Below are 72089 nucleotides of genomic sequence, written 5' to 3' on the forward strand. Positions count from 1 at the left end.
CTCTCTCTCTGTCTGTCTGTCTGTCTGTCTGTCTGTCTGTCTCTCTGTCTGTCTGTCTGTCTGTCTGTCTGTCTGTCTGTCTGTCTGTCTGTCTGTCTGTCTGTCTGTCTGTCTGTCTGTCTGTCTGTCTGTCTGTCTGTCTGTCTGTGTCTCTCTGGCACACACACACACACACACACACACCCCAGCCAAGCAAGGCAAAGTGTATTTCACGCTCAAGGAGTGGCCGGTCAGTCCCTGCACAGAGCAGAGCCAGGAGTCAGGAGACATTAATCTCTATTAGACAGCCTCGTGGCCAGGAGTGGAGTGGAGCTGGCACAGGTGGGTTACACAGTACACTGAACATGGTTCTGCTGTCAACAGTACAGAACAAGGCCTAGAGTTCATCTGTACAGACCTGGGTATAGGACATATTACTACTGTCATCACTGAACAAGGTCTGGACTGGACATGGGACTACTGTCATCACCTTACAAGGTCTGGACTGGACATGGGACTACTGTCATCACTGAACAAGGTCTGGACTGGACATAGGACTACTGTCATCACTGTACAGGGTCTGGACTGGACATAGGACTACTGTCATCACTATACAGGGTCTGGACTGGACATAGGACTACTGTCATCACTGTACAGGGTCTGGACTGGACATGGACTCTACAAGGTATGCAAAGCATTCGACAGGGATGCTGGTCCATGTTGACTCCAGTGCTTCCCACAGTTGTGTGAAGTTGTGCTTTGTGTGGTGATCCATTCTTGATACAGATGGGAAAATGATGAGCTTGTAAAACCCAGCAGCGTTGCAGTTCTTGACACAAACCGGTGCGCCTGGCACCTACTACCATACCTTGCTTTTAGAGGTGGTCTGCAGCAAAATCCTCAGACACAACTCTCTCTCTCTCTCTCTCTCTCTCTCTCTCTCTCTCTCTCTCTCTCTCTCTCTCTCTCTCTCTCTCTCTCTCTCTCTCTCTCTCTCTGTCTATTTTCACCTTTTCTCTCTCTTTACATGTTTCCTTCCCTTCTCTTCCCCCTCCTTTCCTCTTCTTCTCTCTCTCCCCCTCCCCTACTCCCTCATTAATATCTACCTCCCTAATATCACCTTCTCTTGCTCTTTGTTTTATTCTATCTCTCCCCTCTCTCTCTCCCTATCTCTCTCCCCGCTCTCTCTGTCTCTCTCTCTCTGTCTCTCTCTTTCCCTCTCTCTCTTTGTCTCTCTCTCTCTCCCTATCTCTCTCCCCTATCTCTCTCCCCTCCTCTCTCCCCCCCTCTCTCTGTCTCTCTCTCCTCTTCTCCCCCTCTCTCTGTCTCTCTCTTTCCCTCTCTCTTTCCCTCTCTCTTTCCCTCTCTCTCCCCCTCTCCCTCTCTCTCTCTCTCTCTGTCTCTCTCTCTGTCTCTCTCTCTCTCTATGTCTCTCTCCCTCTCTCTCTCTCTCCCTCTCTGTCTCTCTCTCTATGTCTCTCTCTCTCTCTGTCTATGTCTCTCTATCTCTGTATATCTCTCTCTCTCTGTATCTCTCTATGTCTCTCTCTCTCTCCCCATCGCTCTCTCCCCCCTCGCTCCCTCTCCCCCCACACCCCCCACCCACTCTCTCTGGATGAACAGATGGAGGAGTCGCAGTATTTCAGAGGGAACACAAGTCATTTACATAATGGTGACAGAGGAGCTGTCTGTTCGGATAACAGTGGTTCCACGGCTGATGTGAGTGGCTGGACCTTTCTGTGGCGACAGGGTCAGGGAGAGGTGAAAGACAAGTGGCTTGGAAACTTTGTCAAAATACTTGTCAAAAGAAAGGCAAGATTTAGTGTGCATCCAAAATGGCACCCTATTCACTAATATAGTGTTCTTCTTTTGACCTATTGGAAATACAGTGATATTTCGGATTCACTTTAAGTGTTATCTGAACTCAAACCCTACTGCTGAACACTTCTTGTTGGTCTGGATGACTTGGATGGATCGATTTCAGATCAGGGATGTTTGTTTAAAAACTGAAAATCAAAAACTTTAGTTAAAACCAATAGTTATTATTCCTCTCGTAACCTTCCCTCCTCGAAGGTATCTCATTTGAAACAACTAAGGGTGTTTCCTCAAAAATGCATACTACCGTGGTCCGACCACGCAAACTGGAGAACGGGAGAGTCGGAGTCCAAATCATAGTATGCAAAAAAACGGTGAACGGAGGGCACTTCTCGTACGTGTACTCCGTTTGTACATATTTTGAAGCATGAATCGATGCAAACTTCAACAGAAAGTAAGCACACATATTTGACGCAACCACTTAAAAAAAACCACTATATTTCTTGAAATCAATAGTGCCATTATTTGAGCTGAAGCGAAAGAAAATAAACTTTGACTTTGGATTCAAATGTTGCCCATTGACATCTCATAAGATGCCTGACTACAATATTTTACCTTGATATGTTAATAAATGCATGCTGTGTAAACTTTGGCATGTTTACCTGCCTATAATACCGACTGAAGCATGTGTAGATCGCAAGTCCACAGTAAGTCATTAGAGCTAACTGGCTATCTAATATTGTTAGCTAGCCAGATAGCCACAAATACTTGCTAGATAGCTAGCTAGCTACTCACAAATAATTGACGTATACCTTGCGAAACATTAGTTTTAGGTCAGTTTTTGCCTGTTTAATTCATTCACTATCTGGCTAGCTAGACTATATGATTCACATATAGCTGATAATTATGAAGTAAATCGTTTGTTTTGTATTCGTCTTATTTCATCTGTATTGTTGTCATTGTCCTGGCTGGAAAGAAGGGTCAGTGAATGGGGAGGTGCAGCGTGAGGTAATACAGTAGGGGGAGGGCTTCTCTAATGTCATGTTTTTTTGGCGTTCTCCACACTCTCGTCCTCACAATAAAGTAGTCAAGAAAACATGCCTGGAGAATGCACTCTGAGTATGAGAGTGTAGAGCACGGTAGTACGCATATTGAGAAACTGTCACGGCTGTCACGGCTGTCGTAAGTAGAAGCGGACCAAAGTGTGTCGTTCCACATTTTATTAACACTGTGAAACTATGCAATACATAAACATGAACTAAAAAACTAAACAACAAACCGTGACGCAGAGGTGAAACATACACTACTCAAAAACAATCTCCCACAAATCCAGGTGGAAAAAAAAAACCTACTTAAGTATGATCTCCAATTAGAGACAATGAGGACCAGCTGCCTCTAATTGGAGATCATCCCAAACAAAACCCCAAAATAGAAATACAAAACTAGAACCTGACAACATAGAAATAGAAAACATAGAAAAAACACCTGTCACGCCCTGACCTACTCTACCATAGAAAATAACATCTTTCTATGGTCAGGACGTGACAGAAACAGAGTGAATATATGAAAGCAATAAACTCAAAATACTTCAGGAGGATCTCTCTCTCGGCAGGCAGGCAGGCAGGTAGCCTAGGGTGTTGGGCTGGATCAACTGGCTTGTTCTTAACTGTTCTTGCCTGGTTAAATAAATTAAAATCTTTGTCTCTGTCAAACCTTCGTCGCCAATCACCTTTATCATTCTCTTCAGAAATTGCTGGTACTTTCTGTTTGTTGCAAGTGAGTATCATGAAACACAGAGACAGGACACTGTGACTTGACAAATAAATGTCCTCAGAAATAGCTAGCTAGCTGTCAGCTTGGCTAAACACAGAACGTTAGCATGAGGTCTGAAGAAGGCTCAGCAGTCCCCTCAACAGACAGCCGGACATTGGCCTGTTGATATTTACATTTTTTACATTTTTAGTCATTTAGCAGACACTCTTATCCAGAGTGACTTACAGTAGTGAATGCATACATTTCATTAAAAAAAATTCTCCGTACTGGTCCCCCGTGGGAATCGGACCCACAACCCTGGTGTTGCAAACACCATGCTCTACCAACTGAGCTACACGGGACACTCTAGTGGTGGGGGGGCAGTGATTTTGCAAACTGGGTGGGGTTATATCCTGCCTGGTACCGCTGGGTGGGGTTATATCCTGCCTGGTACCCCTGAGTGGGGTTATATCCTGCCTGGTACCTCTGGGTGGGGTTATATCCTGCCTGATACCCCTGGGTGGGGTTATATCCTGCCTGGTACCCCTGGGTGGGGTTATATCCTGCCTGGTACCCCTGGGTGGGGTTATATCCTGCCTGATACCCCTGGGTGGGGTTATATCCTGCCTGGTACCCCTGGGTGGGGTTATATCCTGCCTGGTACCCCTGGGTGGGGTTATATCCTGCCTGGTACCTCTGGGTTGGGTTATATCCTGCCTGGTACCCCTGGGTGGGGTTATATCCTGCCTGATACCTCTGGGTGGGGTTATATCCTGCCTGATACCCCTGGGTGGGGTTATATCCTGCCTGGTACCCCTGGGTGGGGTTATATCCTGCCTGATACCCCTGGGTGGGGTTATATCCTGCCTGATACCCCTGGGTGGGGTTATATCCTGCCTGATACCTCTGGGTTGGGTTATATCCTGCCTGATACCCCTGGGTGGGGTTATATCCTGCCTGATACCTCTGGGTTGGGTTATATCCTGCCTGGTACCCCTGGGTGGGGTTATATCCTGCCTGATACCTCTGGGTGGGGTTATATCCTGCCTGGTACCTCTGAACAGGACCACAGTGTCCTCCGACTCACCCCCATTATCAGCCTCCATTATCTACGCTGCAATAGTCTATGTGCCGGAGGGCTAGGATCAGTCTGTTATATCTGGTCTAATTATCCTGTCTGTCTTATCTGTTGTCCTGTGTGAACCAACTGGCAAATGTCTTCACTGACATGTTCAACCTCTCCCTGTCTGAGTATGTAATAACAACATGTTTCAGGCAGACCACCGTAGTCCCCTGTGCCCAAGAACTCTAAGGTGCCTAAATGACTACCGGCCCGTAGCACTCACGTACACCACCGTTTAAAAGTTTGGGGTCACTTAGAAATGTCCTTGTTTTTTAAATAAAAACACCAGTTTTAGTCCATTAAAATAACATACAATTGATCAGAAATACAGTGTAGACATTGTTCATGTAAATGACTATTGTAGCTGGAAACGGCTGATTTTTTTATGGAATATCTACATAGGCGTACAGAGGCTCATTATCAGCAACCATCACTCCTGTGTTCCAAAGGTGCGTTGTGTTAGCTAATCCAAGTTTATCATTTTAAAAAGCTAATTGATCATTAGAAAACCCTTTTGCAATTATGTTAGCACAGCTGAAAACTGTTGTTCTGATTTAAAGAAGCAATAAAACTGGCCTTCTTTAGACTAGTTGAGTATCTGGAGCATCAGCATTTGTGGGTTCGATTACAGGCTCAATATGGCCAGAAACAAAGAACTTTTGTCTGAAAATTGTCAGTCTATTCATGTTCTGAGAAATGAAGGTTATTCCATGTGAGAAATTGCCAGGAAACTGAAGATTTCGTACAACGCTGTGTACTACTCCCTTCACAGAAGAGTGTAAACTGGCTCTAGCCAGAATAGAAAGGGGAGTGGGATGCCCCGGTGCACAATTGAGCAAAAGGACAAGTACATTAGAGTGTCTAGTTTGAGAAACAGACGCCTCACAAGTCCTCAACTGGCAGCATCATTAAATAGTACCCGCAAAACACCAGTCTCAACAGTGAATAGGCGACTCCGGGACGCTGGCCTTCTAGCCCACTGACATTTACTCCTGAGGTACTGACCTGTTACACCTTCTACATCCCTGATGTTCATCTATGAACATTTAAACATCTTGAAGAACAATCTGGCCATAATGGCAATGTTCTCTTATAATCTCCACCCGTCACCCGCCAGAAGAGGACTGGCCACCCCTCAGAGCCTGGTTCCTCTCTAGGTTTCTTCCTAGCTTCCTGCCTTTCTAGGGAGTTTTTCCTAGTCACCGTGGTTCTACATCTGCATTGCTTGCTGTTTGGGATTTTAGGCTGGGTTTCTGTATAAGCACTTTGTGACATCTGCTTGATGTAAAAAGGGCTTTATAAATACATTTGTTTGATTGATATAATATGGTAATTATGGCCTTTCCAATGTCCATATACTTCCTCTTGCATTCATTTAGAAGGAAAATCAGAATCATTGATTGATTTGTTGAGTACCTTAAGTGTTTCTAAAGGGAGAATATAATAAAACACATAAAACGTTGACCTACACAAACTATGGCTTCACCTTTATCAAACTCATACTGTATGTCTGTGAAGTTAGATTTTTGAAAAAGGTTTATTTTAAATGAAAAAAACTAGAATATTCTATCTGCATTTGAACTTGTCACTATAAGGTTTTATCTTCAATCCAACGACAAGCCTGAACAAATACATATGGACCAATCAGCACACGTCTTTGCCATCTGTCTCTATGTACGGCCTAGGCTACTCTAGCCAGCCGTAACGGCACACAAGCAACAACAACAACAACAACAACAACAACGCAGTCAGGAATTTTAAAGTAAATGACGTATTCACATCGTTGTTCAGTATTGACAGTAATGTGTCTGAAGATCATAAAACATTTCTTCAACTGTATCTGGTGATGTGTTCTATCTTGGAAAAATGTGTGTTATTCTATAGCTACAGTCTTCTTAAAAAAAAAACTGAACATGTCAAGTTCAGAAGTATCAGACGGAACCTAATGGTTGAACCCAGATTGACATTTTAGAGCCATAAGGTTCATTCTGTGATTGCACCCTACAATTTTTTTTTTTTTTTTAAGATTTAGAAATGTCTTAGGATTTTGATACTCTGCACTTTAGTTACCTAAGTTCAGGACCCCGTAAAGGGTTAGAACAAATTATTCACTACAAAACAGTTCTGAGATCTGGGATGTGGAAATGTTGACGTTCAATATCTCAGAACTATGCAATTGCACAGATAGAAACGTATAGTCCCAAGGTCACAATAGATCTTCCTCTGTGCCAAATGTGTTGCTTTTATCACAGAGTGCACTATAGAGTCAACATTTTCAGCTTAATATACAAAAATAGATACTTTTTCATTCCTTCATATTAACACAGAAATGATCGGAAATTGTCCTAATATTTCAGAAGGATCAACAAAAGGGTTTTGAAATTATGACTTTTAGACCCATTGGGGTCAAAGTTGACGCTTTTAGGGTTAACACATAACAGAGTGACCTCAGCATCTACACGGCAATGGAAAGTAACCAGACAGTATTGAGAGAATCTATTGATTCATGTTCATACTTGTTGGCCTGAAAGGTCTTGTTTTCACATAAGTGGTTGGTTCTTGCTGTTCCAGACTCTGGGTGTATCCCAAATGGCTATTTTCCTTTTAAAGTGATGTGTTTAAGGTCCATAGGGCTCTGGTCTAAAGTAGGGCACTATATAGAGAAAAGGGTGCTATTTGGGACATACTGCCTGTCTGACAATGGGCGGCTAGACAGAGCACAGACCACTTTGTAGACAAGCTCTTTTATGAGACTTGAAGAAGAGAAGAGATGAGAAGAGAAGAGAGAGAGAGAAAAAATAATCAATACTGTATATTTCAGATGGTTATGAAACAAAACTTTTTGTCCATGGACACAATTGTGAGGTTGGATGTCCTTGCCCCTGAAATGGGAAAAACTAAATCAATCAGTCTTGTTCCCTTCCATTGTACTTGTTGAGGCAGAAACTAATAGGCAATCAAAAGACAGACAGGGAGAGAGAGAGGGGGAGAGAGAGAGACAGGAGAGAGGAGAGTTTTCAAAGACAGACAGGGAGAGAGAGAGGAGAGAGAGGAGAGTGTTGAGAGAGAGTGTTGAGAGAAAGAGACCGCCCACGGTACTATCAATCAGCAATGTAAGCATTGGCGGCCATTTTAGCCCCTCACTCTCTGCACAAAGGTGTCTGGATTAGGGAGGAATGGGGAAAATACAAAACAGACAGAGTGACTGCAGTTGGAATAAGCAAGAGGAGATAATTGTCTCTGGCCATGTAACATGCTGTGCAGCTCACTGGGCCCTTCCTTGTCAATGGTAGTGCAATGTATAGGAAATAGGATTCCATTTGGGTTGAACCTAGGTCCAGGCAGATGTACCTACCTGTGTACCTACCTGTGTGTCTATCTATCTATCTATCTATCTATCTATCTATCTATCTATCTATCTATCTATCTATCTATCTATCTATCTATCTATCTATCTATCTATCTATCTATCTATCTATCTATCTATCTATCTATCTATCTATCTATCTATCTATCTATCTATCTATCTATCTATCTATCTATCTATCTATCTATCTATCTATCTATCTATCTATCTATCTATCTATCTATCTATCTATCTATCTATCTATCTATCTATCTATCTATCTATCTATCTATCTATCTATCTATCTATCTATCTATCTATCTATCTATCTATCTATCTATCTATCTATCTATCTATCTATCTATCTATCTATCTATCTATCTATCTATCTATCTATCTCCACACGCACTTCTCAAACACAGAACGATGGAAAACCAGTCATTGATAAGAAGAAACTTGCTGTTATATTAACCTACAGTAGCCTCCCTCCTCCCTCCCACAGACCGTGTGACCGGTCAAAAATGCATAGAGAAGAAGAACAGAGGAGACTGAAAAGCAGCCTGTCACAAAACGATCAATATGACTTTTCCTGGCTAAATGTCAGCTAACAGTCTTACAATGGAGGCTTGGGTGTTTGGTGTCTATCCAGCCAACTGACTGATATGTTAGTCTCAGTCAGAGTCACTCCACTCTGGGTCCCAAGGGTTAGTGAACACAGCTGTAGGGTTAGTAGACAGCTGTAGGGTTAGTACACATCTGTAGTAGAGGTCGACCGATTATGATTTTTCAACGCTGATACCGATTATTGGAGGACCCAAAAAACCGATACCGATTAATCAGCCGATATTTATTTATTTATTTATTTATTTGTAATAATGACAATTACAACAAAACTGAATGAACACTTTTATTTTTACTTAATATAATACATCAATAAAATCAATTTAGCCTCAAATAAATAATGAAGCATGTTCCATTTGGTTTAAATAATGCAAAAACAAAGTGTTGGAGAAGAAAGTAAAAGTGTAATATGTGCCAGGTAAAAAAGCTAATGTTTAAGTTCCTTGCTCAGAACATGAGAACATATGAAAGCTGGTGGTTCCTTTTAACATGAGTCTTCAATATTCCCAGTTAAGAAGTTTTAGGTTGTAGTTATTATAGGAATTATAGGACTATTTCTCTCTATACAATTTGTATTTCATATACCTTTGACTATTGGATGTTCTTATAGGCACTTTAGTATTGCCAGTGTAACAGTATAGCTTCCGTCCCTCTCCTCGCTCCTACCTGGGCTCAAACCAGGAACACATCGAAAACAGCCACCCTCGAAGCAGCGTTACCCATGCAGAGCAAGGGGAACAACTACTTCAAGGTCTCAGAGTGAGTGCCGTCACCGATTGAAACGCTATTAGCGCACACCCCGCTAACTAGCAAGTCATTTCACATCGGTTACACCAGCCTGATCTCGGGAGTTGATAGGCTTGAGGTCATAAACAGCTCAATGCTTGAAGCACAGCGAAGAGCTGCTGGCAAACGCATGAAAGTGCTGTTTGAATTAATGCTTACGAGCCTGCTGCTGCCTACCACCGCTCAGTCAGCCTGCTCTATCAAATATCAAATCATAAACTTAATTATAACATAATAACACACAGAAATACGAGCCTTAGGTCATTAATATGGTCAAATCCGGAAACTATCATTTTGAAAACAAAACGTTTATTCTTTCAGTGAAATACAGAACCGTTCCGTATTTTATCTAACGGGTGGCATCTCTAAGTCTAAATATTGCTGTTACATTGTACAACCTTCAATGTTATGTCATAATTATGTACAATTCTGGCAAATTAATTACGGTCTTTGTTAGGAATAAATGGTCTTCACACAGTTGGCAACGAGCCAGGCGGCCCAAACTGCTGAATATACCCTGACTGCTTGCACTGAACGCAAGAGAAGTGACACAATTTCCCTAGTTAAAAGAAAGTCATGTTAGCAGGCAATATAAATATGCAGGTTTAAAAATATATACTTGTGTATTGATTTTAAAGAAAGGCATTGATGTTTATGGTTAGGTACATTGGTGCAACGACAGTGCTTTTTTCGCGAATGCGCTTGTTAAATCATCAGTCGTTTGTCGAAGTAGGCTGTGATTCAATGATAAATTAACAGGCATGGCATTGATTATATGCAACGCAAGACAAGCTAGATAAACTAGTAATATCATCAACCATGTGTAGTTAACTAGTGATTATGTTAAGATTGTTTTTTATAAGATAAGTTTAATGCTAGCTTGCAACTTACTTTGGCTTCTTGCTGCCCTCGCGCAACAGGTAGTCAGCCTGCCACGCAGGCTCCTCGTGGAGTGCAATGTAAGGCAGGTGGTTAGAGTGCTGGACTAGTAACCGGAAGGTTGCAAGATCGAATCCCCGAGCTGACAAGCTACAAATCTGTCATTCTGCCCCTGAACAAGGCAGTTAACCCACTGTTCCTAGGCCTTCATTGAAAATAAGAATTTGTTCTTAACTGACTTGCCTAGTTAAATAAAGGTAAAAAAATGTATTAACATACATTAACAAATCGGCCACAATCGGTGTCCAAAAATGCAGATTACCGATTGTTATGAAAACCTGAAATTGGCCATTCCGATTAATCGGTCGACCTCTAATCTGTAGTGTTTTAGTAGACAGCTGTAGGGTAAGTACACATCTGTAGGATTTAGTACACATCTGTAGGGTTAGCACACATCTGTAGGGTTTAGTACACAGCTGTAGGGTTTAGTACACAGCTGTAGGGTTTAGTACACATCTGTAGGGTTTAGTACACAGCTTTAGGGTTTAGTACACAGCTGTAGGGTTTAGTACACATCTGTAGGGTTTAGTACACAGCTGTAGGGTTTAGTACATAGCTGTAGGGTTTAGTACACAGCTGTAGTGTTTACTACACAGCTGTAGGGTTAACACACAGCTGTAGGGTTTAGTACACAGCTGTAGGGTTTAGTACACAGCTGTAGTGTTTAGTACACAGCTGTAGGGTTTAGTACACAGCTGTAGTGTTTAGTACACAGCTGTAGGGTTTAGTACATAGCTGTAGGGTTAGTACACATCTGTAGGGTTTAGTACACATCTGTAGGGTTTAGTACACATCTGTAGGATTTAGTACACAGCTGTAGGGTTTAGTACACAGCTGTAGGGTTAGCACACAGCTGTAGGGTTTAGTACACATCTGTAGGGTTAGCACACAGCTGTAGGGTTTAGTACACAGCTGTAGGGTTAGCACACAGCTGTAGGGTTTAGTACACAGCTGTAGGGGAAGTACACAACTGAAGGGTTAGTGGACAGCTGTAGGGTTTAGTACACAGCTGTAGGGGAAGTACACAACTGAAGGGTTAGTGGACAGCTGTAGGGTTTAGTACACAGCTGTAGGGTTAGCACACAGCTGTAGGGGAAGTACACAACTGAAGGGTTAGTGGACAGCTGTAGGGTTTAGTACACAGCTGTATTGTTAGTGAACACATACACAAGTACCTGCCGAGGGTCGAGACAGCCCCCTCAGACACAGGCAGCAGTGAGGGGAATGTTAGTACCTGCCAGGGTCGAAACAGCCCCCTCAGACACAGGCAGCAGTGAGGGGAATGTTAGTACCTGCCAGGGTCGAGACAGCCCCCTCAGACACAGGCAGCAGTGAGGGTAATGTTAGTACCTGCCAGGGTCGAGACAGCCCCCTCAGACACAGGCAGCAGTGAGGGTAATGTTAGTACCTGCCAGGGTCGAGACAGCCCCCTCAGACACAGGCAGCAGTGAGGGGAATGTTAGTACCTGCCAGGGTCGAGACAGACCCCTCAGACACAGGCAGCAGTGAGGGCAATGTTAGCATCTGCCAGGGTCGAGACAGCCCCCTCAGACACAGGCAGCAGTGAGGGGAATGTTAGCACCTGCCAGGGTCGAGACAGCCCCCTCAGACACAGGCAGCAGTGAGGGGAATGTTAGCACCTGACGCAGGTGCCTTTTTAACTTCAGGGTAAACAACTGCTACAGGATACAAGAAGCGAGAGGTAGGAGGGAAGAGGGAAGAGGTAGGAAAACAGATTGGATTCAACAGATTGGATTATCTGTCAATTGGCAGTAACTGAAATTCCAACAGATGGTTTAATGGAAAACCAAATGCGACTGTGACAAACAGTAGGAATAGTTGACTATCAAGCATATTGATTAAAAAAGGTCAGGTGAACGCTGATCGATGCTTCACAAGCGTATCATGCACAATGACATCCCACGTACATACACCTACACACACAGACGTAGGTAATAGATAACTCTGAGGTGTGTTCTGTCTAACCCTCAGATCCGTAGCCCTTTCTTGTTGTCCTCTTCTTCTCATGGGTGGAATGTTATTAATATGTTTCAGAATTTCATCATTAATAAAGATTATAGTAAAGATTATTTCGAGAGAATTTTTTTTTTGGGGGGGGATAATCCGGTGTTTCTATGTCAACATTTTTTGTTGTTATATTTCAGTGTTCTGTGATGTGTGTGTGTGTGTATATAAAGTGTAATATTTTGATGCAAACTCAAAATGCAATACATTTCCACTCCATGACATGGTACAGGTGACTTCTTTCATTTGAGCCCATAACCATGTGTGTGAGGTGTATACTTTTGTTTCACAGTAGATTTGTGTGACCCTGATTTAGCCCACTGCAGTACAAGGATAAAGGTGAGAGAAAATGAATCAACAGAGAAAGGAGAGAGAGACAGAGACTACTACTTACACATTGTTACACAACTATAGATAGACAATAATATAACATTTGAAATGTCTCTATTCTTTTAAAAACTTTTGTGAGTGTACTGTTTACTAATGTTTCCCTTGTTTACTTCCCTTTTGTTTATTGTCTATTCCACTTGTTTTGGCAATGTAAACATATGTTTCCCATGCCAATAAAGCCCTTTGTATTGAATTGCATTTAGAGACAGAGAGAGACAGAAAGAGAGTGAGAGAGAGAGAGAAAGAGTTTGAGTTTTAAATAATCTTTATTGGGTCTGGGAACCCACAACACAATAAAAACTCATACAAAACCATTGTTACACATCAATTAAAAACACAGCACCAAATCCTCCTCCACACTAACTAACTAAACACAACAGACTCTGAATACCCCATATACTCATAAACAGATCAATATTGTTAAACAGTTTGTAATAGTCTGTCCCCGAATAACCTGTACTTTAGCCCAAATATAAACAGTTGGGAAGAGAAAACCTCTCCCAAAACTGAGAACCAAGAAGTGATCAGGTCAATCATCCCGACCAACCTGGGACACTGTAAAACGAGATGTTCCAGAGTGTCAGACTCAGCACAGAATGGACACCCTTCCCCAACAGTAGGATCCAGGTGTACCAGATGTGTATTGGTGGCTATGGCTCCATGTATTATCCTCCATTGGAGGTCAGCTGTCCTCTTTTCAATAGACAGTTTGTGAAAATGATGCTCTCGGCCTTAGGGGACTTGACAAGAACTCTCCAAGCCTGCATAACAGACTCATAAAATGGAGTCAGGCCAGACAAATCACCCTCCTCCAGCTTTAAGAGGAAAAGGTGCTTGCCTAAGCCCAAACAGCCTGCTCTCCTCATCACTGTGTCGGCTGTGTCGACCCAGCTAGAACCGTCACTGTACAACAGTCTCTGGGCTGCTTGAAGCCGGAAAGCCATGATCCTGGAAGAAATGTCCACCAGGCTTTGCCCACCCTTGTGTAGTGGCAGGTACAGGGTTGCAACTTTAATCCAGTGTTGTCCAGACCAGAAGAAATTAACAAGGGTCCTCTGAAGCTCTTGTATCAGACCCCCCGGTGGCTGTAAAATCATTAGTCTGAGCCACAGGGTAGAGGCAGCAAGGTTATTAGCTACCAGTACCCTTCCCCTATAAGACAGACGGGGTAGCACCCATTTACACCTTGCCAGTCTGGCACACCCCTTCTCCACTACACCCTCCCAAAACATGACATCATGTAACAACTTGACATTAAAATACCAGTAAGGCGATAACCTTCGTGGACAAGTGAATATCAACAGTAACAATATGGTGATCAGAGAAACACACAGGAGTAATATCACACCTTCAACCCTACTACACTTGACAAGCTCTGTTGTAGATACCACAGTCACCCCTAAGCCCGAGGAAAACAAAATGGCCACCCCAGCACTGAAATTAGTACCATGACTGAGTATATATATTGTCCCTCCCACCACATATCCCAGTCAACCTCATTTGCCTCATCACTATGTGTCTCCTGTAGAAAAACTACATTAAGCCTTTTCTGTTTTATTATTTCTAATACCCAAGCCCTCTTATTCCTGTCCCTTCCCCCATTAATATTGAGAGAACTGACCCTTAGTACCTCCATATAGAAAAGAGAAAGGAAAAGCAGAAGAAACCACAGAAAAACCAAAGAGAAAAAAACACACCCTATGAGGCGTGATCGTCATCATTGTTTTAATTTTCTCTTAACCTGAACACGTTTCCCACTTCCTGTTGCTGCTGTGACAGCAGTAACACATTTCCTCAAGCGAAAACGCTTCTTCTCACTCAACTGGTCTAACCCCACCGTCTTCTGTAACATCACAGCTGACCTCACAAACTTATCAACATAAAAAAAAATAGCCAATTTCACAGATTTCCCAAAAGTCTGATCCAGGAATCCATTTACCTCCTCTAGACTGTATATTGAGTCGTCACCAGCTGCTATCTTATCAATAGAGATATCCATATCCTTCTCCTGATCCTCCTCAACTGAGGCCACAGACCCCTGACTCCCGTCTACCACATCCCTCTCAACACTCCCCATTTGCACCCCATCACTCGTACCAGGCATCTCCTCCACTACCTGGGAGACTAGCCCCACCTGAACCCCATTACTAGTAGTGGACATCTCCTCCACTACCTTGGAGACTAGCCCCACCTGAACCCCCTCCTGTACCCCATTACTCATAGTGGGCATCTCCTCCATTACCTGGGAGACTAGCCCCACCTGAACCCCCTCCTGTACCCCATTACTCATAGTGGGCATCTCCTCCATTACCTGGGAGACTAGCCCCACCTGAACCCCCTCCTGTACCCCAGCACTCATACTGGGCAACTCCTCACAAGTCTGAGGAAATGACTCTTCAGATACATCCTTACATTTACAACAATATTTTTCTGCTGCTTAACATTTCCCTCTGGTACAAATTGCAACTCCGTGCCCTCAACACGGACAACTTGTTCCTCAGCAACAGGACAAACTGAAATGGTCCACCCACACAGACAGTGCAGCAGCGCCTCTTCAACCTCAGGAGGCTGAAGAGATTCGGCTTGTCACCAAAAACACTCACAAACTTTTACATATACACAATCGAGAGCATCCTGTCGGGCTGTATCACCGCCTGGTACGGCAGCTGCTCCGCCCACAACCGTAAGGCTCTCCAGAGGGTAGTGAGGTCTGCACAACGCATCACCGAGTGCAAACTACCTGCCCTCCAGGACACCTACACCACCCGATGTCACAGGAAGGCCAAAAAGATCATCAAGGACAACAACCACCCGAGCCACTGCCTGTTCACCCCGCTATCATCCAGAAGGCGAGGTCAGTACAGGTGCATCAAAGCGGGGACCAAGAGACTGAAAAACAGCTTCTATCTCAAGGCCATCAGACTGTTAAACAGCCATCACTAACATTGAGTGGCTGCTGCCTACATACTGACTCAACTCCACCCACTTTAATAATGGAAAAATTTATGTAATCAATTTATCACTAGCCACTTTATCCTCTATGGGCTAGGTGGGACGCTTGCGTCCCACCTACGTAACAGCCACTGGCAGCCTGTGGCGCGATTTTCAAAACCTTAAAAATCCTATTACTTCAATTTCTCAAACATATGACTATTTTACAGCTATTTAAAGACAAGACTCTCGTTAATCTAACCACACTGTCCGATTTCAAAAAGGCTTTACAACGAAAGCAAAACATTAGATTATGTCAGCAGAGTACCAAGCCAGAAATAATCAGACACCCATTTTTCAAGCCAGCATATAATGTCACCAAAACCCAGAAGACAGCTAAATGCAGCACTCACCTTTGATGATCTTCATCAGATGACAACCCTAGGACATTATGTTATACAATACATGCATGTTTTGTTCAATCAAGTTCATATTTATATCAAAAACCAGCTTTTTACATTAGCATGTGACGTTCAGAACTAGCATACCCCCCGCAAACTTCCGGGGAATTCGCTAACATTTTACTAAATTACTCACGATAAACGTTCACAAAAAGCATAACAATTATTTTAAGAATTATAGATACAGACCTCCTCTATGCACTCGATATGTCCGATTTTAAAATAGCTTTTTGGTGAAAGCACATTTTGCAATATTCTAAGTACATAGCCCAGGCATCACGGGCTCGCTATTTAGACACCCGGCAAGTTTAGCACTCACCATAATCATATTTACTATTATAAAAGTTTGATTACCTTTTGTTGTCTTCGTCAGAATGCACACCCAGGACTGCTACTTCAATAACAAATGTTGGTTTGGTCCAAAATAATCCATCGTTATATCCGAATAGCGGCGTTTTGTTCGTGCGTTCCAGACACTATCCGAAATAGTAAAGAAGTGTCGCGCGCATGGCGCAATTCGTGACAATAAAATTCTAAATATTCCATTACCGTACTTCGAAGCATGTCAACCGCTGTTTAAAATCAATTTTTACGACATTTTTCTCGTAGAAAAGCGATAATATTCCGACAGGGAATCTCCTTTTCGGCAAACAGAGGAAAAAATCCCAAAGGCGGGGGCGGTCGGGTCACGCGCATAAGCCCAGTGTCCCTTGATCGGCCACTTGAGGAAGGCGATAATGTGTTTCAGCCTGGGGCTGGAATGACGACATTCTGTTTTTTCCCGGGCTCTGAGCGCCTATGGACGACGTGGGAAGTATCACGTTAGAGCAGAGATCCTTAGTAAATGATAGAGATGGAAAAGAAGTTCAAGAAATGGTCAGACAGGCCACTTCCTGTAAAGGAATCTCTCAGGTTTTGACCTGCCATTTGAGTTCTGTTATACTCACATACACCATTCAAACAGTTTTAGAAAATTTAGGGTGTTTTCTATCCATATGTAATAAGTATATGCATATTCTAGTTACTGGGTAGGAGTGGTAACCAGATTAAATCGGGTATGTTTTTTATCCAGCCGTGTCAATACTGCCCCCTAGCCCTAACAGGTTAAATTATATAATGTTTACTTACCCTACATTACTCATCTCATATGTATATACTGTACGCTATACCATCTACTGCATCTTGCAATCTTGATGTAATGTATCACTAGCCACTTTAAACAATGCCACTTCATATAATGTTTTCATACCCTACATTACTCATCTCATATGTATATACTGTACGCTATACCATCTACTGCATCTTGCCTATGCCGTTCGGCCATCACTCATTTATATATTTTTATGTACATATTCGTATTCATTCCTTTACACTTGTGTGTATTAGGTAGTTGTTGTGAAATTGTTAGGTTATATTACTTGTTAGATATTACTGCATGGTTGGAACTAGAAGCACAAGCATTTTGCTACACTTGCATTAACATCTGCTAACCATGTGTATGTGACAAATCAATTTGATTTGATTTTTTGGCTGCTCTACCACTGTCGGCCCAAGTGTTACGAGGACTACCTGTGCCCCTCCTTCTGCCTTTTCTCTTTTCGGTCAAGCATGTCGCTTATGACCAACATCCCCACACTCAAAACACCGTTGACTACTCGTACTAGCATAAGCCATATACAGTCTGTCGTCATACTTGACTTTAAACGATAACTCCAAAGTCTGTTCCGGTGAATCCAAAGACATGAACACCTGTCGCTGAAACGACATAACCTGTTTCAAAGCCGGGTGTTTGCAACGCAACGGGCTTAATTAATTTCTTAATTGAACTTGCGAACTTCCAAAATCGCAATAACTCGCACTCTAATAGCTCACTGGGAATAAACGGCGGTACATTCGAAATTGTTACCCTTGTTGACGGAGAAAAAAGCGGCGTAACTTGAATAAACATTCCTTTAAAACCTCTTACATCTAGACATTCCGCTAGCGGAACACCTCACCAATATCCAATGGTATAGCGTGGCGCGAATTACAAATACCTAAAAAATGCAAAAACTTCAATTTTTCAAACATATGACTATTTTACACCATTTTAAAGACAAGACTCTCCTTTATCTAACCACATTGTCCAATTTCAAAAAGGCTTTACAACGAAAGCAAAACATTAGATTATGTCAGGAGAGTACCCAGCCAGAAATAATCACACACCCATTTTTCAAGCTAGCATGCAGCACTAACCTTTGATGATCTTCATCAGATGACACTCCTAGGACATTATGTTATACAATGTTATACAATACATGCATGTTTTGTTCAATCAAGTTCATATTTATATCAAAAACCAGCTTTTTACATTAGCATGTTTTGTTCAGAACTAGCATACCCACCGAAAACTTCCGGTGAATTTACTAAATTACTCACGATAAATGTTCACAAAAAACATAACAATTATTTTAAGAATTATAGATACAGAACTCCTTTATGCAATCGCGGTGTCCGATTTTAAAATAGCTTTTCGGTGAAAGCACATTTTGCAATATTCTGAGTAGATAGCCCGGCCATCACGGCTAGCTATTTTGACACCCACCAAGTTTGGCACTCAACAAACTCAGATTTACTATAAGAAAAATTGGATTACCTTTTCTGTTCTTCGTCAGAATGCACTCCCAGGACTTCTACTTCAACACCCAATGTTGTTTTGGTTCCAAATAATCCATAGTTATATCCAAATAGCTCCGTTTTGTTCGTGCGTTCAAATCACTATCCGAAGGGTGCCGTGCCGGCGCGTTTTGTGACCAAAAAATTCTAAATATTCCATTACCGTACTTCGAAGCATGTCAAACGCTGTTTAAAATCAATTTTTATGCGATTTTCCTCGTAAAATAGCGATAATATTCAAACCGGGAGACGTTGTATCCGTTCAAACACTGAAATAAGAAAATGGAGTCTTCACATGCACACGCGCACCAGTGTCATTGTTCTCAGATGGACCACTCTCCAAAACCCCTACTGTTTTTCGCCCAGGGACTGTAGAGTTATCATTCCACGTTCTGGCGCATTCTGAGAGCCAATGGGAGCCTTAGAAAATGTCACGTTACAGCAGAGATCCTGTATTTTCGATAAAGAGGCTACAGAAGGCCAAGAAATGGTCAGACAGGGCACTTCCCATATAGAATCTTCTCAGGTTTTGGCCTGCCATATGAGTTCTATTATACTCACAGACACCATTCAAACAGTTTTGAAAACTTTAGGGTGTTTTCTATCCAAATCTACTAATTATATGCATATTCTAGTTTCTGGGCAGGAGTAATAACGAGATTAAATCGGGTACGTTTTTTAATCCGGCCGTGAAAATACTGAACCCTATCCTAAACAGGTTGTAAGCCTTGCTCAACCATACGATCAACAAGACGCTCTTCTTTAAGAAAAACCACCACCGCTTTATTCATCCGTGACGCATAAGCAACATTCTCATATCCTACCTTCTCTCCCACGGCAACCAGAAACTCCTCCACGGTGACAGTAGCTTCAGTAACACACCTAAAGCCGTGCCGAAGAGACAGAGACGGCGTCCCCATGTGGGTCGCCAACCCCGCCAAAACCAGGGTAATTTCGACACAAGTAAAAATATACTTAATTCTACCACAAAAACTAAATAAAATAATGATAACCTTAATCATGCATAGGAAGAGAGAAAAAAAAAGATATCACCAAGAGAGGGAAACATAAAAGAAAAACCAAGATATCTAACTCTACACACCACTCACACTCCATCACACAATTCCCAGCATGCACCAAACACTCCCAGCATGCAGAGAGAGAGAGAGAGAGAGAGAGAGAAGGGAGAACAACTGGAGAAAGATACCCAGTAACAAATCACTTCACAAATTCAGCTGCCGAGAAAGAGAAAGAGAGAGAGAGAGAGAAATACCAAGTATATGGCAATCTTTCTTCTCCCTTCCTCCTCTCTCAGGTTCTCTTTTATCTTCACCTTCATTAATTCACCAACTCAGCGGAGCAAGGGACGAAAAAAAGAATGGGAGAGATAGATGACGGTATATAGACTAAGGGAGCGAGACTCGCAGACATACTTCTCTCCTCCTCCCACTCCTTTCATCCCCCTATTCCTGAGAGACAGATAAACAAGTCCTTCTACACATAAATATTACAATGTTTAATTAGGAGAGGAGCCACACAAGGTGACCCAGGGGAGAGTGGGGTATTAACACACACACACACACACACACACACACACACACACACACACACACACACACACACACACACACACACACACACACACACACACACACACACACACACACACACACACACACACAGAGAGAGAGAACAGCAGGTACAAAGTCAAATGCAAATCTATTAAGAGACAATACGAGACAAGGATCCACTAGAAGCACCGCAAGGCCTGCACCTAGACAAAGGATACAACGCCTGGTAGCTTACATTGTTCTTTACGTACAGTAGAGCAGCATACTGCATCATTTGACACATTTTTTGTCTGTTCACGCACTCAAGATAAACTGTTCAACCATACTGTTCAACCATACTACATATCACACATACACACATCTCTCCGATTCCTCTCTAACCTTTCTTCTCTGATTCCGCTCTAACTCTTCTTCTCTCTGATTTCGCTCTAAATCTTCTCAGTTTTCATTCTAACTCTTCTTCTCTCTGATTCCACTCTAACTCTTCTCTGTTTTCAATATAACTCTTCTTCTCTGATTCCGCTCTAACTCTTCTTCTCACCGATTCCTCTCTAACTCTTCTTCTCTGATTCCGCTCTAACTCTTCTTCTCTCTGATTCTGCTCTAAATCTTCTTCTCTCTGATTCCGCTCTTACTCTTCTTCTCTCCGATTCCTCTCTAACCATTCTTCTCTGATTCCACTCTCACTCACCTTCTCTGATTCCGCTCTCACCCTTCTTCTCTCTAATTCCGCTCTAACTCATTTTTCAATCTGATTCCGCTCTAACTCTTCTTCTCTCTGATTCCGCTCTAACTCTTCTCTCTGGTTCCACTCTAACTCATCTTCTCTGATTCCGCTCTAACTTTTCTTCAATCTGATTCCACTCTTACTCTTCTTCTCTCTGATTCCACTCTAACTCTTCCTCTCTGTTTCCGCTCTAACTCTTCTTCTTTCCGATTCCTCTCTAAGTCTTCTTCTCTCTGTTTCCGCTCTAACTCTGCTTCTCTCCGATTCCTCTCTAACTCTTCTTCTCTGATTCCGCTCTCACTCATCTTCTCTGATTCCGCTCTAACTCTTCTCTGTTTTCACTCTAACTCTTCTTCTCTCTGATTCCACTCGAACTCTTCTCTGTTTTCAATCTAACTCTTCTGCTCTGATTCCGTTCTAACTCTTCTTCTCTCCGATTCCTCTCTAACTCTTCTTATCTGATTCCGCTCAAACTCTTCTTCTCTCTGATTCCTCTCTGCCTCTTCTTCTGTCTGATTCCACTTTTACCCTTCTTCTCTCTGATTCCGCTCTAACTCTGCTTCTCTCCGATTCCTCTCAAACTCTTCTTCTCTGATTCCGCTCTCACTCATCTTCTCTGATTCCGCTCTAACTCTTCTTCTCTGATTCCTTTCTCACTCTTCTTCTCTCTGATTCCGCTCTCACTCTTCTTCAATCTGATTCCGCTCTAACACTTCTTCTCTCTGATTCCGGTCTAACTCTTCTCTCTGATTCCGCTCTAACTCTTCTTCTCTCCGATTCCGCTCTAACTCTGCTTCTCTCCGATTCCTCTCTCTCTTCTTCTCTGATTCCGCTCTCACTCATCTTCTCTGATTCCGCTCTAACTCTTCTCTGTTTTCACTCTAACTCTTCTTCTCTCTGATTCCACTCGAACTCTTCTCTGTTTTCAATCTAAATCTTCTGCTCTGATTCCGTTCTAACTCTTCTTCTCTCCGATTCCTCTCTAACGCTTCTTATCTGATTCCGCTCAAACTCTTCTTCTCTCTGATTCCTCTCTGCCTCTTCTTCTCTCTGATTCCGCTCTAACTCTTCCTCTCCGATTCCTCTCTAACTCTTCTTATCTGATTCCGCTCAAACTCTTCTTCTCTCTGATTCCTCTCTGCCTCTTCTTCTGTCTGATTCCACTTTTACCCTTCTTCTCTCTGATTCCGCTCTAACTCTGCTTCTCTCCGATTCCGCTCTAACTCTGCTTCTCTCCGATTCCTCTCAAACTCTTCTTCTCTGATTCCGCTCTCACTCATCTTCTCTGATTCCGCTCTAACTCTTCTCTCTGATTCCGCTCTAACTCTTCTTCTCTCCGATTCCGCTCTAACTCTGCTTCTCTCCGATTCCTCACTAACTCTTCTTCTCTGATTCCGCTCTCACTCATCTTCTCTGATTCCGCTCTAACTCTTCTCTGTTTTCACTCTAACTCTTCTTCTCTCTGATTCCACTCGAACTCTTCTCTGTTTTCAATCTAACTCTTCTGCTCTGATTCCGTTCTAACTCTTCTTCTCTCCGATTCCTCTCTAACTCTTCTTATCTGATTCCGCTCAAACTCTTCTTCTCTCTGATTCCTCTCTGCCTCTTCTTCTGTCTGATTCCGCTCTTACCCTTCTTCTCTCTGATTCCAGTCTAACTCTTCACTCTGATGCCGCTCTCACTCTTCTTCTCTGTTTCCACTCTAACTTTTCTTTTCTCAGATTCCTCTCTAACTCTTCCTCTCTGGTTCCAGTCTCACTCACCTTCTCTGATTCCGCTCTAACTCTTTTTCTTCTCTGAATCCTCTCCTACTCTTCTTCTCTCTGATTCCGGTCTAACTCTTCTCTCTGATTCCGGTCTAACTCTTCTCTCTGATTCCGCTCTAACTCTTCTTCTCTCCGATTCCTATCTAACCCTTCTTCTCTCTGATTCCGCTCTAACTCTTCTTCTCTTCGATTCCTCTCTAACTCTTCCTCTCTGGTTCCACTCTAACTCATCCTCTCTGATTCCGCTCTAACTCTTCAATCTGATTCCACTCTTACTCTTCTCTCTCTGATTCCGCTCTCATTCTTCTTCTTTCTGATTTCGCTTTAACTCTTCTTCTCTCTGTTTCCGCTCTAACTCTTCTTCTCTCTGATTCCTCTCTAACTCTTCTTCTCTGATTCCACTCTCACACATCTTCTCTGATTCCGCTCTAACCCTTCTTCTCTGATTCCACTCTAACTCAGCTTCTCTCCGATTCCTCTCTAACTCTTCTTATCTGATTCCTCTCAATCTCTTCTTCTCTCTGATTTCTCTCTGCCTCTTCTTTTGTCTGATTCCACTCTAACTCAGCTTCTCTCCGATTCCTCTCTAACTCTTCTTATCTGATTCCTCTCAATCTCTTCTTCTCTCTGATTTCTCTCTGCCTCTTCTTTTGTCTGATTCCGCTCTAACTCTTCTTCTCTCTGATTCTGCTCTAACTCTTCTTCTCTCCGATTCCGCTCTAACTCTTCTTCTCTCTGATTCCTCTCAATCTCTTCTTCTCTCTGATTTCTCTCTGCCTCTTCTTTTGTCTGATTCCGCTCTTACCCTTCTTCTCTCTGATTCCGCTCTAACTCTTCTTCTCTGATTCCGCTCTCACTCATCTTCTCTGATTCTCTCTAACTCTTCTGTTTCAACTCTAACTTTTCTTTTCTCAGATTATTGTCTAACTGTTCCTCTCTGGTTCCACTCTCACTCATCTTCTCTGATTCCGCTCTAACTCTTCTTCAATCTGATTCCCCTGTTACTCTTCTTCTCTCTGATTCCGCTCTCACTCTTCTTCTCTCTGATTCCTCCCTCACTCTTCTTCTCTCTGATTCCGCTCTACCTCTTCTTCTCTCTGATGCCGCTCTCACTCTTCTTCTCTCTTATTACGCTCTCACTCTTCTTCTCTCTGATTACGCTCTAACTCTTCTTCTCTCTGATTCCGCTCTACCTCTTCTTCTCTCTGATTCCGCTCTCACCCTACTTCTTCTCTGATTCCACTCTAACTCAACTTCTCTCCGATTCCTCTCTAACTCTTCCTCTCTGGTTCCAGTCTCACTCACCTTCTCTGATTCCGCTCTAACTCTTTTTCTTCTCTGATTCCTCTCCAACTCTTCTTCTCTCTGATTCCGATCTAACTCTTCTCTCTGATTCCGCTCTAACTCTTCTTCTCTTCGATTCCTCTCTAACTCTGTCTCTCTGGTTCCAGTCTCACTCACCTTCTCTGATTCCGCTCTAACTCTTTTTCTTCTCTGATTCCTCTCCTACTCTTCTTCTCTCTGATTCTGGTCCAACTCTTCTCTCTGATTCCGCTCTAACTCTTCTTCTCTCCGATTCGGCTCTAACGCTTCTTCTCTGATTCCGCTCTCACTCATCTTCTCTGATTCCGCTCTCACTCAGCTTCTCTGATTCCGCTCTAACTCTTGTTCTCTGTTTCCACTCTAACTTTTCTTTTCTCCGATTCCTATCTAACCCTTCTTCTCTCTGATTCCGCTCTAACTCTTCTTCTCTTCGATTCCTCTCTAACACTTCCTCTCTGGTTCCACTCTAACTCATCCTCTCTGATTCCGCTCTAACTCTTCAATCTAACTCTTCAATCTCTTCAAAAACGTACCCGATTTAATCTGATTATTACTCCTGCCCAGAAACTAGAATATGCATATAATTATTAGCTTTGGATAGAAAACACTCCAAAGTTTCTAAAACTGTTTGAATGGTGTCTGTGAGTATAACAGAACTGATTTGGCAGGCCAAAACCTGAGAAGATTGCATACAGGAAGTACACTGTCTGAACAATTTCTTGGCCTTCTTGATCATCTCTATCCAAAACAGGGGATCTCTGCTGTAACGTGACATTTTCTAACGCTCCCATAGGCTCTCAGAAGGCGCCAGAACGTTGAATGATGACTTTGCAGGCCATGGCTGAAAAACAGTAGCGCATTTGGATAGTGGTAGATCTGAGAACAATGAGACTGGTCCGCGCGTGCACGAGACGACTCCATGTTTTTATTTTCAGTCTTTGAACGAAAACAACGACTCCCGGTCGGAATATTATCTATTTTTTACGAGAAAAATCGCATAAAAAATGATTTTAAACAGCGTTTGACATGCTTCGAAGAACGGTAATGGAATATTTTGAAATTCTTTGTCACGAAACGCGCCGGGCGCATCACCCTTCTTTACCCTTCGGATAGTGTCTTGAACGCACAACAAAACGCCGCTATTTGGATAAAACTATGGATTATTTGGAACCAAACCAACATTTGTTATTGAAGTAGAAGTCCTGGGAGTGCATTCTGACGAAGAACAGCAAAGGTAATCCAAATTTTCTTATAGAAAATCTGAGTTTGGTGAGTACCAAACTTGGTGGGTGTCAAAATAGCTAGCCATGATGGCCGGGCTATCTACTCAGAATATTGCAAAATGTGCTTTCACCGAAAAGCTATTTTAAAATCGGACACCGCGATTGCATAAAGGAGTTCTGTATCTATAATTCTTAAAATAATTGTTCTGTTTTTTGTGAACGTTTATCGTGAGTAATTTAGTAAATTCACCGGAAGTGTTCGGTGGGAATGCTAGTTCTGAACATCACATGCTAATGTAAAAAGCTGTTTTTTTATATAAATATGAACTTGATTGAACAAAACATGCATGTATTGTATAACGTAATGTCCTAGGAGTGTCATCTGATGAAGATCATCAAAGGTTAGTGCTGCATTTAGCTGTGGTTTTGTTTTTTGTGACATTATATGCTAGCTTGAAAAATGGGTGTCTGATTATTTCTGGCTGGGTACTCTGCTGACATAATCTAATGTTTTGCTTTCGCTGTAAAGCCTTTTTGAAATCGGACAGTGTGGTTAGATAAAGGAGAGTCTTGTCTTTAAAATGGTGTAAAATAGTCATATGTTTGAACAATGAAAGTTTTTGTATTTTTGAGGAATTTGTAATTCGCGTCACGCCTATCATTGGATATTGGAGCAGGTGTTCCGCTAGCGGAACGTCTAGATGTAAGAGGTTAACGAGAAGTTTATCTTTATTAATATCGGTTACCAAATGACAGCACATAACACATACAAGTGCCAAAAACACGGTCTAAAACAAAAGTGCAACGCCTGACAATAATCCACGTAACAAATAACAATCACTCACAAATACAACATGTGGAACAGAGGGTTAAATAATAAATAAGTGATTGGTGAGTGAAGCCAGGTGTGAAAAGACAAAGACAGAACAAATGGAAAATGAAAAGTGGATTTGCGGTGGCTAGAAAGCCAGTGACGTCGAACAAGGATAGGGACTGACTTCAGCGGAAGTTGTGACAGCACCTGTACATAGCCCATCTGTAAATAGCCCATCCAACTACCTCATCCCCATACCGTTATTTATTTTTTTGCTCCTTTGCACCCCAGTATCCCCACTTGCACATTCATCTTCTGCACATCTATCACATCTAATGGCTAAATTATAATGATTTCGCCACAATGGCCTATTTATTGCCTTACCTCCCTGATCTTACCTCACTGTATATAGACTTTTCTATTGTATTATTGACTGTAGGTTTGTTTATTCCATGTGTAACACTGTGTTGAACTAAGTTAATGGGTGGTGAGGTCTGCACAACGCATCACCATGGGGAAAACTACATGCCCTCCAGGACACCTACAACACCCGATGTCACAGGAAGGCCAAAAAGATCATCAAGGACATCCACCACCTGAGCCACTGCCTGTTCACCCCGCTTCAATTCAGAAGGCGAGGTCAGTACAGGTGCATCAAAGCTGGGACCGAGAGATTTGAAAACAGCTTCTATCTCAAGGCCATCAGACTGTTAAACAGCCATCACTAGCACAGAGAGGCTGCTGCCAACATACAGACTTGAAATCATTGGCCACTTTAATAAATGGAACACTATTCACTTTAATAATGCCACATTAATAATGTTTACATATTTTGCATTACTCATCTCATATGTTTATAATGTATCCTGTATCCTTCACTATCTATTCTATACTATCTATTGCATCTTAGCCGTTCTGTCACTGCTCATCCATATAGTATATACTCATATATTCTCATTCCTTTACTAGATTGTGTATATTAGGTTTTGTTGGGGAATGTGTTAGATATTAGGTTTTGTTGTGGAATTGTTAGATATTACCTGTTAGATACTGCTGCACTGTCCAATCTAGAAGCATTTCACTACATTCACAATAACATCTGCTAACCATGTGTATGTGACAAATAACATTTCATTTGATAACGATGTTTTACATAAACAACTTGGTCTGTGCTCAACATGGTCTCAGTAGAATATGTTAAAATAATAACATTAATCGTTAGTGAGATAGGTATTCTATGCAGGCTTTGAAATGTAAATGTTTTAATAAGGTAGAGAAATGTAAATGTTTTATAAAGTGTATAATGCGTTATACAGTGTTTATAATTATTAATAACTGGTTTATAAATAATTGTTGAGTAATAGTGTCATCTCATCAGTGTTTCTAATTCCTCAGTAATCAGACTAAATGATTCATAAGCAGTAATAAGTCGTTTATAACCTGTAATGGCGTGTTTTTTAAGATGTTATTTTAACTGGTTAATAAACATTAATAACTAGTTTATAAACAGTAATAACTGGTTTATAAGCAGACATTACACATGTCAATGAACCATGTCCTTAGGGCCCAGTCTCTCTAAATGGCAGAGGAATCAACCAGTGTACATCTGTTAAGCTGGTGGATATTAACACTGCCCTAGGTTCACACTCAGTTAACAACCTCCATATACACTCTCTCTCACTCACTCACTCACTCACTCACTCACTCACTCACTCACTCACTCACTCACTCACTCACTCACTCACTCACTCACCACTCACCACCACTCACTCACTCACTCACCACTCACTCACCACCACTCACCACTCCACTCCACTCACTCACTCACTCACTCACCACTCACTCACCACTCACTCACTCACTCACTCACTCACTCACCACTCACTCACTCACCACCACTCCACTCACTCACTCACTCACTCACTCACTCACTCACTCACTCACTCACTCACTCACTCACTCACTCACTCACTCACTCACTCACTCACTATTAACAACCTCTGTATGTAGAAACACACACTTTCCAGTTAGGCAGCAAGAGAAGTGCGCCACTGTGTTTCAGAGTTGCCAAACTATGTGTGAGTGTGTGAACAGTATGTGTGTCGTTATTTGTAGAAATGTGGTTTGCAACAACTGAGGGAGGGAGGTAAAAGCACATACAAAGACTGATTTCAAAACTAACTGAAAATGTAATTCACTGACCGGCTACATTTCTTTCTCTCTCTCTCTCTCTCCGACCTCTCTTACTTTTCTATCTCCCCTCTCTTCCCCCCAACCTCACTCCCCTCCCTCTATTGCCCTCCATCATTTGTATTCTGGCCAGCCTGTGGAGGGAGGAGAGAGAGCTTTTCTTTGAGGATGTGGAAGAGGACAGTGGATCATGGCAAAGGGGGATCAAATGGCAAATTAACGCTTCCGTAATTAGACTCATTACTGGGGAGAGTGAGTTGGAAATTACTGCACCCTTTAGGAAGACACACACGCACACACACACACACACACACACACACACACACACATTCATATACACACACACAAATACACATTCACACACGCACACGCACACGCACACACAAACACACACATACATACACACACACAAATACACATTCACACACACAAATACACATTCACACACACGCGCACACACACACATAAACACATACATAGACATACATACACACACACACACACACACACACACGCACACACACACACACACACTCACATATACACAAACACACACGCACCGACACACACACAAGCACACACACACACACACACACACACACACACACACACACACACACACACACACACACACACACACACACACACACACACACACACACACACACACGCGTATATACAGTAACATACACGCCTACACAGTGACATTCAACATCTCAGTTTAACTAATTGTTTTACTGTCTCCCTTTCCCTCTCCTCTCATATCCTCCCCATCCTCTCCCCCTCTCTCTCCTTCAACGTTTATCTCCACTTTGCTTCCCCTAAATTACCATCCCATCTCTCTCCCTCCTTGCCCCCCCCTGTATTCCTCCCCCATGTCCTTCCCTCCACCCCCTCTCTCTCCCTACCTCTCCCTACCTCCCTCCTTCCCCATGCCCCCCTCCCTCCATGTACTTTCTTCCCTGCGTCCCCACACAGCGTCGTCCGGATTTGGACGGTGTAGGACGTCATTGTCAATAAGAATTTGTTCATAACGTTTTTTCACAATCACTTTGACACTAATTTCAGAACCTTGATGTTATTTTTCAAAACTCTAGACACAAAATTCACAACCGATGATCAAAATGCAGATTTTTCCAAATATCTAACACATTTTCCAAGTGCTTGGATACAATACACATTAATAAGCTAAGATAATTTGTTCATTGAACTAAAATCACCTGTTCAAAGCTACACAATTTAACACCAAAGTATTAGAGAGATGACTGTCAATTCATTTCATTACAATGATCTAACTATCAATTGATACAACTGCTCAAAATGATCAGTAACTGTTGCATTGCTCTTAATGCATAGTTTTATGGAAACTGACGAACAATATTCCATGTTTAAATCATGAACGTTTCACGATAACGAGATCCATTGACACCAATTACCGTGGAATGTGAACCAATTGGACTACATTATCTATGGATGTAATATTTAATCTTCATTCTTTATCAGACACGGTTTCTATGGTCCCATGTATCACTTTTCTAGACCATGTTTTCAGATTTGACATGACTGTATGCCTCGGCCACTTTATTAGGTACACCTATCTAGTAATGGGTAGGACCCCCTTTTGCCTCTACAACAGCCTGAATTATTCATGGTGATGTACGTTAAGAGATGTCCTTCTGGACACCATTTGTGGCAGATCGCACCATTCTCGGTAAACTCTAGAGACTGTAGTGTGTAACAATCCCAGAAGGGCAGCTGTTTCTGAGGTGCTGGAACCACTATGTGTGGCACCAACAATCATACCACGGTCAAAGTTGCTTAGATTACGCGTCTTGCCCGTTCTAATGTTTGGTCGAACAACAACTAAAGCTCTCTACTCCATATACTCTATATATTGAGTTGTAGGCAGCTGCATGATTCGCTGTTCGAAGGAGCAGGCTATTTGCGTTAACACGCAGGTGTACCTAATAAAGTGGCCAGGTAGTGTATGTACGCAGGGCCCTTGAAATTGCTTTTCCAATACTGCCAACTCGTCACTGAAGATTGATTTCACATTGTGGTACGAGTATATAGTGAACTGAGTGGTATCCACCTACAACAACATAGCGATAACATGGAGCCGGCAGGTGATCCAGGTCACAATAGAGGTCAAGCAGTGGGAGGAGGAAGACGAGGAAGATGTAGTGGTCAAAGGAATGGCAGGGGACAAGCACCTCTTCTGAGAGGTGGTCGTGGCCCTCGTTTGAGAGGTGTGGGGGGAACGTGGTAGAGGACAAGACCACGGACCAAGACAGCGGCAGCAACAGCAAAGAGTGTCCAATGAAATCCGAGCAATAGTTGTAGACCATGTCGTAAATCATGGCATGACAATGACTGAGGCAGCTACAATGATGATTCAACCAAACCTCAGAAGTTCAACCGTGGCCTCAATCATCAGAACTTTCTGCAATGAGAACCGGTAAGTCTTCAGCAATGCACTAAACATTAAGTCTATTGTCAATTGTCAAATGACTTGCCAATGTGTAAGGGGGCATCTTGTAAGCTTTGTAAACAAACCCCTCGAATGAACTCTATCTGTAATTAGCGTTAAACCGTTACTATAGCAACAATACAATCAACAGTCTTACTAGGTTCTCCATCGGAAAATATTAGTTAGCTCTGGAACACTCGCTCGCATTTCACTTCAATGCCACAAAATAATTAACTTAAGGTATTATTTACGAGACAAAATAAGTTGGGAAATGAGGTAGTTAAGATGTACAGACAGGGTACAATGGGATGCAGTTATTAAGGTGAGAAGCTCCACACACACGTCTTTATGAATAGGTTTCTCAAATACATCAAACACATTTTTATGAATGATATAATCTTTTTAATCGAAAGAGAAAATAAGAGAGGGCTACGTCGACATACTGTGAAACTATAGAGAGAACTCACCAACCAGGAATAGACATGAACTAGGACAGTGGTTTCACAACCTTTCTCTGTTACCGTACCACCAGCTGAATGTTGCTCTACCCGGAGTCACCCTGAAGTAACCCCTCATGTGGGGCGGCAGCGTAGCCTAGTCGTTAGAGCGTTGGACTAGTTAACCCGAAAGGTTGCAAAATCGAATCTCCGAGCTGACAAAGTAAAAATCTGTCGTTCTGCCCCTGAACAAGGCAGTTAACCCACTGTTCCTAGGCCGTCATTGAAAATATTTGTTCTTAACTGACTTGCCTAGTTAAATAAAGGTTAAATTAAATGTGGATTTTACCAGTAAGCCGATGAACTCATGAGGTTTCTAAGTACCACCTGTGGATAGGCCCAGTACCCTCAGGGGTCCTCGTATCCCTGGCCAGGAGTAACTGACTTAGGCTACCAGTTAGCATGTGGTCAGTATTGATCAAATGGTTTGTAAATTAAACCTGCAATCATACAATACTCAATAACTTCCATCACTTTACAAACACAACACCACTGTACAAACACAAACACAAAACCACTTTACACACACACACACAACACCACTTTATACATGCACAACACCACTTTACACACACACACACACACACACACACACAACACCACTTTATACACACACACAACACCACTTTACGCACATAGCACCGCTTTCAGAGGAAAGAAGAATGCAATGGGGTAAATTACATGTCGGTGTTGCCTGCCCAGTCGGATGGCGTTAGTATGGGATGGAGTTGGACGGACTCACAGCCGAAGGAGGTTCTCTCTCTCTCAGTTCTCAATCCAGTTTATTAGAGGAGGTTCTCTCTATCTCTCTCTCTCTCTCTCTCTCAGTTCTCAATCCAGTTTATTAGAGGAGGTTCTCTCTATCTCTCTCTCTCTCTCTCTCCAGTTCTCAATCCAGTTTATTAGAGGAGGTTCTCTCTATCTCTCTCTCTCTCTCTCTCTCAGTTCTCAATCCAGTTTATTAGAGGAGGTTCTCTCTCTCTCAGTTCTCAATCCAGTTTATTAGAGGAGGTTCTCTCTATCTCTCTCTCTCTCTCAGTTCTCAATCCAGTTTATTAGAGGAGGTTCTCTCTATCTCTCTCTCTCTCTCTCAGTTCTCAATCCAGTTTATTAGAGGAGGTTCTCTCTCTCTCTCTCTTTCTCTCAGTTCTCAGTCCAGTCGATTATCAAATCAAATCAAAGTTTATTTGTCACGTGCGCCGAATACAACAAGTATAGACCTTACAGTGAAATGTTTACTTACTGGCTCTAACCAATAGTGCAAAAAAGGTGTTAGGTGAACAATAGGTAAGTAAAGAAATAAAACAACAGTAAAAAGACAGTGAAAAATAACAGTAGTGAGGCTATATAAAGTGGCGAGGCTATAAAAGTAGCGAGGCTATAACAGTAGAGAGGTTATATACAGTTGAGAGGTTATATACAGTAGAGAGGTTATATACAGTAGAGAGGTTATATACAGTAGAGAGACTATATACAGTAGAGAGGCTATATACAGTAGAGAGGCTATATACAGTAGAGAGGTTATATACAGTAGAGAGGCTATATACAGTAGAGAGGTTATATACAGTAGAGAGGCTATAACAGTAGAGAGGCTATAACAGTAGAGAGGCTATATACAGTAGAGAGGCTATATACAGTAGCGAGGCTATAAAAGTAGCGAGGCTACATACAGACACCGGTTAGTCAGGCTGATTGAGGTAGTATGTACATGGAGATATGGTTAAAGTGACTGTGCATATATGAGGAACAGAGAGTAGCAGTAGCGTAAAAGAGAGGTTGGCGGGTGGTGGGTGGGACACAATGCAGATAGCCCGGTTAGCCAATGTGTGGGCGCACTGGTTGGTATGTACATGAATGTATAGTTAAAGTGACTATGCATATATGATAAACAGATAGTAGCAGCAGCGTAAAAATAGGGTTTGGGGGTTGGGGGGGGCACACAATGCAAATAGTCCGGGTAGCCATTTGATTACCTGTTCAGGAGTCTTATGGCTTGGGGGTAAAAACTGTTGAGAAGCCTTTTTGTCCTAGACTTGGCACTCCGGTACCGCTTGCCATGCAGTAGTAGAGAGAACAGTCTATGACTGGGGTGGCTGGGGTCTTTGACAATTTTTAGGGCCTTCCTCTGACACCGCCTCGTGTATAGGTCCTGGATGGCAGGAAGCTTTGCCCCAGTGATGTACTGAGCCGTACGCACTACCCTCTGAAGTGCCTTGCGGTCGGAAGCCGAGCAGTTGCCGTACCAGGCAGTGATGCAAACAGTCAGGATGCTCTCGATGTTGCAGCTGTAGAACCTTTTGAGGATCTCAGGACCCATGCCAAATCTTTTTAGTTTCCTGAGGGGGAATAGGCTTTGTCGTGCCCTCTTCACGACTATCTTGGTGTGTTTGGACCATTCTAGTTTGCTGTTGATGTGGACACCAAGGAACTTAAAGCTCTCAACCTGCTCCACTACAGCCCCGTCGATGAGAATGGGGGTGTGCTCGGTGCTCCTTTTCCTGTAGTCCACAATCATCTCCTTAGTCTTGGTTACGTTGAGGGATAGGTTGTTATTCTGGCACCACCCGGCCAGGTCTCTGACCTCCTCCCTATAGGCTGTCTCGTCATTGTCGGTGACCAGGCCTACCACTGTTGTGTCATCAGCATACTTAAAGATGGTGTTGGAGTCGTGCCTGGCCATGCAGTCGTGGGTGAACAGGGAGTACAGGAGGGGACTGAGCACGCACCCCTGGGGAGCTCCAGTGTTGAGGATCAGCGTGGCAGATGTGTTGCTACCTACCCTCACCACCTGGGAGCGGCCCGTCAGGAAGTGCAGGATCCAGTTGCAGAGGGAGGTGTTTAGTCCCAGGGTCCTTAGCTTAGTGATGAGCTTTGAGGGTACTATGGTGTTGAACGCTGAGCTGTAGTCAATGAATAGCATTCTCACATAGGTGTTCCTTTTGTCCAGTTGGGAAAGGGCAGTGTGGAGTGCAATAGAGATTGCATCATCTGTGGATCTGTTTGGGCGGTATGCAAATCGGAGTGGTTCTAGGGTTTCTGGGATAATGGTGTTGATGTGAGCCATTACCAGCCTTTCAAAGCACTTCATGGCTACAGACGTGAGTGCTACGGGTCTGTAGTCATTTAGGCAGGTTGCCTTTGTGTTTTTGGGCACAGGGACTATGGTGGTCTGCTTGAAACATGTTGGTATTACAAACTCAATCAGTGACATGTTGAAAATGTCAGTGAAGACACCTGCCAGTTGGTCAGCACATGCCCGGAGCTCACGTCCTGGTAATCCGTCTGGCCCCGCAGCCTTGCGTATGTTGACCTGTTTAAAGGTCTTACTCACGGATCTCGGATCTCAGGACCCATGCCAAATATTTTTGAGGGGATATAGGCTTTGTCGTGCTCTCTTCACGACTGTCTTGTGTGTTTGGACGGAAGAGGAGGTTAGAGGAGGTTCTCTCTATCTCTCTCTCTCTCAGTTCCCAGTCCAGTCTATTAGAGGAGGTTCTCTCTATCTCTCTCTCTCAGTTCTCAGTCCAGTCTATTAGAGGAGGTTCTCTCTATCTCTCTCTCACAGTTCTCAGTCCAGTCGATTAGAGGAGGTTCTCTCTATCTCTCTCTCAGTTCTCAGTCCAGTCTATTAGAGGAGGTTCTCTCTCTCTCTCTCAGTTCTCAGTCCAGTCTATTAGAGGAGGTTCTCTCTCTCTCTCTCTCTCTCTCTCTCTCTCAGTTCTCAGTCCAGTCTATTAGAGGAGGTTCTCTCTCTCTCTCTCTCTCTCTCTCTCTCTCTCAGTTCTCAGTCCAGTCTATTAGAGGAGGTTCTCTCTCTCTCTCTCTCAGTTCTCAGTCCAGTCTATTAGAGGAGGTTCTCTCTATCTCTCTCTCAGTTCTCAGTCCAGTCTATTAGAGGAGGTTCTCTCTATCTCTCTCTCTCAGTTCTCAGTCCAGAAAATTCTATTAGAGCCTTTCCGTGCAGTGAATTCTTCCTCTGATCCCAGTCAGGGTGGATTGTGAACTGTCAGTTAGTCTTGAATAAGAAAACACTGCGTTCCTCAGGATCAACTCTGGGATGATTGCTTTTATCAGAGTAGGATAGGTCTCATCGATAGGTGTTTGGTTTTCAAGGAGAGGCAACGGCCCACCACAAAATAAATGTGATTTACCTGTCTGTTAGCAAGACCTGTAATTATAGCTATAGTCACAGAGGGAGGGCTGATAGGCCGGACAGGGTATCACAGGACCACCCGTTGATTCTGAGAATTCAGCACTTATATGTCCGTTGAGATAAATCTGAGGTTTCCACAGTATATTCCCATAGTACATATAACAATTGAACAGTCCGTAGGATGAAATACATGTACGTAGATTCTAAACATGCCTTTAGTAAATACATACAATCCACCTGACAGCAAATACACAATTATACCCCTTTTTAATGAAAGATTTCCCAGTATGGTCGGCTGGGCTGCTGGTCTGCTGGTCTGCTGGTCTGCTGATCTGCTGGTCTGCTGGCCTGCTGGTCTGCTGGTCTACTGGTCTGCTGATCTACTGGTCTACTGGTCTGCTGATCTGCTGGTCTACTGGTCTGCTGATCTGCTGGTCTGCTGGTCTACTGATCTGCTGGTCTACTGATCTGCTGGTCTGCTGATCTACTGGTCTACTGATCTGCTGGTCTGCTGGTCTACTGGTCTGCTGGTCTACTGATCTGCTGGTCTGCTGGTCTACTGGTCTACTGGTCTGCTGGTCTGCTGATCTGCTGGTCTGCTGGTCTGCTGGTCTACTGATCTGCTGGTCTACTGGTCTACTGATCTGCAGGTCTGCTGGTCTACTGGTCTACTGATCTGCTGGTCTGCTGGTCTACTGATCTGCTGGTCTGCAGAAAGTGTCTCTTCTTTGTCCTCTTTGACCTCCTGCAGGGGACACTCAAGAGTCGTAAAAAGAAGATACGGAGAGGAGTTCTTGTTCTTGTGATAGGGGCATCTTGTAAGCTACTCAGTGACAGGAAGGGCTGATCCCCCCCCCCATTGATGCATGCATAGGGAACATTTGCTCCTTCAACATTCATTGCATGAGGCGCTGTCAATAACAGAACATTTACTCTGGCCTGGCCTGTGGTACATAGGGAATATCTGTTCTCCACCATTCATAACCGAGGGGCATTTGTCAACAACAAAACTGTAAATCTTTGCCTGGAGGGTGCGTGACCCTCATTCGTTGGCTCTCATTATAACAGTGAGTGACATGCTCTGTTGAAAGGCTACAATATGTTCTGTCATGGGTAACATGCTCTGTTGAAAGGCTCCAATATGTTCTGTCATGGGTAACATGCTCTGTTTAGAGGCTACGATGTGTTCTGTCATGGGTAACATGCTCTGTTTAGAGGCTACGATGTGTTCTGTCATGGGTAACATGCTCTGTTTAGAGGCTACGATGTGTTCTGTCATGGGTAACATGCTCTGTTTAGAGGCTACGATGTGTTCTGTCATGGGTAACATGCTCTGTTTAGAGGCTACAATGTGTTCTGTCATGGGTAACATGCTCTGTTTAGAGGCTATGATGTGTTCTGTTGTTGGTGTGTTCAGAGGGTCCCTGGTATGAGCACAGGTTTGGGCAAGGAGAGGGGCGTGTGTGTGTGTGTGTGTGCTGTTGAGAGAGGACATGTTAGTGTGTGTGCTTGGTAGGATTACCAGGAAATTGGATTCCTGCTCGTCCTCTTGCAAGATATGCATGATCCCCCAAAAATACCCCCAAAAAAAGTCATTTTCAGGCCTTAGTGTGGATTTCCATCGAAAGATGCTTAACTTCAGCCCCGGGGCTGGAAATTCTCCAGCTTGTTTTACATATAGAGTGTATCCATTTTTCTCTAGAAAGTTATGTGAATAACAATCATTTCTTTCAATGCAGCAAATACAGCAGATGTTTCCCAAATGGTATTCTTTTCCCTACATCGGGCCCTATGGGCCCTGGTCAAAAGTAGGGTGATATGTAATGACCAGGAAGCAGTTTGGGACGCAGGGAGACGTTTTGCTGACTGATCTACATGAAGAGTATCTGGGGGTTTCAACGTCTAACTAAATTGCAAGGGAAGCAAAACACGGCTTGCCTTCAATAATTGATATTGATTATATTTATTAGTGTGAGAATAGCGATTACCTCTAATTATGTTTTTGAAATACCAATATCTGTCTGTAATGTTTTGTCACCTCACTGTAACTAGATTCAACCCTGATTCCGTAATGTCGGCGCTACAGCGTAATTGAAATTTAAGGGAGATTTGCATATGTTTTGCTCAGTAGTTAATTACCATAAAATGTAAATTTTACTATTATGCGCATGTTCCGCAATACGGATTGTATTTTAGGCCTTACACTCACCGTGCTGTATTTTTTACTTTCCACCTGTGTTTGACTGAAAATGTAGCCTTTAATACTCCTCTATGAACATGTATTAGTTAATTACACTAGTCTTTATGCCCATCGGTTGTCAACAACCTGCTACTAAATCATATGTAATCGTCATGTTCTGTCACATCAGTATGTGAATTACGATGAATTACTGCTGAATTTTCAGAGCCTCGTCAAACATCGGTTTGGTAACCTTCTTCTATTTCCTGTCTCTTACAGTATGTCCAATAGAGAGCCAGCATCCCAAATGGCATCCTATTCCTTACATAGTGCACATAGAGCTCTGGTTAAAAGTAGGGCTCTGGTTAAAAGTAGGGCTCTGGTTAAAAGTAGGGCTCTGGTTAAAAGTAGAGCTCTGGTTAAAAGTAGATCTCTGGTTAAAAGTAGAGCTCTGGTTAAAAGTAGGGCTCTGGATAAAAGTAGAGTTCTGGTTAAAAGTAGAGCTCTGGTTAAAAGTAGAGCTCTGGTTAAAAGTAGGGCTCTGGATAAAAGTAGGGCTCTGGTTAAAAGTAGAGCTCTGGTTAAAAGTAGGGCTCTGGTTAAAAGTAGAGCTCTGGTTAAAAGTAGGGCTCTGGATAAAAGTAGAGTTCTGGTTAAAAGTAGGGCTCTGGTTAAAAGTAGGGCTTTGGATAAAAGTAGAGCTCTGGATAAAAGTAGGGCTCTGGTTAAAAGTAGAGCTCTGGTTAAAAGTAGGGCTCTGGATAAAAGTAGGTACTCTGGATAAAAGTAGGGCTCTGGTTAAAAGTAGGGCTTTGGATAAAAGTAGAGCTCTGGTTAAAAGTAGAGCTCTGGTTAAAAGTAGGGCTCTGGTTAAAAGTAGGGCTCTGGTTAAAAGTAGGGCTCTGGATAAAAGTAGGGCTCTGGTTAAAAGTAGGTACTCTGGATAAAAGTAGGGCTTTGGTTAAAAGTAGGGCTCTGGTTAAAAGTAGAGCTCTGGTTAAAAGTAGGTACTCTGGATAAAAGTAGGGCTTTGGTTAAAAGTAGGGCTCTGGTTAAAAGTAGAGCTCTGGTTAAAAGTAGGGCTCTGGATAAAAGTAGGGCTCTGGATAAAAGTAGAGCTCTGGATAAAAGTAGAGCTCTGGTTAAAAGTAGTACACTATGTAAGGCAGGTTGTCATGCCCTGACCTTAGAGAGCCTTTTTATTTCTCTATTTGGTTAGGTCAGGGTGTGATTTGGGTGGGCATTCTAGTTTTTCTATTTCTTTGTTTGCCGGGTATTGTTCCCAATCAGAGGCAGCTGTCTATCGTTGTCTCTGATTGGGGATCATACTTAGGCAGCCTTTTTTCCCCACCTTAGTTTGTGGGATCTTGCTTTTGGTACTCTGCTGTGTAGCCCTACTGAACATTACGTTTCGTTTGTATTTGTTTTGTTTCGGTGTTCATTGAATAAAGAAAGATGTACACCTACCACGCTGCACCTTGGTCCAATACTTCCAACAACGAGCATAACACAGGTGTCGTTAACAAGCGCACCGCACATCACACAGCGGGCCAAAACCGGGCCAAAACCGGCCTGAGAGTGTGTTTTTTGACCCCAAAGGTAGTAAAACAAATAGTTTTTGGTAAAAAAATACTTAAATCACCAGGAATTCAGTTAAACATTTGTTTAATTTCGGAAATACGTTGCCAAGTATTCCAACAAATACTAACAAATAGACGTATTTGATGGCGTAGGCCCACCCAATCAGATTGCTCTTTACTTGTCAGTGTTCCAACTGGGAAATTATTGGTATTTTTACCTAAACATGCAAACACCTTCAGATAGAATCCATAGCAAGCCAACATGATGTTATTCAAACATTTCATCCAGGCACATTTTTGCAAAAAGGTCAAATGTCACAGTGTTTTTCTCATCACATTGCAGTCAATGGGAAAATGTGAGTGTAACAGGGTTGATGTTTTTCTCACGTCTTTCTCCCTACCTCTTTATCCCTTCTCAATCTCTTCTCTCGCCCTCCCCCATATTTCACCCTCCCTCCTCCTTTCCCTCCTTCACCCTCTCACTCTCACTCTCTCCCTTACCCTCCACCTTCTCCTCCCTCCTTTCCCTGCCTCCCCCTCCTCTCATTGCTCCCTCTCCCTCTCCCACAGACAGGCTGACAGACAGGCAGAAAGACAGACAGAGACAATTTCAAGTTTCAAGACAATAAAAAATGGGACCAATTCCATCTTCAGAATTCAATCAGTAGTTCATAACAAGGCTTTAATGTTTCTAGAACTGCAAGACCATTGTGTCCAATGGAGGTCAAAAATGCTTTTGGGTCGATTGACTTCCGATTTCATATGCTGGGTCCCCCTCAGTCAGAAATATGTAACATTTGGGAAGATTAAACCTTTTTAACTCTTCGCAACAACCCCTATGATTCCTCAATTAAGTCACTTCCTGTAATCGCAGGAAGCTGAAATGCAATGTATGGCTTACTGGGACACTATGCCCTGAGATTTAAGTCTTTACAAATTGACCGTTCTACAGAGGACAGTGTTTTTCTGTAACTTCTGGTCTCCCGAGTAGAGAAGCGGTCTATGGCACTGCATCTCAGTGCTAGCGGCGTCACTAAAGACACCCTGGTTCAATTCCAGGCTGTATCACAACCGGGCCGTGATTAGGAGTCCCATAGGGTGGCACACAGTTGGCCCAACGTCGTCCGGGTTTGGCCGGTGTAGGCTGTCATTGTAAATACGAATTTGGTCTTAACTGACTTGCCTAGTTAAATAAAGGTTAAAAAAAAAACATTTTAAAAAACTGCAGGGAGAGAATGAAGAAAAACTTTGAGGATGAATTAAGACACTTCCTGTTGCCACAGGAAGCTGAACTGAACCTCATCACAGGGCATCCCTTTAAGGTCACATGATTGGTTGTGTGCATGGATGGTTAGCTAGCTCAAAAAGCATCATGGCTGCAGATAATGATTTTCTATGGAAGAAACGCCTTGTTCCCTGTGGGATCAAGAGTTCACAGTGAAGAGTTCATTTCACATGGTCAGATGTAGGCTAGTGTTCATCGGGAGCATCTGTTTAATGATCCCATGGGTGAATATTGTTTCTAGCCTTGACCATCCTGCCCATGTCACTCAAAAGCATTTTAACTCCAGGTCAGGCTTCAAGTGAGGCCTACCTTTCTGCCATGTTGTGGGGGATGGGGCAAATACTGGCTTCATGTCCACTCCCAGCTCAACCTTAACCCTAACGTAACCCTAATGTAACCCTAACGTAACCCTAACCCTAACCTAACGTAACCGTAACCCTAACGTAACCCTAACGTAACCCTAAACTTGACCCTAACGTAACCCTAATGTAACCCTAACATAACCCTAACCTTAACCCTAACGTAACCCTAACCCTAACATAACCCTAACCTTAACCCTAACGTAACCCTAACCGCCCTGGCCTTAACCCTGACGTGACCTAACCTAGCCTGACCTTAACCTGATGACCCCGCCGTGGCCCTAATCCTAACATGACCCTAAGCTAGCCTGATGTCCCGGCCCTAACGTGACCTAACCTGGCCTGGCGTGACCTAACGCCCAGCCTGATGCGACCTAACGTGACCCTGGCCTGACCTAGCGTGACCTGGCCTAGCGTAACCTGACGTGACCCGAAGCTTGGCCCTGACGTGACCTAATGTGGCCCTAACATGACCTGGCAACGGCCTAGCGTGGCCTGGCCTGGCTTGGCCTGACGCCCCTGACCTGGCGTGACCCTGACGTGACCCTGACCCCAATCCTAATGTGACCTAACATAACCTGACCCCCGACCTGGCGTGACCCTGGCCTAACTTGGCCTGGCCCCACCTGACGTGACCCTGGCGTGGCCCTGACCAACGCCTAATGTACGCCTGGCGTGACCCTGGCCTGACATAACCTGAAGCGGCCTAACATAACCCTGGCCTTGCAGCCCTAACGTGACCTGAAACTTGGCCCTAACCTAACCTAACCTTAACCCTAAAGTAACCCTAACGTAACCCTAAACTTAACCCTAACCGTAACCCTAACATAACCGTAACCTTAAACCTAACCCTAACGTAACCCTAACTCAAACTCTAGCTTCATGTCCACATCCCAGCTCAACACAAACCCTAGCCAGTCAGTCTGTCTGTCTGTCTGTCTGTCTGTCTGTCTGTCTGTCTGTCTGTCTGTCTGTCTGTCTGTCTGTCTGTCTGTCTGTCTGTCTGTCTGTCTGTCACCAAGTTACCCATTGCAGCTCTATCACCAACTTTTTTGCCTTGAATATGATGTATTCACTTATGTGTCAATACCCTGCCTGTGGAAGTGGGGAAAGTGGAGAGAGAGGTGGAGATGGGTGAGAGAGAGGAGGGAGAGAGAGGAGGGAGAGAAATAGATTAGAGGGAGGAGGGAAAGAAAGAGGGAGATAGAATGGAGTGGGGAGGAGGGACAGAGTGAGAGGGTGAAGGAGGGAGCGGTAAGAAAGAGATAGGGAGAACGACATAGAAGAGAGAGAGAGAGAGAGAGAGAGAGAGAGAGAGAGGGGTGTCATATCTGTGATTCCTTTCTCTATGTGTCCATATTGTGAAGCTAATTTCCCCCATTGAAAGCAATGTATTCACTTAGGCATCAACCCTGTGACACCCGTATTTTCCCATTGACTGCAATGTAATGAGAAAAACGTCAGCTACAGTGACATTTCACCTTTTTTTAAAAATGTTTTATAAATGTGCCAGGACGTTTTCAGTCGGATAATGGGTTGAGCAAGCAGCGTAATCGGTTAGTTAGACTTGGTGAAATATAACAGACCAGATAAACTGGAATGAAATTCCCTCTCACGGGATTGGTGTGGACAGTAGTTGGTATTCAGATTTACCTCATGAATATGCATAACAGACGTTTGTAATTCAGCTGCTGACAACCTTCCCTCTTGCTGGCCAACAGATTTTCTTGTGGAGATTTCATTCAATTACGGTTTTCACTATTTCAAATGGATTATATTTGAGATTTTGTGTCAGTGGCCTACACACAATACCCCATAATGTCAACGCTGAGTTATGTTTTTATTAAAAAAAATTACAAATTATTAAAAAATGAAAAGCTTTAATGTCTTGTGTCAATAAGTATTCAACCCCTTTGTTATGGCAAGACTAAATAAGTTCAGGAGTAAAAATGTGCTTAAGAAGTCACACACTAAAGTTGCATGGACTCACTCTGTGTGCAATAATAGTGTTTAACATGATTTTTTTAATGATAATGAAACCTTAAGAGTATATTGATGAACCCGTGTGTGAATTTAATTAACATAACAAAACAATAAAAAATGTGTCAGTTTAAGACAGAGATATGTAGTTTGCATGGGGTGCGTCTCAATATGCCTCATCCACAGTATGTTTTATTTCATAGTTTTGATGTCTTCACTATTACTCTACAATGTAGAAAATAGTAAAAATAAAGAAAAATCCTTGAATCAGTAGGTGTGTCCAAACTTTTGACTGGTACTGTATATATATAAATGTAATTTGTTTGGGCCCACCAATTTCTGGCTACACCACTGTTTTGAGCTTAGGTGTGGACACTTTGCAGTGTACAAATTATTGTCATTATTTTTATTTATTTAATTTTACCTATATTTAACTAGGAAAGTCAGTTTATAAGAACAAATTCTTATTTTCAACAACGGTCTAGGAACAGTGGGTTAACTGCCTTGTTCAGGGGCAGAACAAAAGATGTTTTACCTTGTCAGCTTGGGGATTCGATCTTGCAACCTTTCGGTTACTAGTCCAACGCTCTAGCCATCAGGCTACCTGCCACTGCACTGTCCCCCCCCCACCCCCCCCCCCCAAACCTAGTTGCCTACCCCAGATGTAGGGAATAGGGGACCATTTGGGATGCTACTGAGACATGAGTCACTATCAGTCTATCACTAACACAGTAATCCACCTTCAAAGATTGGGAGCAGGCAGAGCTCTGAACAAATCTCCTTTAACACCTAACTAGATGTCTGAGAGGGTTACGGAATGACCCAGAGCTGAGGAGAAAGCAGAATTATTATTGTGACATAACTAGGGAGAGGAAGAGAAAACAGGTTTGTGACATCTGAGTGAGAGGTTTACAATGTCACAGAGAATGTTTCATGACATCAGTGAGAATGGTTTGTGACATCACAGAGAAGGATTTGTGACATCACAGAGAAGGATTTGGGACATTTGGGACATTTGTTTATGACATCACAGAGAATGGTTTGTGACAAAGCCAATGTGAAAACACCTTGTACGGAAGACAACTCAACAAAAGTGTACCATAGGAAAGTATTACTTGGGTAATCTTTCTGTTCAGAAAAGAATCAACCAGTAAACCAATAAGCTGTTGATTTGCAACATATGTCACCATAATGTTATGTAAAGTATGTTATGTAAAGTAAAGTACGTTATGTAAAGTACGTTATTTAAAGTGTGTTATGTAAAGTGTGTTATGTAAAGTGTGTTATGTAAAGTGTGTTATGTAAAGTACGTTATGTAAAGTGTTATGTAAAGTGTGTTATGTAAAGTGTGTTATGTAAAGTGTGTTATGTAAAGTATGTTATATAAAGTGTTATGTAAAGTGTGTTATGTAAAGTGTGTAATGTAAAGTATGTTATGTAAAGTGTGATATGTAAAGTGTGTTATGTAAAGTGTGTTATGTAAAGTATGTTATGTAAAGTATGTGTATATGCATGGTGACAGATCACCTTCTCTCATGGGCTTGATGAGGAACAATTAAATTTAACATTGATCCTCTGTGTTCTCTCCCTTTCTCTCTCCTCATATTGATGGAATGTAATTAGGCTGGATGTGTTCATATCTTACATCTGGAGTGTTCCCTTCCCCAGCAGCTCCCTTCCTCCCCCAGCAGGTCCCTTCCTTACCCAGCAGCTCCCTCCTCCAGTAGCTTCCTCCCCCAGCAGGTCCCTTCCTTCCCCAGCAGCTCCCTCCTCCAGTAGCTTCCTCCCCCAGCAGCTCCCTTCCTTTCCCAGCATCTCCCTCCTCCAGTAGCTGCCTCCCCCAGTTTATCCCTCCCCCAGCAGTTCCCAGCACTCTAGGTTTTATTCATAATTTGTTTATGTGCAGATTGGTCAGCTAATGCCTTTAGGTCTATTACTATACTGTCACAGGCACCCAGAGAACCAGACTTCATTTGCTATATTACAATGAATTATGCATTAGTTTCTATGCTTTGTGATTGTGTATGTGGGGGGGGGGGTTTGTGGGGAGGGGTGTTTGTGTATGTGTGTGTTTGTTTGTCTGTGTGAGTCTGTCTGTCTGTCTGTCTGTCTGTCTGTCTGTCTGTCTGTCTGTCTGTCTGTCTGTCTGTGTGTGTGTCAGGCCTAGCCTTCAGAGACAGCAGGTACATGCAGGCTACAATACAGGAATTCTAATGAAGGTTTGCTCCCACCACGAGGTCCTATGGGGACAGCCCACGGACCAATCCCTCTGTCCCACTCTTATGTAGTGCACTACTTTGCAGCAAAGCACTACGGGCACATGTCAAAGGTAAGTGCACTACATAGGGAATAGGGTGCCATTTGGGACCTTCGTTGTGATTTTGTGAATCATGGACATGGAGAAGATGTGTTTGACCACCAGGGATGGAAACAGAGGACAACTTCCGGAGAAGACTGTGTTTGACCACCAGGGATGGAAACAGAGGACAACTTCCGGAGAAGACTGTGTTTGACCACCAGGGATGGAAACAGAGGACAACTGCCGGACTGTGTTTGTCATCGAAGGAGTTGTAATCATATTGGTGGAGGTCGTTGTCTACTTGGGTGTCTCTATGGCTATGGGGTGGGCCAAGTATTCTAAGGAAATTGTTATTCTATTTTTGTCCTCCCTCTGTCATTATCTCATCTCTTTCTATCTCCGTCTGTTCTGTAATCTCCAGGTGTGTGTAACCAAGCTCGCAGAGATGGCATGACCGAACTGATGGTGCAAATCATTGTAAAAAAAAATCTCTCTCTCCTCTCTCTCTATCTCGCTCGCTCTCTCTCCTCTCTATCTCTCTCCTCTCTATCTCTCTCCTCTCGCTCTCTATCTCTCTCCTCTCTCTCTCCTCTCTCTATCTGTCTCCTCTCTCTCTCTCCTCTCTCTCTATCTCTCTATCTCTCTCTCTCTATCTCTCTCTCTCTATCTCTCGATCTCTCTCCTCTATCTCTCTCCTCTCTATCTCTCTCTCCTCTCTATCTCTCTCCTCTCGCTCTCTATCTCTCTATCTCTCTCCTCTCTCTCTCGCCCAGTTCACGAGAAGGTAATTTTCTCTTCTACTGATAATTAAAATATAGGGGAGGCAGCTGATTTGAATATTGTGGGGCGTGGTTTGCTCACAGCTTTTATTGTGCAACCATGAGTGACTAAATCAGTCAGTGGTTCTCAATTCTCTCCTCAGGGATCACCAGCTGTTCCAGAGGTAGTTAACTTGATTCAACTCGTAAATTAACACAATAATAACACCTCTGGAATGTAACAATATAATATGGCTGACCAGATTAAAATACCCTTTATGGTTCTTCAAAATGATCTACGAAGAACCTTTCAGATTGAACATGGTTCTTTATAGAACCATTCTCCATAAAGGTTCTATAAAGAACCATGAAAAGGGTTGTAACTATAGCGGAACTTTTTTTTATTGGTGCAATATAGAACCTTCCTTAATGGTTCTTTATAGAACCTTAGGAATGGCTTCTTTATAGAACCTTAGGAAAGGCTTCTTTATAGAACCTTCCTTAATGGTTCTTTATAGAACCTTAGGAAAGGCTTCTTTATAGAACCTTCCTTAATGGTTCTTTATAGAACCTTAGGAAAGGCTTCTTTATAGAACCTTAGGAAAGGCTTCTTTATAGAACCATACAGGTTCCATTTAGAACCATGTGAGCATGTTGACAAGCTGACTGCACCGAGCTGTCTGTTTAAACTACTAGCACACAGCTCAGATACCCATGCATACCCCACAAGACATGCCACCAGAGGTCTCTTCACAATCCCCAAGTCTAGAACAGACTACGGGAAGCGCACAGTACTACATAGAGCCATGACAACATGGAACTCTATTCCACATCAGGTAACTGATGCAAGCAGAGAAATTCGATTTTTTTTTAAACAGATAAAAATACACATTATTGAACAGAGGGACTGTGAAGAGACACACACGCTCTACACACACCTACCTTGTAATATTGTTGTATGGTGGTATTTGTGGTGGATGAATCAGAATTAGTTGGGTAACATAAGTAATTAAGATGTCTTATCTGCATAATATGCGTATGTGATATACTTGTTATTATAATGTATTTCTTTGGACTCTGGTGTTGGCAGTTGCACTTTTCCCTTAGCTAGGGCTTAGTCACTTGGGGCCCAGAGAGGGGAGAGGTCAGACTTGTCTTTCACATGTCTCTGGTGCTATGCAGAATATCAGAAAGGGAAGAGGACAGGATGGAACATTGTCTTCATATGTGAATGTGTCTTTACCTATTCTTAAACCATGTGAAGGGATGGCGTGATTAATGGGGAACCAATTACGTGTCGCCACAATGTCTATGCGCAAGTCACTCCCTCCTTTGGCATTGGGGGGAGGTGTATGGCAGTGTATGGAACCATTGTATGTCCTCTCTGATGTTACACTTATCCTGGGATAGTGTATGACCTAGAGACTCACTCCCCTCAGTGAGCTTGTCCAGGAGAGGGGTCAAGAAGGGTTTTTACTTGAGATGGGAGTATCTAGAGTTGACAATTGAGTTATGCCATTGGATGAGCTAATGGTTCTGTTCTATACCATACCAGGGTGAGACGGTTCCAGTTTGGAGTAGGAGGGCCAGACACTGGTCTATACAATGAAAACTGTTGACACAGCAGTTGCTGTCTGCTATGTTTTATAGATATCTTTCATACAAATCTTAACCTTGTGACCATTCTATGTATCTGTTGTTCGTCATGTAGGTTGAGAGGGGTGTATCTTGGCTATGAAAGATCTTTGTACTTATGTGTTGTCACTCTCAACGTTTCATTAGAAATAGGGAATCGTTGAAAGTCAGTGCTATTGCAAAGCTCTTATTATTAAAGATGTAGTTTAAGTATAACTCTGACTGGTGTGTGAAGTTTGTAACTCTCCTCATTTGGTAATGCAGACATTAACTACCACATATTATACATGCTGTATTGTAGATATGTAGTGGGGTAATAATGTTATATGATGTACTGTTTTATATCTTTTGTTTTATGTTTAATATAAAGATGTTTGGACCTCAGGAAGAGAACCTTGGCAGCAGCTAATGGGGATCCCTAATAAATACAAATACAAATCTTGTCTTAGTGGATTCCCCGGCGAGTAATTTTCTTCTTTCACCCTCAAAGTAGAGGGCAGGGAGCCTAGCGGTTTGAATGTTGGCTCAGTAACCGAAAGGTTGCTTGTCCAAACCCCGAGTCGACAAGGTGAAAACTCTGTCGATGTACCCTTGAGCAAGGCACTTAACCATAAATTGCTCCAGGGTAGCCGTTGATAATGGGACATGCAAAAAACACATTTACGATTCACACATTAGTATAATACACAATGGTACATCTATGAAATAGGACAAATATACAGTAAGCATCCACCACTCCACTCTTTGTAGTTGTAGTAGTAGTAGCAGAAGCAGTAGTAGTAGCAGTAGTAGCAGTAGTAGTAGCAGTAGTAGTAGTTGTAGCAGTAGAAGTAGTAGCAGTAGAAGCAGTAGCAGTAGAAGTAGCAGTAGTAGTAGTAGCAGTAACAGTAGTAGTTGTAGTAGTAGTAGCAGTAGCAGTAGTAGCAGTTGTAGCAGAAGTAGTAATAGTAGTATCAACAGTAGTAGCAGCAGTAGCAGTAGCAGTAGTAGTAGTAGCAGTAGTAGTAGTAGCAGTAACAGTAGTAGTAGCAGTAGTAGTTGTAGTAGCAGTAGTAGTAGGAGCAGTAGCAGGAGTAGTAGTGGTAGTAGCAGTAACAGTAGTAGTAGCAGTAGTAGCAGTTGTAGCAGTAGTAGTAATACTAGTATCAACAGTAGTAGAAGCAGTAGCAGTAGCAGTAGAAGTAGTAGTAGCAGTAGTAGTAGTAGTAGTTGTAGCAGTAACAGTAGTAGTAGCAGTAGTAGCAGTAGCAATAGTAGTTGTAGTAACAGTAGTAGTAGCAGTAGTAGTAGGAGCAGTAGCAGGAGTAGTAGTAGTTGTAGTAGCAGTAGTAGTAGCAGCAGTAGCAGTAGTAGTTGAAGTAGCAGTAGTAGTAGCAGTAGTAGCAGTAGTAGTAGGAGCAGTAGCAGGAGTAGTAGTAGTTGTAGTAGCAGTAGTAGTAGGAGCAGTAGCAGGAGTAGTAGTAGCAGTAGTAGTAGCAGTAGTAGCAGGAGTAGTAGTAGTTGTAGTAGCAGTAGTAGTAGGAGCAGTAGCAGGAGTAGTAGTAGTTGAAGTAGCAGTAGTAGCAGCAGTAGTAGAAGCAGTAGTAGTAGTAGCAGCAGTAGTAATAGTAGTTGTGGTAGTAGCAGTAGTAGCAGGAGTAGTAGTAGTTGTAGTAGTAGGAGCAGTAGCAGGAGTAGTAGTAGTTGTAGTAGCAGTAGTAGTAGGAGCAGTAGCAGTTGAAGTAGCAGTAGTAGCAGTAGTAGTAGTAGTAGTAGCAGTAGTAGTAGCAGTAGTAGTAGTAGTAGTAGCAGCAGTAGTAGAAGTAGTAGCAGCAGTAACAGTAGAAGTTGTAGTAGTGGTAGCAGCAGTAGCAGTTGTAGCCGTAGTAGTAGTATCAGCAGTAGTATTACCAGTAGCAGCAGTAGCAGTAGTAGCAGTAGTAGTAGTAGTAGTAGTAGTTCTAGTAGTAGTAGCTGTAGTAGTAGCAGCATTAACAGTAGTAGTTGTAGTAGTAGTAGCAGTAGTAGTTGCAGTAGTAGTTGTTGTAGTAATAGTAGAAGCAGTAGCAGTAGTATTAGTAGTGGCAGTAGTAACAGTAGTAGCAGCAGTAGTATAATTTTTGTAGTAGTTGTAGCAGTAGTAGCAGTAGCAGTAGCAGTTGTAGAAGTAGTACTAGTAGCAGTAGTAGTAGTAGTACTAGCAGTTGCAGCAGTAGTAGTTGTAGTAGCAGTAGTAGTAGCAGCAGTAGCAGTAGTAGCAGCAGTAGCAGTAGTAGTGGCAGTAGCAGTAGTAGTTGTAGTAGTAGTAGTAGCAGAAGTAGTTGTAGTAGCAGTAGCAGCAGTAGCTGTTGTAGTAGCAGTAGTAGTAGTAGTAGCAGTAGTAGTAGTAGCAGCAGTAGCAGCAGTAGCTGTTGTGGTAGCAGTAGTAGTAGTAGTAGAAGTAGTAGTAGTAGCAGCAGTAGCAGCAGTAGCTGTTGTAGTAGCAGTAGTAGTAGTAGTAGCAGTAGTAGTAGTAGTAGTAGCAGTAGTAGTATTTACAGCAGTAGCAGTAGTAGCAGTAGTAGCTGTAGCAGTAGTAGCAGTAGCAGTAGTAGCAGTAGCAGTAGTAGCTATAGTAGCAGTAGTAGTAGTAGCAGCATTAGTAGTTGTAGTAGCAATAGCATTAGCAATAGTAGTAGTAGTAGTAGCAGTAGAAGTTGTAGTAGCAGTAGTAGTAGTAGTAGTAGCAGTAGCAGTAGTAGTAATAGTAGTAGCAGAAGTAGTAGCAGTAGCAGTAGTAGCAGTAGCAGTAGAAGCTATAGTAGCAGTAGTAGTAGTAGCAGCATTAGTAGTTGTAGTAGCAGTAGTAGCAATAGCATTAGCAATAGTAGTAGTAGTAGTAGCAGTAGCAGTTGTAGTAGCAGTAGTAGTAGTAGCGGTAGTAGTAGTAGTAGTAGTAGCAGTAGTAGTAGGAGCAGTAGCAGAAGTAGTAGTAGTTGTAGTAGCAGTAGTAGTAGCAGCAGTAGCAGTAGTAGTTGTAGTAGCAGTAGTAGTAGGAGCAGTAGCAGGAGTAGTAGTAGTTGTAGTAGCAGTAGTAGTAGCAGCAGTAGCAGTAGTAGTTGTAGTAGCAGTAGTAGTAGCAGCAGTAGTAGTTGAAGTAGCAGTAGTAGCAGCAGTAGTAGCAGTAGTAGTAGGAGCAGTAGCAGGAGTAGTAGTAGTTGTAGTAGCAGTAGTAGTAGGAGCAGTAGCAGGAGTAGTAGTAGCAGTAATAGTAGTAGCAGTAGTAGCAGGAGTAGTAGTAGTTGTAGTAGTAGGAGCATGAGTAGTAGTAGTTGAAGTAGCAGTATTAGCAGCAGTAGTAGTAGCAGTAGTAGTAGTAGCAGGAGTAGTAGTAGTAGCAGTAGTAGTAGTAGTTGTAGTAGCAGTAGTAGTAGGAGCAGTAGCAGGAGTAGTAGTAGTTGTAGTAGCAGTAGTAGTAGGAGCAGTAGCAGTAGTAGTAGTAGCAGCAGTAACAGTAGTAGTTGTAGTAGTGGTAGCAGCAGTAGCAGTTGTAGCAGTAGTAGTAGTATCAGCAGTAGTATTACCAGTAGCAACAGTAGCAGTAGTAGCAGTAGTAGTAGTAGTAGTAGCAGTAGTATTTCTAGTAGTAGTAGCTGTTGTAGTAGCAGCATTAACAGTAGGAGCAGTAGCAGGAGTAGTAGTAGCAGTAGTAGTAGTAGCAGTAGCTATAGTAGCAGTAGTAGTAGTAGAAGCATTAGTAGTTGTAGTAGCAGTAGTAGTAGTAGTAGTAGCAGTAATATTTCTAGTAGTAGTAGCTGTTGTAGTAGCAGCATTAACAGTAGTAGTTGTAGTAGTGGTAGCAGCAGTAGCAGTTGTAGCAGTAGTAGTAGTATCAGCAGTAGTATTACCAGTAGCAGCAATAGCAGTAGTAGCAGTAGTAGTAGTAGTAGTAGTAGTAGCAGTAGTAGTTCTAGTAGTAGTAGCTGTTGTATTAGCAGCATTAACAGTAGTAGTTGTAGTAGTGGTAGTAGTAGTAGTAGTAGTAGCAGTAGTAGTAGCAGTAGTAGTTGTAGTAGTAATAGTAGAAGCAGTAGCAGTAGTAATAGTAGTGGCACTAGTAACAGTAGTAGTAATTGTAGTAGCAGTAGTAGTTGTAGTACCAGTAGTAGCAGCAGTAGTAGAAGTTGTTGTATTAGTTGTATTAGTTGTAGCAGTAGTAGCAGTAGCAGTAGTAGAAGTAGTACTCGTAGCAGTAGTAGTAGTAGTACTAGCAGTTGCAGCAGTGGTAGTTGTAGTAGCAGTAGTAGTAGCAGCAGTAGCAGTAGTAGCAGCGGTAGCAGTAGTAGTGGCAGTAGCAGTAGTAGTTGTAGCAGTAGTAGCAGTAGAAGTAGCAGTAGTAGTAGCAGTAGTAGTTGTAGTAGCAGTATCAGCAGTAGCAGCAGTAGCTGTTATAGTAGCAGTAGTAGTAGTAGTTGTAGCAGTAGTAGTAGTAGCAGTAGTAGTAGTAGCAGTAGTAGTATTTACAGCAGTAGCAGTAGTAGCACTATTAGCAGTAGCAGTAGTAGCAGTAGCAGTAGTAGCAGTAGCAGTAGTAGCTATAGTAGCAGTAGTAGTAGTAGCAGCATTAGTAGTTGTAGTAGCAGTAGTAGTAATAGCTTTAGCAATAGTAGTAGTAGTAGTCGCAGCAGCAGTAGTAGCAGTAGCAGTAGTAGTAGTAGCATTAGCAATAGTAGTAGTAGTAGCAGTAGCAGTTGTAGTAGCAGTAGTTGTAGTAGTAGCAGTAGCAGTAGTAGTAATAGTAGTAGAAGTAGTACTAGTAGCAGTAGTAGTAGTAGTACTAGCAGTTGCAGCAGTAGTAGTTGTAGTAGCAGTAGTAGTAGCAGCAGTAGCAGTAGTAGCAGCGGTAGCAGTAGTAGTGGCAGTAGCAGTTGTAGTAGTAGCAGTAGTAGCAGTAGAAGTAGTAGTTGCAGTAGTAGTAGCAGTAGTAGTTGTAGTAGCAGTAGCAGCAGTAGCTGTTGTAGTAGCAGTAGCTGTTGTAGTAGTAGCAGTAGTAGTAGTAGCAGTAGTAGTATTTACAGCAGTATCAGTAGTAGCAGTAGTAGCAGTAGCAGTAGTAGCAGTGGCAGTAGTAGCAGTAGCAGTAGTAGCTATAGTAGCAGTAGTAGTAGTAGCAGCATTAGTAGTTGTAGTAGCAGTAGTAGTAATAGCATTAGCAATAGTAGTAGTAGTAGTCGCAGCAGCAGTAGTAGTAGTATCAGTAGTAGTAGTAGCATTAGCAATAGTAGTAGTAGTAGTAGCAGTAGCAGTTGTAGGAGCAGTAGTTGTAGTAGTAGCAGTAGCAGTAGTAGTAATAATAGTAGCAGAAGTAGTAGCAGTAGCAGTAGTAGTAGTAGCAGTAGTATCAGCAGTAGTATTACCAGTAGCAGCAGTAGCAGTAGTAGCAGTAGTAGTAGTAGTAGTAGCAGTAGTAGTTCTAGTAGTAGTAGCTGTTGTATTAGCAGCATTAACAGTAGTAGTTGTAGTAGTGGTAGTAGTAGTAGTAGTAGTAGCAGTAGTAGTAGCAGTAGTAGTTGACGTAGTAATAGTAGAAGCAGTAGCAGTAGTAATAGTAGTGGCAGTAGTAACAGTAGTAGTAGTTGTAGTAGCAGTAGTAGTTGTAGTAGCAGTAGTAGCAGCAGTAGTAAAAGTTGTTGTATTAGTTGTAGCAGTAGTAGCAGTAGTAGAAGTAGTACTAGTAGCAGTAGTAGTAGTAGTACTAGCAGTTGCAGCAGTGGTAGTTGTAGTAGTAGCAGCAGTAGCAGTAGTAGCAGCGGTAGCAGTAGTAGTGGCAGTAGCAGTAGTAGTTGTAGCAGTAGTAGCAGTAGAAGTAGCAGTAGTAGTAGCAGTAGTAGTTGTAGTAGCAGTATCAGCAGTAGCAGCAGTAGCTGTTGTAGTAGCAGTAGTAGTAGTAGTTGTAGCAGTAGTAGTAGTAGCAGTAGTAGTAGTAGCAGTAGTAGTATTTACAGCAGTAGCAGTAGTAGCACTATTAGCAGTAGCAGTAGTAGCAGTAGCAGTAGTAGCTATAGTAGCAGTAGTAGCTATAGTAGCAGTAGTAGTAGTAGCAGCATTAGTAGTTGTAGTAGCAGTAGTAGTAATAGCTTTAGCAATAGTAGTAGTAGTAGTCGCAGCAGCAGTAGTAGTAGTAGCAGTAGTAGTAGTAGCATTAGCAATAGTAGTAGTAGTAGCAGTAGCAGTTGTAGTAGCAGTAGTTGTAGTAGTAGCAGTAGCAGTAGTAGTAATAGTAGTAGAAGTAGTACTAGTAGCAGTAGTAGTAGTAGTACTAGCAGTTGCAGCAGTAGTAGTTGTAGTAGCAGTAGTAGTAGCAGCAGTAGCAGTAGTAGCAGCGGTAGCAGTAGTAATGGCAGTAGCATTAGCAATAGTAGTAGTAGTAGTAGCAGTAGCAGTTGTAGGAGCAGTAGCAGTAGTAGTAGCAGTAGCAGTAGTAGTAATAATAGTAGCAGAAGTAGTAGCAGTAGCAGTAGTAGTAGTAGTAGTAGTAGTAGCAGTAGTAGTAGTAGTAGTAGTAGCAGTAGTAGCAGTAGTAGCAGTAGCAGTAGTAGCAGTAGTAGTTATTGTAGCAGGAGTAGTTTTCTGTAGCAGTAGTAGTAGCTGTAGTAGTGGCAGTAGTAGTAGCAGTAGTAGTACTAGTAGTAGCAGTAGCAGTAGTAGTACTAGTAGTATCAGTAGCAGTAGTAGTTGTTGAAGCTATAGTAGTAGTAGTAGCAGTATCTTCAGCAGTAGCAGTAGCAGTAGTAGAAGTAGTAGTAGCAGTAGTAGCAGTAGTAGTTGTAGTAGCAATAGTAGTAGTAGTAGTAGCAGTATCAGCAGTAGTAGCAGTAGCAGTACCAGTAGCAGAGGTAGCTGTAGTAGTAGTAGTAGCTGTAGTAGCAGTAGTAGTTGCAGTTGCAGTAGTAGCTGTAGTAGCAGTAGTAGTAGTAGCTGTAGTAGCAGTAGTAGTACTAGTTGTAGCTGTAGTAGCAGTAGTAGTAGTAGCAGTAGTATTAGTAGTAGCAGTATCAGCAGTAGTAGCAGTAGTAGCTGTAGTAGCAGTAGTAGTAGTATCAGCAGTAGCAGCAGTAGTAGTGGTAGTAGCAGTAGTAGTAGCAGTAGCATTAGTAGCTGTAGTAGCAGTAGTAGTACTATCAGCAGTAGCAGCAGTAGCAGTGGTAGTAGCAGTAGTAGTAGCAGTAGCATTAGTAGTAGTAGTAGCAGTAGTAGTAGTAGCAGTAGTAGCAGCAGTAGTAGTAGTAGCAGCAGTAGTAGTAGTAGTAGCAGTATCAGCAGTATCAGCGGTATCAGCAGTAGCAGCAGCAGCAGCAGTAGTAGTAGCAGTAGTAGCAGCAGTAGCAGCAGTAGCAGCAGTAGCAGCAGTAGCAGTGGTAGTAGCAGTAGTAGTAGCAGTAGTAGTAGTAGCAGTATCAGCAGTATGATCAGTAGTAGTAGTAGCAGTAGTTGTTGTAGAAGTTGTAGTAGTACTAGTAATAGCAGTAGTAGGAGAAGGGTTTTGTCTCTCCATGAGGATCTGCCCCAGGTTTTTGGATACATATGGCTTTTCTTGAGCTGTGCTTTGAGGTTGTTACAGAATCACTTTTTCTGACCTCCAGGGGCATTGGATCCATCCCTTAGCTGGGAGTAGAAGATTTGTTTAGAACACACACACACAAACACACTTGCACCTCCATGCATTATCTATGAGCGGTGTCTTGTCAGAGCTGTAGCTCTGTGTAATAGAAGACAGCTGGGGCGGATCGCAGAGCGCAGGATTAATTTGCTGTGGTTAACCGTCGGCTGTTCGCTGGGGTCGAGGGACGATGCATCGATTTCTGTCCGGTTTCCCAGACACAGATCATTAAGCCTAGCCCTGGACTGAAAAGCTATGTCAGTAGGGGAATGCTTTTAAAGTGAAACTGACAGCATTTTAACAACATTAAATCTTATTCAAATCTGTTCATATACACCCTCAGGAAGAACATGGCACCTTTTTTTGGTACATTTTAATGACAAGCCAGCACTTAGATATGATCATTTTCACGTGTTCATGAATTCATTGAATGTTTGGTAATAACGTATAACAAGGCGTTCGTAAAAATGCTATAGCAACATACTGTAGATTGGGAAAGTGTCCGTGCGTTTGGACACTGCAGTAAATAAAACCTAATGTAAAACATCTACCTTGTCCAGGACCGGAGTCTACACAGACCAGTGCACCATATCCAATCAGAGCTACAGTAGGCCTATATGCAAATAAGCCATTTGCCATACGGGCCTGCCATCATTAACTATGAACTGGACTGTGTGTTTACAGGTAGTAGGGCCTGTCATCATTCACTTTGAACTGGACTGTGTGTTTACAGACAGTAGGACCTGTCATCATTCACTATGAACTGGACTGTGTGTTTACAGACAGTAGGACCTGCCATCATTCACTTTGAACTGGACTGTGTGTTTACAGGCAGTAGGACCTGCCATCATTCACTTTGAACTGGACTGTGTGTTTACAGACAGTAGGACCTGCCATCATTAACTATGAACTGGACTGTGTGTTTACAGGTAGTAGGGCCTGTCATCATTCACTTTGAACTGGACTGTGTGTTTACAGACAGTAGGACCTGCCATCATTCACTATGAACTGTACTGTGTGTTTACAGGAAGTAGGACCTGTCATCATTCACTATGAACTGGACTGTGTGTTTACAGACAGTAGGACCTGCCATCATTCACTTTGAACTGGACTGTGTGTTTACAGACAGTAGGACCTGCCATCATTCACTTTGAACTGGACTGTGTGTTTACAGACAGTAGGACCTGCCATCATTAACTATGAACTGGACTATGTGTTTACAGACAGTAGGACCTGCCATCATTCACTTTGTACTGGACTGTGTGTTTACAGACAGTAGGACCTGCCATCATTAACTATGAACTGGACTATGTGTTTACAGACAGTAGGACCTGCCATCATTCACTTTGAACTGGACTGTGTGTTTACAGACAGTAGGACCTGTCATCATTCACTATGAACTGGACTGTGTGTTTACAGGCAGTAGGACCTGCCATCATTCACTTTGAACTGGACTGTGTGTTTACAGACAGTAGGACCTGCCATCATTCACTTTGAACTGGACTGTGTGTTTACAGGCAGTAGGGCATTTGGGAACTTCACAATCATATTGATCAAACAACCATGAAAAGGTAGGCTCTCTCTCCCTCAGTTATTTACATAAACAACAACAAGAGCAGAAACTAATGCTAGCCAGAGCAAAATCAGCTCAAATCTAACAAAGGATAATTAGATTTTAAATAAGAATTTTGTCTTAACTGACTTGTTCCAGTAGGGTTCTGTTGTAGACACAATCAACAGTGTTCCAGTAGGGTTCTGTTGTAGACACAATCAACAGTGTTCCAGTAGGGTTCTGTTGTAGACACAATCAACAGTGTTCCAGTAGGGTTCTGTTGTAGACACAATCAACAGTGTTCCAGTAGGGTTCTGTTGTAGACACAATCAACAGTGTTCCAGTAGGGTTCTGTTGTAGACACAATCAACAGTGTTCCAGTAGAGTTATGTTGTAGACACAATCAACAGTGTTCCAGTAGGGTTCTGTTGTAGACACAATCAACAGTGTTCCAGTAGGGTTCTGTTGTAGACACAATCAACAGTGTTCCAGTAGAGTTATGTTGTAGACACAATCAACAGTGTTCTAGTAGGGTTCTGTTGTAGACACAATCAACAGGGGAATCCTCTCTTTCTCCATGAGATGTATGGCAAAGCAACAAAGACTTTAGAATCGTATTTATGTTTATTTTCAGCTTTCTTATTTGGAGAAAAGTTTCAAAATTGAAGGAAACAATGTCAAGATTTTGAATAAATTGTGTATAATTGGTTACTTACTTGGTCTATTCTGTTTGAAGAGGAGTAAAGCATCTCTTCCTCATTCTCTGTAATTAAACATTCAGATTCCATGGAGGGAGAGACTGAAAGGGAGATCAATTAAATCTACAGACTTTTAAAGAAGACTCTTGTTTTTCTACTTCTCAAAATATCAGTATAAACCATTGTTCCTCAAAGGGAATTGCAAAGGAGAGAAGTGTGTGTGTGTGTGTGTGTGTGTTTGTGTGTGTGTGTGTATAATAGACTAAAGTCTCCTTCCTTAATTAAAGAGCTCAATAATTCATTGAGTTAACCGGTTATCCAGTTCCTGTCACGTCCTGACCGTAGAGAGTCCTTATTTTCTATGGTAGAGTAGATCAGGGCGTGACTGGGTGGTTAGTCTAGTTTATATTTTCTATGTGGGGTTCTAGTTTATAATTTCTATATTGGTGATTTGTATGATTCCCAATTAGAGGCAGCTGGGAATTGTTGTCTCTAATTGGGAATCATATTTGACTAGCATTTTTCCGACCTGTGTTTATGGGATATTGTTTGGAGTTAGTGCACGTAGCACCTCTTAGTCACGTTTCGTTATTTCTTTATTTGTTTTGTTCTAAGTTTTCACTTTAATAAATAATGTGGAACGCTACTCACGCTGCGCCTTGGTCCAATTATTACGATGATCGTGACAGAATATCCCATCCAACCAGGACCAAGCAGTGTGTTCACCAGGTGAAGGATTTCTGGACATCAGAAGGAGATAATGAAGGACAGCGACGAAGACATGGTTCGCGGCTACAAAAAGCTCAAGGACAACCCCAAGTTTTTTTTTGGGGGGGGCACATGGAGCTGGTGACTGAGCAGAGGGAAGAGCCAGAGACTGTCAGGGAGGCAATGGCAAAGTTAGGAGAGAGTGAGATGAGAGACATGTTGTGCAAGTGTGTTCTGCTCAACATCTGACCAGAGGATCCGGTTAGCAGTCTGGTGCAACCTGTGCCGGTTCCACGCTTCTGGTCTCAAGTGCGCATCTCCAGTCAGGTACGTCATGTGTCTCCTCCTCACACTCTCCCTGAAGTGCGTGTCCCTAGTCCGGTACGTCCTGTGTCTGCTCCTCGCACTCTACCTCAAGTGCGCCTTCCCAGTCCGGTACGTCCTGTGCCTGCTCCTCGCACTCACCATGCGAGGTGTGTCATCGAACCGGTACCATTGATGCCGGTTCTACGCACCAGGTCTCCAGTGTGCCTCCACAGCACAGTGCGTCCTGTGCCAGCTCCACGCACCAGGCTTCCAGTGCATCTTCACAGTCCAGAGCTTCCGGTGACAGTTCCCAGTCCAGAGCTTCTGGCGACGGTTCCCAGTCCAGAGCTTCCGGTGACGGTTCCCAGTCCGAGCATGGCGTCCAGTCCCGCTCCATGGCAGGAGTCTTCCTCTGCACCGATGTCCAGGCCAGAGCCGGTGTCCAGTCCCGCTCCATGGCAGGAATCTTCCTCTGCACCGATGTCCAGGCCAGGGCCGGTGTCCAGTCCCGCTCCATGGCAGGAGCCTTCCTCGGCATCTAGGTCCAGTCCAGGCACAGTGTTCAGCCTGGGTCCATGGCTGGATCCGTGGGATGAGCGGGTTCTTCGGCCCGCACCAGAGCCGTCTCCGATGCTGGTGGATCCGCGGGATGAGAGGGTTCTTCGTCCTGCACCAGAGCCGCCACCGACACTAGACACCCACCCTAACCCTCCCTTTTGGTTTCAGGTTTTGTGGCCGGAGTCCGCACCTTTGGGGGGGGGGTACTGTCACATCCTGACCATAGAGAGTCCTTATTTTCTATGGTGGAGTAGGTCAGGGCGTGACTGGGGGGTTAGTCTAGTTTATATTTTCTATGTGGGGTTCTAGTTTATAATTTCTATGTTGGTGATTTGTATGATTCCCAATTAGAGGCAGCTGGGAATCGTTGTCTCTAATTGGGAATCATATTTGACTAGCATTTTTCCGACCTGTGTTTATGGGATATTGTTTTGAGTTAGTGCACGTAGCACCTCTTAGTCACGTTTCGTTATTTCTTTATTTGTTTTGTTCTAAGTTTTCACTTTAAAAAATAATGTGGAACGCTACTCACGCTGCGCCTTGGTCCAATTATTACGACGATCGTGACAGTTCCCCTGTTAGTCAGTTGCTGTTCATCCTTTTCAAAAGCAGTTATTCCTAAAATTACAACAGGGCTATGAATAATATACCATGACAAATAGATATTTCCATGATCATAGAGATTTCCACTTTGACTCTGACAATGCTCTGACCATTGACTGATTGCTTGTACCACAAAGGAATCCCCATCCAGTCGACAACTTTAAGATGGCAGTGTGCTAGTCTACTTTCCATCTTTCTGAAGTTAACGTGGCATAATCAGGACCATGGACAGAAATAGAAATCCCCAGCACTCAATCTTTAGTGAAAACATATTACTTATACTTTACCCGGACAAAATTTTCACATTTGGATTGTTGCAATGTAAGAATTTATCCTGTAGCCATGGCGACACCACACCCAGAGGGATCCATGGGTGTCCTGAATGGAATACTATTCCCTACATAGTGCACTACTTTTGACCAGAGCCCTATGGAACCCTATTCCCTATATAGTGCACTACTTTAGACCAGAGCCCTATGGAATACAATTCCCTATATAGTGCACTACTTTTGACCAGAGACCTATGGAACCCTATTCCCTATATAGTGCACTACTTTAGACCAGAGCCCTATGGAACCCTATTCCCTATATTGTGCACTATATTTGATCAAGCTAATCTGGGCTAGTAGTGCACTAAATAGGGAATGAGGTGCCATTTGGGACACACAAACATCCTCCAATAATCCAATCACATCTGCTACGCCACAATCCACCACAAATTACCGTGGTAACAAGGCCCAGGAGGTGTGACGGGCAGGCGGCTGGCGGTGCGACGTCGGGTTGTCTGACACCAGGATAATTACAAGCGTTCCACTATCATTAAGATGCTAAAACGAACCTATTCATTCTGGGAACACACACACACACACACACACACACACACACACACACACACACACACACACACACACACACACACACACACACACACACACACACATATAGAGAAATCCCTACCACCCCCCCACACACATATAGAGAGATTACCCCCCTACACACATATATACCCAGTCTTAATGCATTCATACCCAGCCTTAATGCATTCATACCCAGTCTTAATGCATTCATACCCAGCCTTAATGCATTCATACCCACCCTTAATGCATTCATCCCCAGTCTTAATGCATTCATACCCAGCCTTAATGCATTCATACCCAGCCTTAATGCATTCATACCCAGTCTTAATGCATTCATACCCAGTCTTAATGCATTCATACCCAGCCTTAATGCATTCATACCCAGCCTTAATGCATTCATCCCCAGTCTTAATGCATTCATACCCTGTCTTAATGCATTCATACCCAGTCGTAATGCATTCATACCCAGTCTTAATGCATTCATACCGAGCCTTAATGCATTCATCCCCAGCCGTAATACATCCATACCCAGTCTTAATGCATTCACACCATGCCTTAATGCATTCATTCATACCCAGCCTTAATGCATTCACACCCAGCCTTAATGCATTCATCCCCAGCCTTAATGCATTCATACAGACACATCTATTCACCGTGGCTGCTTCCAAATGGCATGCTATTCCCTATGGGCCCTGATTAAAAGTTCTGCACTTCGAAGGGAATAGGGTGCCATTTGGAATGTGTGTCGTATCTACAAGGCCAGGGTTTTGTTATAAACCTGGAAATAATTCCGCAGAGACAGAGGCTGTTCCACACCTATATGCAGTGTAGAACCCTACCTTCACATCTGTCTGCAATGTGGGAGCTGACCTTCACACCTATCTGCAGTGTAGAACCTGACTTTCACACCTATCTGCAGTGTAGAACCTGACCTTCACACCTCTCTGCAGTGTAGAACCTGACCTTCACACTTCTCTGCAGTGTAGAACCTGACATTCACAACCTCTCTGCAGTGTAGAACCCCACCTTCACACCTATCTGCAGTGTAGAACCCGTCCTTCACACCTATCTGCAGTGTAGAACCCGTGCTTTACACCTCTCTGCAGTGTAGAACCCGTCCTTCACACCTCTCCGCAGTGTGGAAGCTGACCTTCACACCTATCCGCAGTGTAGAACCTGACCTTCACACCTGTCTGCAGCATAGAACCAGACCTTCACATCTATCTGCAGTGTGGGAGTTGACTTTCACACCTATCTGCAGTGTAGAACCTGACCTTTACACCTCTCTGCAGTGTAGAACCCGTTCTTCACACCTCTCTGCAGTGTGGAAGCTGACCTTCACACCTATCTGCAGTGTAGAACCTGACCTTCACACCTGTCTTCAGCATAGAACCAGACCTTCACACCTCTCTGCAGTGTGGGAGCTGACCTTCACACCTGTCTGCAGTGTAGAACCTGGCTTTCACACCTCTCTGCAGTGTAGACCTGACTTTCACACCTGTCTGCAGTGTAGAACCCGACCTTCACACCTCTCTGTAGTGTGGGAGCTGAACTTCACACCTGTCTGCAGTGTAGAATCTGACCTTCACACCTCTCTGCAGTGTAGAACCTGACCTTCACACCTCTCTGCAGTGTAGACGCCAAATTTCACACCTCTCTGCTGTGTGGGAGCTGACCTTCACACCTGTCTGCAGTGTAGAACCTGGCCTTCACACCTCTCTGCAGTGTAGAACCTGACCTTCACACCTGTCTGCAGTGTAGAACCCGACCTTCACACCTCTCTGCAGTGTGGGAGCTGACCTTCACACCTGTCTGCAGTGTAGAACCTGACCTTCACACCTCTCTGCAGTGTAGAACCTGACCTTCACACCTCTCTGCAGTGTAGACGCCAAATTTCACACCTCTCTGCAGTGTGGGAGCTGACCTTCACACCTATCTGCAGTGTGGGAGCTGACCTTCACACCTGACTGCAGTGTAGAACCTGACCTTCACACCTCTCTGCAGTGTGGAACCTGAATTTCACACCTGTCTGCAGTGTGGGAGCTGACCTTCACACCTGTCTGCAGTGTAGGAGCTGAGCATCAGATGGAATTCTCTCTCTTTTCCTTCTCGCCCTTTCTCCCGTTCATTTTCTTATCTTCTACCTAGAGAAATGGTATGCAATGATATCAAAGTAACCTGTGGAATCAATTCAAACTAAATACAGCAACACATCAAAGCTACGAATTATACACTGTTAGAAAATAAGGTGCTGTCTAGAACTTAAAAGGGTTCTTCGGCTGTCCTTGTACGACAAGCCTTTGAAGAACCATTTTTGGTTACAGGTAGAACCCTTTTGGGTTCAATGTAGAACCCTTTCCACAGAGGGTTCTACATGGAACCCAAAAAGTGGCTCTACCTGGAACCAAAAAGGGTTCTCCTATGGGCACAGCCGAAACCTTTATTTTAAAGAGTGTATGCATCTCTTTGATTATTACTTATTGAACGATACACATGGAATAAAAGTATACAACACTTGATTTGGCCACCTATGTATGCATTTCTTTCCCATATTTATTTAAAATATACAGAAAGTGTTATAACTTTCCATTGTCTCTAGTCCCACATATCAGTGTGATAAAAAAATGTCTCATTCATCTCAAGGCTGTGTCCAAATAGCACATAATTCCCCTGGGCCCTGGTCAAAAGTAGTGCACTACTACCCTATAGATCCTGGTCTAAAATAGTGCACTACTACCCTATAGATCCTGGTCTAAAATAGTGCACTACTACACTATGGGCACTGGTCAAAAGTAATGCACTACATAGGGAATAGGCTACCATTTGGGTATGAACCATTTTTTTCCACCTGGGGATGTGTTTGATTAGGTTTGGTTAGTGTTGGGTTAGTGTTGGGTTAGTGTTGGGATAGTGTTGGGTTAGTGTTGAGATAGTGTTTGGTTAGGTAGGGTTAGTGTTTGGTTAAGTTGGGTTAGTGTTTGGTTAGGGTTGGGTTGGGTTAGTGTTGGGATAGTGTTGGGTTAGGTTGGATTAGTGTTTGGTTAGGTTGGGTTATTGTTGGGATAGTGTTGGGATAGTGTTGGGTTAGTGTTGGGATAGTGTTGGGATAGTGTTTGGTTAGGTTGGGTTAGTGTAGGGTTAGTGTTGGGTTAGTGTTGGGTTAGTGTTGGGTTAGTGTTGGGTTAGTTTTGGGTTGGTTTTGGGTTGGTGTTGGGTTAGTGTTGGGTTAGTGTTGGGTTAGTGTTGGGATAGTGTTGGGATAGTGTTGGGTTAGTGTTGGGATAGTGTTGGGTTAGTGTTGGGTTAGGTTGGGTCAGTGTTGGGTTAGTGTTGGGTTAGTGTTTGGTTAGGTTGGGTTAGGTTGGGCTAGTGTTGGGTTAGTGTTGGGTTAGGTTGGGTTAGGTTGGGTTAGGTTGGGTCAGTGTTTGGTTAAGTTGGGTCAGTATTGGGTTAGGTTGGGTTGGTGTTGGGTTAGTGTTGGGTTAGTGTTGGGTAAGTGTTGGGTTAGGTTGGGTCAGTGTTTGGTTAGGTTGGGTCAGTGTTGGGTTAGGTTGGGTTAGTGTTGGGTTAGATTGGGTTGGTTTTTGGTTAGGTTGGGTTGGTGTTGGGTTAGTGTTGGGATAGTGTTTGGTTAATGCTTGGGTTAGTGTTTGTTTAGGTTGGGTCAGTGTTGGGTCAGTGTAGGGTTAGTGTTGGGTCAGTGTAGGGTCAGTGTTGGGTTAGTGTTGGATTAGTGCTGGGTTAGGTTGGTGTTGGGTTAGGTTGGGTTGGTGCTTGGTTAGGTTGGGTTGGTGTTGGGTTAGTGTTTGGTTAGGATTGGGTTAGTGTTGGGATAGTGTTGGGATAGTGTTGGGTTAGTGTTGGGTTAGTGTTTGGTTAGGTTGGGTTAGTGTTGGGATAGTGTTGGGATAGTGTTGGGTTAGTGTTGGGATAGTGTTTGGTTAGGTTGGGTTAGTGTTGGGTTAGTGCTGAGTTAGGTTGGGTTAGTGTTTGGTTAGGATTGGGTTAGTGTTGGGTTAGTGTTTGGTTAGGTTGGGTTAGTGTTGGGTTAGTGTTGGGTTAGTGTGTGGTTAGTGTTGAGTTAGGTTGCGTCAGTGTTGGGTTAGTGTTGGGTTAGTGCTGGGTTAATGTTGAGTTAGTGTGTGGTTAGTGTTGAGTTAGGTTGGGTTTGTGTTGGGTTAGATTGGGTTGGTTTTTGGTTAGGTTGGGTTGGTGTTGGTGTTGGGTTAGTGTTGGGATAGTGTTTGGTTAATGTTTGGGTTAGTGTTTGTTTAGGTTGGGTCAGTGTTGGGTCAGTGTTGGGTCAGTGTTGGGTCAGTGTAGGGTTATTGTTGGGTCAGTGTAGGGTCAGTGTTGGGTCAGTGTTGAGTTAGTGTTGGGTTAGTGTTGGGTTAGTGTTGGGTTAGTGTTGGGTTAGTGCTGGGTTAGGTTGGGTTGGTGTTGGGTTAGGTTGGGTTGGTGCTTGGTTAGGTTGGGTTGGTGTTGGGTTAGTGTTTGGTTAGGATTGGGTTAGTGTTGGGATAGTGTTGGGATAGTGTTGGGTTAGTGTTGGGATAGTGTTTGGTTAGGTTGGGTTAGTGTTGGGATAGTGTTGGGTTAGTGCTGAGTTAGTGTTTGGTTAGTGTTTGGTTAGGTTGGGTTAGTGTTGGGTTAGTGTTGGGTTAGTGTTGGGTTAGTGTTGGGTTAGGTTGGGTCAGTGTTTGGTTAGGTTGGGTCAGTATTGGGTTAGGTTGGGTTGGTGTTGGGTTAGTGTTGGGTTAGTGTTGGGTAAGTGTTGGGTTAGGTTGGGTCAGTGTTTGGTTAGGTTGGGTCAGTGTTGGGTTAGGTTGGGTTAGTGTTGGGTTAGATTGGGTTGGTTTTTGGTTAGGTTGGGTTGGTGTTGGGTTAGTGTTGGGATAGTGTTTGGTTAATGCTTGGGTTAGTGTTTGTTTAGGTTGGGTCAGTGTTGGGTCAGTGTAGGGTTAGTGTTGGGTCAGTGTAGGGTTAGTGTTGGGTCAGTGTAGGGTCAGTGTTGGGTCAGTGTTGGGTTAGTGTTGGATTAGTGTTGGGTTAGTGCTGGGTTAGGTTGGTGTTGGGTTAGGTTGGGTTGGTGCTTGGTTAGCTTGGGTTGGTGTTGGGTTAGTGTTTGGTTAGGATTGGGTTAGTGTTGGGATAGTGTTGGGATAGTGTTGGGTTATTGTTGGGATAGTGTTTGGTTAGGTTGGGTTAGTGTTGGGATAGTGTTGGGATAGTGTTGGGTTAGTGTTGGGATAGTGTTTGGTTAGGTTGGGTTAGTGTTGGGATAGTGTTGGGTTAGTGCTGAGTTAGGTTGGGTTAGTGTTTGGTTAGGATTGGGTTAGTGTTGGGATAGTGTTTGTTTAAGTTGGGTTAGTGTTGGGTTAGTGTTGGGTTAGTGTGTGGTTAGTGTTGAGTTAGGTTGGGTCAGTGTTGGGTTAGATTGGGTTGGTTTTTGGTTAGGTTGGGTTGGTGTTGGTGTTGGGTTAGTGTTGGGATAGTGTTTGGTTAATGTTTGGGTTAGTGTTTGTTTAGGTTGGGTCAGTGTTGGGTCAGTGTTGGGTCAGTGTTGAGTTAGTGTTGGGTTAGTGTTGGGTTAGTGTTGGGTTAGTGTTGGGTTAGTGCTGGGTTAGGTTGGGTTGGTGTTGGGTTAGGTTGGGTTGGTGCTTGGTGCTTGGTTAGGTTGGGTTGGTGTTGGTTAGTGTTTGGTTAGGATTGGGTTAGTGTTGGGATAGTGTTTGGTTAGGTTGGGTTAGTGTTGGGATAGTGTTGGGTTAGTGCTGAGTTAGGTTGGGTTAGTGTTTGGTTAGGATTGGGTTAGTGTTGGGTTAGTGTTGGGATAGTGTTTGGTTAGGTTGGGTTAGTGTTGGGTTAGTGTTTGGTTAGGATTGGGTTAGTGTTTGGTTAGGTTGGGTTAGTGTTTGGTTAGGTTGGGTTGGTGTTTGGTTAGGTTGGGTTAGTGTTTGGTTAGGTTGGGTTAGTGTTGGGTTAGGTTGGGTTAGTGTTGGGTTAGGTTGGGTCAGTGTTTGGTTAGGTTGGGTTAGTGTTGGGTTAGGTTGGGTTAGTGTGTGGTTAGTGTTGGGTTATTGTGTGTGCGTTGCCTAAAACAGGAGCACAATGACAATGAGTAAAATGACTTGTCAAGTGAGACAAGTGACTGTATCATTGTTGAAATAAAGAGTCTTTGACTGGATAATTTTACCTGCTGAGCACCAGGAAATAAGGCTATTTATCTTTCTTTGCCTTCATGACGTATGGCCTAGACCTGACACAAAGTTTGTGTCCCAAATAGTACCCTACATTCCTTCTACCCTGGAAGAACCTTTAAGGGTTCTAAAAGTTCACACAAAGGGGAACCACTCCAGTTCAAAACATTTCCTCGAGGAACTCCTATGAAAAGGGTCTTTATAGAAGCCACGTGTAAAGGTTCAAACCAGCAATAATTTTGAACCTTTTAATATTATATTGTAGAGGTGACAGCCTATCAGAAGATTGTAGGCGTGGCTTATTGGATGCGTGACTTTCAGATAGTTATTTTTGGCCACCCGTTAGAGCAAATATTATTCTTGTTCATCATGTTTGTCCACTGCAAATAAATAAAAAAATCCTTGAATATTTATGCCTTTTACTTATTCTAAGATAGTAGTAACTCGGAACTCATACACATCTGTTAGCCTCATTAACGTTACAAGACCATCAGTGTTCAATCTTGAGATGTGATGACAATACAACACACCAGATGTAGAGGAATGACATTTATTCTCACGGATGGCCTGAAAAGATCTATCTGTAAGCCACGCCTCCAGTTCAGGGTTCATCCAGGAACCATTTTGCTACAAAACATTGAAGGTTCTTCCAAGAATCCCTTTAACTAGCTAAAGGTACAAATACTCACCGTTTGACTAGCAATGTGGGGAATAGGGTGCCATTTGAGACAAACCCAAAGAGATTTGTAGAAGCTGATTTCTCATCTGTCCCTGGGTGTGTCTGAGGAGGTTGTAGCATGTAAAACATGCACAAGCGCACACACACGCACACACACACACACGCACACACACATACACACACTTCTACTTCAAGTAAATGTGACACGTTACCCATTCAGGTGCGCTGTGCAGGGCCTCCCATGCTAGCTGTCTTATTAATGTCATTCCATTAAAGAACTCCATTTGGATGGAATGTATGAATAAAATAAAGTGTTTCTCTCTTCTCCTCGGCTACGCTTCCTCCATCACTCATGGTAACACTGGCCTACAGGGGCTGGAATATAGGCCCATCCAGAGGATGGATTTAGCCTGAATGACCGTTATAGAGGATAGATTTAGCCTGCAAGGACCATATACTGTCTCTATGTGTGTAGCCTGGAGAGAGAAGGAGGGAGGGAGGGAGGGAGGGAGGGAGGGAGGGAGGGAGGGAGGGAGGGAGGGAGGGAGGGAGGGAGGGAGGGAGGGAGGGAGGGAGGGAGGGAGGGCTGTCTAGCCTGGAGAGAGAAGGAGAGAGGGAGGGCTGTCGAGCCTGGAGAGAAGAGGGAAGAAGAACAGAAGTACAATACATAGTTAAAAATGAACAGGTAGACAGACAGATAGACAAAATACCAGTGGGGGAGTGAGGGGGGGAGAAAGAGAGAGAGAGAGAGAGAGAGAGAGAGAGAGAGAGAGAGAGAGAGAGAAGCCAGAGGGACAGACAAATGCTGTCGGCATGCTCAACAGGTGTCGCTCATTTAGCCGACAGAATCTTTAAATTGGTTCTCTTAAAACTCTTAAGGATCTCTACAGATCGGTGTCCCACCCGCGGGACGGTTGAACTAATGTGCGCTAACGCGATTAGCATGAGGTTGTAAGTAACAAGAACATTTCCCAAGACATTGACATATCTGATATTGGCAGAAAGCTTCAATTCTTGTTAATCTAACCGAAAAGTTATTGATAAACCAATCAGACACATTTGGGCAGACTTGTCATCAAATTTTGAACAGAAATGCAATGGTTCATTGGATCAGTGGAAAACCTTGCACATATACTGCTTCCATCTAGTGGCCAAAATCTAAATTGCGCCTGGGCTGGATTAATACATTTCTCTTGCATTTCTAAGATGATGGTACAAAAAAAATACCCAAATGTTTTGGTCTTTCTTTGTAACTTAGCACTATCTGGCTGAGGATAAAAATGGCGAGCGTAGATTGTATAGGGATATTGTTATCCATGTCGGCATCAACGACGTTCGGATGAAACAGTCAGATGTCACCCAGTGCAACATAACTTCTGCGTGTAACTTAGCTAGAAAGACGTGTCGGAATCGAGTAATTATCTCTGGCCCCCTCCCAGTTAGGGTGATTGATGAGCGCTACAGAAGACTTGTACAACTCAATCACTGGCTGACTGCTCCTCCCAAAAGATAGAATTTGAATATAACTGGCCCTCTTTCTGGGACTCCCCCACAAACAGGATCAAGCCTGGGGTGCTGAGGAGTGATGGACTCCATCCATACTGAAGGGGTGCCTCTCATCTTATCTATCAACATAGACAAGGGACTTTGTAACAATAAGAAACATTGGAAATCTTCCCATAAATAGGGAAATCCCACTTCCCACCACCCAACAGCCAGGTATTTCTTAGTGTGTGTGTGTGAGAGAGAAAGAGCAAGAGAGTGAGAAAGATTGTGTGAGCGTGTGTGTGTTTAAGATTATGTGTCTGTGTGTCATACAGGTCTGAACCTGTCCCTGATTGGAGGGGAGGGTAACAACCAGCAGTACTGTGGACCGGAGGGCTTAGATGTGGATAGCAGTGATTACAGCAATTCATATAGTAATGGAGTATATAACAGCTATTTATATAGTTATGGAGTATGGAGTATATTACAGCTATTTACATAATTATCATACTCTATCTGAGAAGTTGTAACGCCCTGGCCATAGAGGGGTTTTTGTTCTTTATTTTGGTTAGGCCAGCGTGTTACTTTGGGTGGGCGTTCTATGTTCATTTTTCTATGTTTTTGAAATTCTTTGTTTTGGGCCGTGTGTGGCTCCCAATCAGGCACAGCTGTAGTTCGTTGTTGCTGATTGGGAGTCACACATAAGGAGCCTGTTTTTCCTTTGGGTTTTGTGGGGGATTGTTTCTGTTTAGTGTTTTGCACCTGACAGTACTGGTTGGCTGTCGGTTTTCTTGTTTTGTGTGTATAGTGTTCTTAGGTTTATTAAAATTCAAAAATGAACACTAACTCCGCTGCACCTTGGTCTACTTCCACAGACAGCCGTTACAGAATCCCCCACCAACAACGGACCAAGCAGCGGAGGAAGGAGAAGCACCAGGAGAGGGGAAATATGGACTCATGGACTTTGGAGGAGATGGAGAGGTGTGTTCAGGATTCTTGGAGATGGGAGGAATTGCTCAACGGAGGTGGACCGTGGGCTCAGGCTGGGGAGTATCGCCGCCCGCAGTGGGAGATCGAGGCGGCGATAGCTGAGAGGCGCTGGTACGAAGCGAGGGAGCGCAACAGGCACGAGAGGCAGCCCCAAAAAATGTTTTGGGGGGGGCACACGGGGAGTGTGGCAGAGCCAGGATTTAATTCTGGGCCAACTCCCCGTGCTTACAGGAGGCAGTGCAGTACTGGTCAGGCACAGTGTTATGCGGTAAAGCACACGGTGTCCCCAGTACGCGTTGATAGCCAGGAGCGCTACATGCCAGCCCCCCGCAAGTGCCATGCGAGAGCAGGCATCGAGCCAGGACGGATTGTGCCAGCTCAGCGTGTCTGGTCTCCAGTGCGCCGTTTTGGTCCAGGCTATCCTGCACCGGCTCTGCGCACTGTGTCTCCAGGGCGCTGGGAGGGCTCAGTTCGCCCAATGCCTGCGCTCCGCCCGTGCCGGGCAAAAGTGGGCATTCAGCCTGGAGTTTGGGTGGCAAGCCTACGCACCAGAACTCCAGTGCTCCCCCACAGCCCGGTTTATCCTGTGCCTCCTCCTCGGGCCAGGCCTCCAGTGGGTCGCTCCAGCCTGGTTTATCCTGTGCCTCCTCCCAGGACCAGGCCTCCTGTGGGTCTCTCCAGCCTGGTCTATCCTGTGCCTCCTCCCAGGACCAAGCTTCCTGTGGGTCTCCCCAGCCTGGTGAGTCCAGTGCCTGCGCCCAGAGCCAGGCCTCCTTCATGTCTCCCCAGCCTGGTGAGTCCTGGGCCAGAGCCGCCCGCCCGTCCGGAGCCGCCAGAGCCGCCCGCCTGTCCAGAGCCGCCCGCCAGCCTGGTGAGGCCTGCACCCAGGGCCTCCCTCATGTCTCCCCACCCTGGTGAATCCTGGGCCAGAACCGCCGGAGCCGCCCGCCAGCCCGGAGCCGCCGGAGCCGCCAGGGACGCCCACCAGCCGGGCGCAGCCAGGGACGTCCGCCAGCCGGGCGCAGCCAGGGACGTCCGCCAGCCGGGCTCAGCCAGGGACGTCCGCCAGCCGGGCGCAGCCAGGGACGCCCGCAAGACGGGCGCAGCCAGGGACGCCCGCCAGCCGGGCGCAGCCAGGGTCGCCTGCCAGCCAGGCGCAGACAGAATCGCCCGCCAGGCAGGCACAGTCAGGGTCGCCCACCAGTCCTCCGGCGCGGCCAGGGGCGCCACCTAAGTGGGCGACACCGAGGGTGGAGCGGAGGCCACGTCCCGCACCTGAGCCGCCGCCGTAAGAAGGCCCACACGGACCCTCCCCTTCAGAGTCAGGTTTTGCGGCCGGAGTCCGCACCTTTGGGGGGGTACTGTAACGCCCTGGCCATAGAGGGGTTTTTGTTCTTTATTTTGGTTAGGCCAGGGTGTTACTTTGGGTGGGCGTTCTATGTTCATTTTTCTATGTTTTTGTATTTCTTTGTTTTGGGCCGTGTGTGGCTCCCAATCAGGCACAGCTGTAGTTCGTTGTTGCTGATTGGGAGTCACACATAAGGAGCCTGTTTTTCCTTTGGGTTTTGTGGGGGATTGTTTCTGTTTAGTGTTAGGCACCTGACAGGACTGGTTGGCTGTCGGTTTTCTTGTTTTGTGTGTATAGTGTTCTTAGGTTTATTAAAATTCAAAAATGAACACTAACTCCGCTGCACCTTGGTCTACTTCCACAGACAGCCGTTACAGAAGTAGTTGGTGAACCAGGCAAGGCAGTCATTTGAGAAACCAAGGCTGTTGAGTCTGCCGATAAGAATGCGGTGATTGACGGAGTTGAAACTCTTGGTCAGGTCGATGAAGATGGCTGCACAATACAATCTTTTATCGATGGCACTAACCCAAGTTATGATATCGTTTAGGACGTTGAGCATGGCTGAGGTGCACCTATGACCAGCTCGGAAACCAGATTGCATCGCGGAGAAGGTACGGTGGGATTCTAAATGCTCGGTGATCTGTTTGATAGGCAAGTTGCTGTGGGGGGTGCAGAGCTGTTGAACTTGATATGGGTAGCCAGGTTGAAAGCATGGCCAGCCGCAGAAAAATGCTTGTTGAAATTTTAGTTCATTGTAGATTTATTGGTGGTGATAGTGTTTCCTAGCCTCAGTGCAGTGGGCAGCTGGGAGGAGGTGCTCTTATTCTCCATGGACTTTAAAGTGTCCCAGAACCT

The sequence above is a fragment of the Salmo salar genome, chromosome ssa27 (genome assembly GCF_905237065.1).
Source record: "Salmo salar chromosome ssa27, Ssal_v3.1, whole genome shotgun sequence".
NCBI lineage: Eukaryota > Metazoa > Chordata > Actinopteri > Salmoniformes > Salmonidae > Salmo > Salmo salar.